We start from the raw sequence: 72,089 nt of genomic DNA on the forward strand, positions 1-72,089 counted from the left end.
TGAACGCTCACACTTAGGAAACATATACAAAAATAACAAGTGTTTCTTACACTTATACACTTAGAACAAAATCTCACTGAATATTCTTGTTAAGTGTAATAATTGATTATAAACTTGTGTATATGCTTATATGAAGTATCTTGTAAACACAAAACTAGTTATTATAATTTTGATTATAATCCTCAAGTGACCAAGTGAGGTCAGGCTCTTGAGAAGTCAATAACAAGTTGTTATTGAGGTTGAAATCTTCATAAGTGATCGGGTAGGTCAGGGTCTTAAGGAGTCAGTGGCCGTCATCTTTCTTAGGAGACCAGTTGGATTAGAATCCTTAAGAAGTTTGTGACAAGTTGCCATTACATTTGTAATCAGATTTTATTGTTGGATTAAATCCTTGTCTTAGGCAAATCACCTAGGTGGGTGGACTAGAGGTAACCTCGTTAAAAGTAAACTAAGATAAAAATCCTTGAGTACTTTATCTTTGTTTTCATTGTGTTAAGATTTTGATTTGGGTTGCAAAAAACTACCATACTTGAAACCCAATTTAAACCCCCTTTTCTTGTGTTTCATGAACCTTCAATTGGCATCAGAGATCCAATTCGGCTATTGACAAATTTGTGTATCAAAACACTTAACAGTGTAAGATAATGATCCTAGCAGTAAGTTATAATTAGCTTTAGATGGGACAACCATGAACATGGTTGGTCGGATTGTGGTTCTGACAGTCGATTGCCCCCAAGGAGTGGCCAATCATACTTTCATAGTTGGAAAGTGCAATTTTATGAGGCCTTAGGTCAGTGTCAAATTTCCCTATCTCTACCAGTAGGGAATATGGCATCATATTGACCGCTGCGCCAATATTGACCAGGACTTTGTTGACACTATAATTGTTAACTTTGGCTTTGATAAAGAGTGGTTTTAAATGGCTCTTCATACCTAGATCTGATTTCTCAAAAACGATATTTGTTCTTCGATACATCTCTGTTCATTACATAATAACACACTGGCTTGTGTTCAGCCATTTCTTCTACAGAAAATGTGAGTTGGAAAAGTTCAAAGCAAGACAGTTGTTGATTCTACAACCGAGGCCGAGTCTATTGCTGCCTCAAGTGCAGCAAAGGAAGCTGTTTGGATCAAAAAGTTCATTAGTGAACTTGGCATAGTTCCTAGCATTATGGATCCCATTGGTCTCTATTGTGATAACATTGGTGCTATCGCACAAGCTAAGGAACCAAGATCTCACCAACGATCCAAACACATACTTAGGCGTTATCACCTCATTCGAGAGATAATAGATAGAGGAGATGTGAAAATATGCAAAGTACCTACACTTGAAAATATTGTTGACCCACTAACAAAGCCTCTTGCGCAGCAGAAGCATGATGGCCATACTAGATCTATGGGCATTAGGGGTATGCCTGATTGGCTCCAGTGCTAGTGGGAGATTGTTGGTGTAAGCCCTAGAGGCCAATACTTTTGGTACTTATATCGAATTATTTATTAATAATAAAAGGCTTTTTCTTTATTATGTTTGTCTAATAAAGTCCCTAGAATAGATAGTTCGTTTGATGTATCAAGTATGACTTAATCATGAGATCACATTAAACATAAGGATGATATTCTTAAAGTATCCATAGTCGAGCTTTATTATGAAGTGGGATAACATTAAAGCATTAAGACTATTATGTATATAAACTGATGATCACATCTCATGGATCATGGATAAGGAGTTATCAAGTCTTAAACATAGGTATGAATATTAAGAGTAATATTTATACTGGATTGACCCGCTATGAGAATACTATATAGAATGTTATGCAAATTTTCATAAGTTATTCTCATGGTGATAATGGTGTATACCACCCTTCGACCTGAAACCACTATGGACCCTAGATGTAGAGTTGAGTGCCTAATTGCTGATCAAAAAATGTCCATAACTGGATGACCATAAAGACATTTGATGGATACTCCACGAATCATTCTAAGGGACATGAGTGACCTAGATGGAATTTGCCCATCCTGCGTAACAGGATAAATGTCTATAGGCCCAATATTGAACTGGACAAGGATGACACGGTCTATGCCTTGTGTTCAATATAGACATAAGGGAAAAAGGGTAATTGTACATATAAGTATTATCACAAAAGGATTTGTCAAATCACATGACATTTTCGTGTCTTGGGTAGTAGTGATGTGTTGCTAGATACCGCTCACTGTTTATTATGTTAAATATGTGATTTAATATAATTGCCAATGCCGTGAAAACCTACAGGGTCACACACAAAAGGACGAATTGATGAGAGATAGAGTAACTAAGGAATACCGTAATGTATGGTGCCCTTAAGTGAATTGTAGAACATCGTAAGGTACGATGTACTTAAGTAGAATACGAACTATGGTAAGGTACCACGCGCTTAAGTGATTACACTTGAGTGGACTTTTTAGCTTGCAGCCCACACAAGTGGTTTTATAAATAGAACCCTTGTGTACAAGCATTTGTGCACTTGCAATTTCATTTCTCTCTCTCTCTCTCTCTCACTTAAAGCCTTCATTCATAGCAGCTAGCATTGAGATTGAAGGAATCTGTTCGTGTGGACTGAGTAGAGGCATTGTCTTCGTTCAACGTTCGTGATCGCTCCGTAGATCTGCATCAAAGGTTACAATCGCCACAAGAGGTAACGATTCTATCACTGACCATGCCCATTCGTAAGGATCACTAAAGGAGAAATTTTAAATTCCGCTGCATTTTGGATCGCTCTTCTCCTTCAGAAAACTACTTATCTACATTCGTCACTTTAGTTAGCACATCATATTCAATTGGTAACACCGACGCCATGTTACAAAGGACATCAAAGTCGTCCTCTAAATCTGAGGAGTTGTCTACGATCATCTCCAAATCCTCATCCTTAACCTCTTCCTTATTAGTAGAAAGAGGTGGATTTACTCCTTCCTTCTTTGGACCCTTTTCCAGTTTAGCCTTAGGTTTGACAGGTGAAGGTGGGTTCACCCCCTCCTTTAGTGGCTTTCTCGCCACTTCGACCTTCGACGGGTGAAAGTGGGGATACAACTCTTTCTTTAGCTAGTCTTTTAACCATTTTATTGCTTAAACCTGGGTTCTAGTTTCTACCATACTCTTGTATCTCTTGGAACACTTTCTTTTGGTGTTGATACCTGCATCATTATGCTCGAATCATGGGGATTTTCCCCTTATAATTGGGATTGTATGGATGGTTCTTGGTGGCCTAAGGGTTGTCCAAGCGTTTCCAAGTTGTGTTTAAAGTCAACATATCCCCAACCTTTAAAGTCAACACATCACTTATGAGCCTTTTAGCTTGCATCTGTTGAGGAAGTCGACAAGCTTCTCCTCAGCAGTGGGGTAAGTTTCCTTAACCTTCTTAGCATAGTTCGACTCAGAGACCTTCATCTCCACGTCAGAGCTCTAAGTAGCCTCGACCATCAAGCACTTGAATGGGTCAGCATAATTATCATCTTTGATTTACAGGGGATCATAATCCACCTGTATTGAGGATTTAGCTTTGTCAGCAAACATTAGCCTTCCCTCGTTCATCGCTCATTGCACAAAATCTCTAAAAATGACACAATGAGAGGTTTTATGACCCAGAAAGTTATGAAACTTACAAAAACCTTTTTTTTACATTGCTCTAAAGGTGACATTTTTAGTCCCGTAGGGACTATGATTTGGCCATCAGCAACCAAGAGGTCAAAAATATATTTGCACTTAGTTACATCGAAGGTGTACGTCTTGGCGACAAACTTGTAACTTTTTGGTTTGACCAAATTCTTTCTGTCATATGGTTTCAATAATTTACAAACGTGGAGAGGTCCTAGCTTAAGTTTTGCCACTTTTACATCGTTTTCTTCAATCCCCTCATATCCTACATAATAATCCTAGTCTCTTTCATCTGCCTCTATATAGAAAACCTTCTCTTTTTTATGGAAGTTGCTCGTTCTAGCTTTCTCAGTCTTCAGGCGTTCGACCTGTCGAACTCTGACAGCCAACTGAGCCATGTCCCTCAGATATATAGAGTCTAGTTTCTTTCTAATAGAATAATCCAAACCCCCATTAGGAATTTTAACTAGTTCATGCTCAGGAACTTGGGTAAAACACACTGCCTTTAATACCCAAACCTATTTAGGTAATCATTGTAATACCCAAATTTTGTCCGTGTACTTTAAAACTTTCATAAATTCGATTTTAATTTTAGTTTGCATCATATGTACAACATAATATGCATTTCTTCATGAATAATACCTAAAATATCAGTCGGAATAAATTCTTGAATATACAGACAAATTGGTTAAATCATTCCTCAACTACGTGCAAAATCAGCGGGTAAAAAGTTTCGAAACAAGCTTGCAGATGTCAGTATTATTAATCTAAGGTTCGCGTAGTTTAACCTGGTGTGCTCGCTATATTTTTCGACGACTTTTTCAGCTGCATTTTGATCTGTCTGAGCCTTTTAACCGGTGGAAATTTATTTTAGAATTTAAAGAAACGTTGTATTTTCCCAATAAGTTTATTTCGTGTTGATCATTTTAGTGTATTTAATTTAATTTTTCAAGTATTTTCATCCAATTTTTTTATTCGTTGCTAATCCTTTTTATTTCCGCTTTTAAGTTAAGATAACAACTATATTTAAATGGAAATCCTTTTAAAACTATATTTAAATCCTATTTGTCTTAATTAATTTTTAAAAATTAACCTCCAATTCAAGTAATAAAAGGAGAATCCATTCCTACCAACCAACTGACACAAAGAGAGAATCTTTTTTCTCCTTTATCAGTACAATACAAGGACGTGGCTTTTGGTTGAAGGAGGACGAATAAAGACAAAATAAAAAAGATTGATTTTGCTTCATACCCAACGTCTCTCTCTGTTCCCAATAAAAAGGAGACGTGTGTCCCACTACAGGGGGACCTCACGTAATGTTCTGGTGGCTGGGTTTTCCACTAAAAAAAAGGCTTCCATTTACGAAACAAAAAAAAGGAGAAACATTTGGGCTCCTTCAACTGGGTTTTTCCCTCTGTTTCAGTTAAAAACTGCTTCACCACTTTGCTTCCACACATCATCACACCGTCTTCCTCCACTCATCGTAGCCATACAATCACCAAAAATCACCACACAAACACCACCACTCCCTCATTACCGCAACCATCATTTCACCCTTAACTCGACCCACCTTTCACCGTCGGATTCGCTTCCACCACGGACATGTTTTGGCGAATCCCCTTCGATCCGTAACAAAAACCACATAACATTCTTCATTTCCTTTTTCTCTGAAATTTCAGATATGTTTATCACTTCCTTCAAATCCTTCTCCTTCTCCACCATACCAACAACACCTTTGTTGCAGAAACATAAGGCCTACAATCGAAGTTGTTAAGCTACGACGACAACACCTTTGTAATACGGCGTCGATTCAAATCGGTTACTGGTTGAGGATTCAGTTTGAGCGGAATCGTTTCGACATTATGTGCTACTAGTGTTGTTTCGACACTACATCATCCGTGTTACTGCTACGACTCAGTTATACGCGGATTACACTTCGGCTACGATATTATTTTATGTCTTTGATTTACATTACTGAGATGTTTAGTTTCGAGTTTATGTGATCATTTCACTTATGGAATATATGGAAAGGTTGCATTGATTTTGGAATGATGCAAACATTTTGGTTTTGATAGTTCATACGCGTATGAATTGAGCCAAGTGATTATCGATATTGTTGGATTTAAATTCAAGAGAGTTGTTTGTATATAACTCATTATAGGTTTGGTTTTTATCTAGTAAGAGTCTCATGCTGACCTAATGTGAAGCGTTGATATGTATGTTTTGATGTTGCGTGTGACGGTTATCGACCGTGATCCAAATACACTTTTCTTGTACTTAGAGGCTGCATTTTTTTATATGCTATGGTGTGTTCATCAACCTTCTGCAGGTGGAATTCTTAATGCTTAACCGTGTCGGTTTGTGGCTTAACCGTTTTTTATGTTGTTGTTGCCTCATGAGCTTGGTGTATATTAAAGTACCTCTTAACCACATTTGGCAGAGGCCTGCAACTCATTTGCTTTTATTTTTTTTTCAAACTTGGACATTATTAGTGCTAACTGATACTTTGTTTTAATTAATCATCTTAATATTGCTTGGTCCAACTGATTTGTTAGTTCACAGTAATATAATTATTTTATTAATCACATGGTTGGTTTGTTTTGTTAAAATTTTAATTATATTGTTAATTGCTTATTCAATTTTGTGGTGTATATAGATTCCGGTCCAATTATATCGAATTGTTCAAAACCAGATTAAATATGTGAATTCAGTAATTTCATGCCGTTATGCCACCCAAGTTTCAATACATTAATCGAATATTTCACTGAGTTATGATCTTACGAATGACATTAATTGTGTTGTCATTTCGTACAAACCGGTTTCGAACACACCGATTCAATTAAATAAATCGATATCGTCACTCATTTCTTTCTCTTTTAATTAAATTGAATAGTTAAATTGAACTTTGCTTAATTAGTTAATTTTATTAATTAATTTTAATTAACTTAATTATTTGACTTAATTAAATAATTTTGATAATTAATCTTAATTAATTTAATTAATCAATTTAACCAGATTCTAATGAATTAATTTTTCTAATTAGAAGCTAACCAGTTTCTTCATTATCACAATTTCACCATCATTTTCCACTAAATTTGCATAATACAAACTCGAATCCATTTCAATCGTATCAATTAGAAATCACTAAATCATTCAAAAAATCACACAACTCTCGACTCAACATCGAGCCCACTTCCATACCCTTGTAAGTCGATCATTTTTATGCATCGTCATCAACCTCACATAGCTAACTCTTGAGATTTCTTACAATGAGACCTATTCGATTATTAATTAATTGAGTATATGATTGATTCACTAGATATAATTCAATTCATCCGCAAATACAAATCCAAACCTCGATCCAACATCGAGTATTTTTATTCAAACTAAATTAAAATATCTAATTACAATTAAAACACCATATAGAAATGAAAAGGGAGATGGTTTTGAGCCTTCAACTCCTCTCCTCGATTGTTTGAATACGAGTTGTCTTACTCGGTTAGTCAAACAATTATCGTTTCTCTAAAAACTTCTAAACCCGATTAAATCAAATCATTTTCATAATAAACTGCACGAAAAGGGAGATGGTCTTGAGCCTTCGATTCCTCTCCTCAAATATTTGGATATGAGTTACCTTACTCAGCCATTCAAGTTCTTGTCGTTTATCTAAAATACACCAACCATGCACAAACATTTTCATAATCAATTAAAGATGAAAAAGAAAGTGGTCTAGAGCCTTTTATTCCCTTTCCCGACTATTAGGATACTGTAGCGGTAAATTCATGATCATCAAGCTATGGATAAGCTAGACATCAAATAACAAGAGTCACCACCGCGCTTTTATTGTTTCCAAGGGAAAAGGGAAAAAGTACGAACAAAACCCAAAAGTAAGAAGTTTTCAAATCAAAACTAATAAAATGTCAGAGATTACAGGTAAGGGGGTTGGTTACACAGAGGGGAGGTGTTAGCACCCAAAGTGTCCTAGGTACTCCTAGGGAGCCCTTTTTGTGTGCATATGTATTTGGTATAAAATGATGTTTACAAACAAGTAGAATGAGGGGATGAGAAAAGAATTCAATTAATTATATTTTTGTCTTTGACAAGACCTTCAGACTTGTGCCTACGTACCAACATAAAAATGAGGGATCAAAACCTCGTAGTTCGTGATACAAATTTCAAAGTGGATGCATTGCTTTTAACAAAAGTTAAGTTTGAAAGGCACAAAGGCCTAAAAATGGTTTGAATGAGTGAGTTCTTTTTTGCTTTTCTAAAAGTTTAAGTCAAGTATAGTTAAGTTTATTTACAAGTTTGATTTAAGAAAAGAAGTTTGAAAATACAATGGCATAAGGCCAAAGTTTCTATCTTTTTGCAAAGTGGTCAAAGTTTAGAACAAAATAAGTTTAGTCAAAGAAGATTTTAAAAAGGGAGGGAGATATTTTTGAAATTAAAGAAATGGGGAGAAGATGAAGAGATTAATCCTATGCACAAAATTAAAAGTTAAGAGTTGAAAAGATCTGACCAAATGGGTAGCAATCCAATAGACGAGAATGTTAATAGAAACCCATAATTCCCTTGGACATTTAGAATCAAGCAACACACAAATGCACAATTATATTATCTTGAAGAGCAAAGGCATCAAATAAAGATAGCCACATCCAAGCTTTAGCCATTCCATGATCTTCTTCAGATTAGCCCATGTAACAGATGAATTCCACAAGTCACGGGTTCAAAATGACAGCTTCACAATGATGATGTTGCAGATGAACTCAGAGGGATCTTGAATGATGTATCAGATGAAGTTTCAAATTGCAAGCACTTGGTTTCACAGAAAGTTGGCATTGGCCAAGTCCTTTAGCATAGGAATGTTGCCTAAGTTCTAAGTCGATTTGTCCAAGATCAAGCCAACAGTCCGCACAAAAGTTTTTTAGGGTTTTTGTTGTTATTATGTACATTAATGGTCAAAGACCACACAAATAAGCCAAATATACACAAACAAGATATATCACATAATATGGTCCAAATGGACAAAGTGAAAATTGCATTAACATAAACAATTAGAATGGTATGAATAATGGCAAATGAATAAAGGCTACAATTAAATGACATTAAATTAAATGGCTTGAAACTAAAACTTAGTTGTTAATGAGTTAGAAGTTAGTATTGTTTTGCTTTTTCTTTTCATTTTTAGACATTCTTTGGAGAACACTCAACCCACTTATCACAAGCATGAATCCTTGAGCCAAGACATCTTCCAAAGAGGAAAAAAGGCCAAAGTTCCACACAATACCATGAAATAGGGGAGACTTACAATCTCACTAACTAGAATGATATGCCTTTTGTGTCATAAATTTAGCGTTATGTTAAGCAATCGTAATTCGACTTATGTAGAAGTCACAACTATTTGAGGCCGGACAATAGAACTTTGGTGTTAATGCATGTTTGAGAAATAGTATAATGGACTATGCTCATGAGACATACCACATACAAAAAGAATATGCAAATGAGGTGGCCTAATCTCATCCATACTCATGTTAATTTTTCAATCAACTAGCTTTAGAACTTTGAGATATCATAGGCCAAATGAGATGAATGCATAAAGAATGGGAATGAGATGAAGAGGGAGGGGAATGGATCAAAACTCAAATTGATCAAAGGAGGAATTTTACCAAATTAATATCATCCATTCATTTTGGGAGATGGAATGTACATTCCATCAATCCCCTAAATCCAATGATATTAACTTGACAAAGTCAAATCAACCTTGACCAAGGCCCAATAACAAGAATCAAACTCAAACGAATCATCACAATTGGTCAACAAAATTGTTTGGCATTTATTCAAATAAAAAGACTAAAAATAATGCATTAAATTAAATATGGCTTGTCAAATTCCTAAAACCTCATCAAAACACCAAAGAAAGGGCCATGAGATTTATCATAGGTCAAACAAGGTCAAAGGACATTGGAGAAAAAATTTCAGAATTTTTAAAGACTTAAAAGTATTTTTAAACAATTAAAAATAATCACAAAATCATGAAAAATATTAATAATGATCCAAAAAATAATTTTAATTCAGAATATGAAAGAGGAAATTATTTGAAAAGTTTTGGTGAAACTCATATTTTTTGGATCATTATTAAAATTAATATGAACTAATGAAAATAAAAGGATTAAAATGAAAATCAGAAAATAGCAAAAAACGTGAGCCACTTGATCTCCCTCATTAATTGAGGTGGTAGATCAAGTGACCTAGAACACGCGTTCCATGATGCGCGCTAGTCAACTCATTCACACGTCTGGTATTCATAATGGACGCGTGAGATTAACATGTTTTGGAATGATCATGTGGCTCAGAACCTGTCCAGCACACCACCGGCGTTGGACCTCCGATCACCTTCTCAGGCGAGGCTCACCGGACTGGTTCAATCATCACCATCACATAAATGAAAAAGGAGGACATGATCTAAAAGAAAAAATGACGTAGAGCACGAATCTGACCTCAATTTTAACTAACTCCACATATATAGAAAGATACGAGGAGTTGAATTTTGAGGTGTGTCAACTGATTTGCTTCGATTTGACCTCTAAGCAACTCAATCTTCTTTCCTACATTGGTAAGACTTCAGACAACCAAAGATCCAAGAGAATTGAGTAAAATTGAGAGAGTATCGAAGAGATGAAGTTTTATGAAAATTACCTTCAATGCTATGCAGTTCTTGATATTGCTTGCTCCAAACACGATCTGATCACACTTAAGAAGCTAGTAGGAAGTGATTAGAGAGGTTGCAAGGCTTTGGATCCGGGAGTTCTTAAATCTCCAACAGTTGAGATTCAAACTCAAATTTGAAATTGAAATTTATCAATTTTTCCTTTGGAATGAGAGGGTTTCTATGGGGGGCAAAGCTGGCTCACAAGGTCTGTTTCAAATGAGCACAGAGGTCCTGTATTTATAGCATAAATGAATGATATTTGCACACTTCAAATTTTGTCCAATTTTAGCAATGTTGATGGCATGAGTGCATGGGCATGTGCAGGCCCATTATGCAATGCAAAAAGGTCCAAAATGATTCCAAATGAAGTCTGAATGGAAGCTTGATTGGCAAGGCAAAGTGAACTAAAGTTTTGAAGTTTGATTCTTTCCAACTATGCAGCCCTATTAAAGCCATGCGCAGACCTAGCAAACATCATACAAAATGCGTGAACTTTGGTTCTTTGGAAAGCTTGAATCAAGGGGAACAAGTTTGATGTTCAACACTTTTTCATTTGGAGCTTGGAACATGGAGAATTTTGAGGTGGAAGTTTGGAAATTTCAACATGTTGTTTGTAATGTCATTTAGAGTAACTTTGCTCTTGGAATAAGTTTCATATGGTGAAAATTGTAGGAGATAGGGTCTAGGGAGACCCAATTTTGATCAGATGAATTCATCTGGCCAACCACCATCAACCAACTTGCTAACCTTCAATTCTTTGGACTTTTTTGGCTCATGGTAGGTCATATATGCATAAGATGATGAATTTTGAAATGTCCCTTGAGAAATTTTATCAATTGGTGAGATAGCTTGTTGGAGAAATTACTCAAGATATACAGTCAAACTAGGGTTTCCAAGGCAAATCACTTCCAAACTCTTGAAGAAAACTTGATCAATATAACATGTAGTAATCAATGGAACTCATATATGATGCTCATAATCATTCTTGGATCAATTCATGGTTGTGCTTTTTGTCATGAGGGTCTTAAACCCTAGATATGAACTTGATAGATCAATGGAGATCATGCCCTACCTACAAAAAAAATTAGGCAAATGCAAAGACATTTTTGGTGTTTTGGTTAGTAAAATGATAATATACAAGTATGATACAATCACATGGTGCTTGGTGATCCCTCCCAAAACAAACCCAATGAAAGAGGGGTAAGGAGGATGCCAAGGTATGATCCCAATGCTAATGCTTATGATGAAATTGCATGAGGGATCTTAGGGCAAAATTGGGGTCTTACAGCTGCCCCTATTTAAGGACATTCTAACTGAGGAGGCGAAGGTTAAAATCTTCATTTTTACTCAATAGAATGGGCTTAAATAACATCATATAGAAACAAATTTTGGTCCCTAAGAGACCCCATGATGCATATGATATGAATGTAAAAGCAAATTCTTTTTGGGGAAATATTGCCACAAAGGAAAAGAAATCAGAGAGACCGAAAGTCCACAGGAGTATAATGCATTCTGTAAGGAAAACTCACTAGGGAGACAGAGACTTTGAGGGATAAAGGAGTTATGCGTAGGCCAGGCTACAACTTAAAACTGCTGGGGGACTAGAGGAATTCCATATAAAATGGAAAGACTCAGCCGGGGAACAACAACATCTGTAGGGGATACGAGTAAGTCAGGATAAAATTGAAATACTTGAATCATGCAGGGAAAAGCGATTTCTCTAAGGAAAAACGCACTCAACTCAACTGGGGGAAGAAATAAACTTCAACACAGGAGGAGCAGAAATCTATTATCTACCACCTGTTACTGGGTAAGGAGATGATAAAGATTTGACAGAGAGGACATCCGTCATCGGTTAGGATGAACATATCAAGGATGACTCGCTGAGAAATGCCAGGAGGGAGTATTCATTACCGGTTACTGGGTAAGAATAGCCTTTGCTGGGGAAAACTGCAGAAATAGGATTTACAACTACCAATTACTGGGCAGATGACCAAGGGTGAGAGTATCTGTCATCGGTTAGGATGAACATATCAAGGATAAACTCAATAGGGAAGAGAATCTATCATCGGTTGAGATGAACATATCAAGGATAGACTTGCCTGGGAATGTCAAGGAGGATACTCGTCATCGGTTAAGATGAACATATCAAGGATAAACCAACTGAACAAAAAGTAGGAATTACATCTATCGAATGCTGGATAGAAGACCATCAAAGAGAAAATCTGTCACCGGTTAAGATGAACATATCAAGGATAGACTATGAGAGGGAAGAAAATAGGAATTACATCTATCAGTTACTGGATAGAATACCAAAGGTGAGAATATCCGTCATCAGTTAGGATGAACATATCAAGGATAGACTCAGGTAGGGAGAGAAAGATATCCGTCATCGGTTAGGATGAACATATCAAGGATATACTTTCTGGGGAATCAGAAAAAATGAATCCACCAGGGACTCCATCGCTGGGAAAACAGGGGTACTTATGCCGGGTATTGGGAAAGAAGTAACAAACTGCAAACTAAGAAGAATCTTACCAGTTACTGGGTAATAAGCTCTTAGGAGACTTAAAGCATCTATCTAGGTAAGAGCTAGAAAGAAACAATCAATCAAGACTCGATCCGATGAAGACATAACTCAAGGGGAGTGGTTCCATCCAGATAAACAACTAGGGAGGAAACTTAAGTAATAATCATCCACGAGGAACAACTCAGTGGGGAAGAGGAGAAAGGTTAAAGTCTTTCTGCCTAAGGGGATGACACTCTACAATCGAGGGAGGACAGACACCGAGGTTCATATGGGGATAAAGTACCGTCATACAAAGAATAAGAATTTCAAATCGACAGATCAAACAAATATGATGGTTCTAATATGCAATTATGAAATCATATGAATATATATGGATATATATATATATATATATATATATATATATATATATATATATATATATATATATATATATATATATATATATATATATATATATATATATATATATATATATATATATATATATGATGATGATGATGATGATTATGCTGACAAAACGATCACGAAGGATACAAAGGTGTCGCAAAGAATTTGAATTATCGGTACAATCCTTGGTCAATCCACAAAAAGAGGGAGACAACTGCCGGAGAACAAAGAAATCAACAAACCAAAGGCTCAAATCTAGCCGAGGGAGGAGATCTGTTGAAGAGAGAAGTTATCGATTCTGTAGGGAATTTTAGGTCAATGCCATATCAAATGGGAGACAACCACATAGAAGATAAACACAAAACAACTGCTCAGAAACTAGGAGGAAACTCTGACTGGGAGCGAGTCAGATGGCGATTGGTGGGGAAACCAATGCGATCTACTGGGGAAAACATCTTACTCTGCTGAAGAAATGTGAACCCTGTTGGGGAATACATAAATACTGTCGGGAAATAACACGCCGGAAGGTACTGAATCAACCAACTTAGCTGGGGAAAAGAATTGGAACTCTGCTAAAGAACAAACACTTCGCAGGGGAACCGGATCAACACAAACAACTAAGGATTCCCGAAGGGTTAACTGCTTGGGGAACCTCTGATGTTTAGCACTTAAGGACTTGCTACTCTTTGAAGTGCTGTTGATACTTCCCTTTTAATTGCTTTGAAAAAATTCTTGTTTTTATATGTTTTAACAAAAAGGATTTTGATTAAAAAATTTAAATTTCCAAAATGATCATAATAAAATTTAAACTATTAGATGAAGTAAATAAGAGTAGAAATAATTGGATAAAAGCTCAACTTTATTTAATGGGATGGTAGTCTGTAAATGACAAGACTCCATAGATTTTTACAAAGTTGAAAATGGTAATTTACATGGAAAAGGGTTACATTGAATACAAATGATCCTTAATCCTTCTACCAACTTTTGATATCCACTGTGCTATTGACCGCTACTAGGATGATGAATCAACGTCATCCTTGTGCTCAACTAAGACCTTTCCAAAACTGGACAATCAATAGACTATAGTTACTTGCCATAATCCCTAATTTTTGCATAAGTTGCCCCAAGGTGGGGTACTCAACTTTTCGGGAAATTCTTTCTGTTTTTATGTCTCTAATTTTTGCCTGGATCGCCCTTTCGGGTTTTCAATCCACCGAGACGCTCTTTTTTGCCTAAGCTGCCCTTTTGGGTTTTCAACTTAGTGAGCTATTCTTTTCTTTTTAGGCGAAGTATTTCTTGACTGCATCTACGTTCACATGACGAGTGAACTCTTCACCATCCATAGTTATAAGAATCAAAGCACCACCTGAAAAGGCTCTCTTAACAACATATGAGCCTTCATAATTAGGTGTCCATTTTTCCCTAGAATCTAGTTTGAATGACAAGATCTTCTTGAGCACAAGGTTACCTTCTTTGAACACACAAGGTTTGACCTTCTTATCAAAAGATTTCTTTATCCTCTGCTGATATAACTGACCATGACACATGGCAGTTAATCTCTTCTCTTCAATCAAATTCAACTGATCAAACCTGGTCTGACACCATTCAGCCTCAGTCAACTTGGCTTCCATGAGCACACGCAATGAAGGAATCTCAACCTCTACGGGGAGCACTGCTTCCATACTATATACAAGAGAAAAAGGGGTTGCCCCTGTTGAAGTACGGACGGATGTACGATACCCATGCAAAGCAAATGGGAGCATCTCATGCCAATCCTTGTATGTGACAACCATCTTCTGAATAATCTTCTGAATGTTCTTATTTGCAGCTTCAATAACCCCATTCATCTTGGGTCTATAGGGAAAATAATTATGGTGTGCGATCTTGAAGTCTTTGCAAAGAGCTTCCACCATATTATTATTCAAGTTCGATCCATTATCAGTAATGATCTTACTTGGCACACCATAACGACATATGATCTGATTCTTGATAAACCTCACAACAACTTGCTTGGTTACATTCGCATACGATGTCGCTTTAACCCATTTTGTGAAGTAGTCAATTGCCACCAGAATGAAACGATGTCCATTCGAAGCTTTGGGCTCAATCATCCCAATCATATCAATTCCCCACATGGAGAAGGGCCATGGGGAAGAAATAACATTCAATAGTGTTTGAGGAACATGAATCTTATCAACATATATTTGACACTTATGGCACTTCTTCACGAATTTGCAACAGTCAGATTCCATTGTCAGCCAATAGTAACCTGCTCACAACATCTTCTTTGCCATTGCATGCCCATTAGAATGAGTACCAAAGGAACCTTCGTGCACTTCAGTCATCAACAAGTCTGCTTCGTGTCTATCCACGCATCTGAGCAAAACCATGTCGAAGTTTCTCTTGTACAGTATATCATCATTCAAGTAGAAATTACCGGCTAATCTTCTCAAAGTCTTCTTATCTTTAAAAGATGCCCCAGATGGGTTGATTCATCTCCCATTCACCTTTGATCTGATTCACAACCAAAGCTTAGTCTCCAAAGACATCCAAATACTTGATTATGAGATTCATGGCCTCTTCAAGCCCCATAATGCAAGCTTCATATTCTACCATGTTGTTTGTAGAGTTGAAAGTCAATCTAGTTGTAAATGGTAGATGCGTGCCTTGAGGAGTGATAATCACTACCCCAATGCCATTACCATACTGATTAACATCTCCATCAAATACCATGTCCCAATGGAAACCAGGTTCTGGCCCTTCTTCAAGCAATGGTCCATCACAATCTTTCATTTTCAAGTACAAAATCTCTTCATCAGGAAAATCGTACTGCACTGACTGGTAATCTTCAATTGGTTGGTGAGCCAGATGGTCAGCCAAGATACTACCTTTGATTGCTTTCTGATATCAGTATTCGATATCATACTTGTCATACCTTGATTTTGGTCCCAAAAAAAAAATAATAACTTCCAATCTCCGAAAACCTCAAGCATCACAGGCATGGTGGCATGGTGTTTCTTTTCTCCAAATACATTCTATTACAAACCCCTTTCTCAGAAAGCCCTCACCTTTGCAAACCATTCTTCGAAGGCATGTATGGTTCCACCAATGGAATATCTCTTTGCAGAAAGTTTTCAACTTTTAACTCTGACCACTGTGAGAGATTATCATGGGAATGTTCCGCCTAAGAAATTCTACTAGGAAGACTTAAATTTGCTTGGAGGAATCATCAATCAAAAGAAGCATTGGAAACATTTCATGATTTTAAGACTCTATGGTTACCTTGAGGTTCAATTATTGAATCAAGTTATTGTTCAGTTGTGTTATTCTTCAAATCATATTTTGAATGCAAATGGCATCACCTGCATCGGTTATACTTAGGTTAATATTTGAGAAAGGGTTTATGCCATCTGTGCAATCTTTGTCCTTGATTATTCTTCATAGTGCAAAGGAAGAAATTGGAACACATCTTGTATCGAATCATCTGTCTAAGCTTCAAGATTTTTATTTTGATTGAAGGTTAAAAAAGCGCAACAGGCGATTGTGTTGAAACCAAATACTTTGGTATTTAACTTTGTTCTTAAGGCTTGCGTGAGGTTTTAGTTGGCTTTGAAAGTTTTGTGTTTGATTGAATCAATGCCACAGATTGGGGTAGTGGTTGATGCTCACCCCATTGTGATCATTTCACATATGCTAGAAATGATTGGTTTGGGAATTGAAATGATGGAATTATAATGGCATGTTGACAGAGTTACAACGGTTTATGTCCAACACTCTTATCAATTTTATGATACTTTTATTGAGCTTGCACTTCAAGTTTAACGACATTGGTGCTGCGACTAAGCTTATTTTGGTAATGAGTAGCCCACATAATTGTTGCAGTAATGAAGAATATAGGAATCATTTACAAAAAAAAACTTACTTTATCATGTGTGGATCGGCTAATATGAAAATATGCATTAAAGATACATATATGTTAGCCTTGTCAGCTTATCAAAAGAGGGGAATGCAGAGAGAAGCTGAAGTAAATAAAAAAAAAGAAGACTAATTTGCTCAGCGAATTGTCTAATGGTGCTATTCACAAACACACTACATTCACGCTCCCACTCTCCTCTTTTCCCATCCAAAGTGTCTATAACCCAAAACCTCACGCTTTCAATCTCTTCTTCTTCATCCACTTTCTTAGCTCCACCCAACATTCGTAAATGCATCGCTACACTCCGAGAAGTTGAGACTACTTACAAGACAAGGGTCTCTCGCAATGGAAACTTGGGTAAACCTTAAGCCGACTATCTCTTTCCTGAGATTGGCAGAAGAAAGTCTGCACACTTGCAACCATACCACCATGCCATGATACACCTCCAAGTCTATTCATTAGCCGGCACACCAAGAAACCAAGCCTGCAGCTTTCCATTGACAAACCTACCAATTCACAAGGCGATAATGTCAGTCTAACATGGCACCAACAACAAGTTGTAGCAGGAAATTCATAGCAGTCCCAAAAAAAAAGATTATAATTATTCAGACATAACTATCATGTTAAATGCCGATGAATGTGTTAGAGTATTTGATTTTTTACATACGTCAACCTAGGGGTATTTAGAACATTTTCATATACCATAAGCAAGATGTTTATGCTAAATTTACTTGACGAGTAATCCTGAGAATGTTGTTTCTACGAAGACTATCAATGGAGGTGGAAGGAACCCTGTGTTTAATGACAATCTTCGTCTCAATGTTTGTAACGTTGATTCGTCTCTTAAATGGTTTGTTCAGTTGTCAATTGCTTATACTGGTGTTATGCCTGATGTTACGGCAATCTCGGCAATGCCTGGATTCAGAATGCAAAGCAAATCCGTTTTCCTTTAAGCACATATCAGCAATGGCTCCTGTTGTATCCAAAAAGAAAGCTACGCAAGCTACAACAACAAAGCTAATCAATAGAATATAGGGTGAGTATTACTCAAACCACTTACCTGAGGAATCAAAAGAAGGAACTGCTATTGAAGAAAAGGATGATGATGAAGCCGAGGAATAGGAATAGAATGAAGATAGAGTGAAAATTATTGCAAGGTCTATAGTAGAGCATATCATCCAGAGAGTTCCAAATACTCTTGATCATTTTACAAAAGAATAACCAGAAAAAGATGAAACCCATTCAAACACCGACGCACAGTCGTCATTGGTCCCTGTTTCAAAAGCAGCAGTTTAATTCTCCAACAGGTGCAAGTGAGAGCCCTCATGCTAATTCTTTCCATGTGTGCGTGATCTGTAAAGGACCAACCAAAGATGTGAATCTATCATGCATATGGAAACTCAATAGAATATACCATGATCTAACAATTCAACACAATGTCAAATGTAGCATTTCCGAATAAACTCATCGAATCTGCAATGCACATGAAGGATTGTTAGAGACCAGGAAGTTAACCATTTTTGTTCGATGTCGTGACTATCCACAAACCGACCCACCATCAAGCCATGTTGCATACCTCAACCCTGTAGGTTTTGTTTTCCAAACAAGCCAAATGAAATGCACACTAACCCATTAACAATAGACATTAAACCATGCAACGAGTACTCACCAAAGTTTTGCTCGTCTATGTGATGCCCTGTGTACTTCTCTTAAAAAGAACGTCTCCATGCACGAAAATGTTTCAAACAACATTATAGATGCTTGTGAATGAGATACATACTGCACCAAACCACACAATAGTCAAGACTCAAGATGCAAGCAGGCCATTATTAAATCAGAGCGAGGGACTAGGAAGCTCACCATTTAGGTATTCCGTGAGATTCCCCAAACCAATTTGCAAGTGAGCATTGCAACCGGCACCGTTTCTGCAGCAATTCTTACCTCCGAACAAATTGCACCAAAGCCATGTGAAAACCATAAGCAAGACCCTGCAACAAGCTCCATTAGAATCAAAATCCTGAAATCGTACAAAATCTCATAAGTCATTATCGAAATAAAATGTCAAACCTCTGTACAATCTCCATCGTGCTCAACAAGTTATGAAGAAGTGTGTTGATGATAAACGAAGTTTGGCGGAGTTCATAGTTGGAGATATAGTCTTTGCCAAGCTGCAGCTTTATCAACAACATTTTGTTTCCTTGCATCAAAATCACATGTTAGAGTTTAGAGGCAACGATGGTTCTCAAGACTGAACTCTGCCGATTCAAGGACGCAAAGACCTACCAAGGAAGAGGCATCAAATTTAATCGCAGCAATTCTCAGGTGTTCCTGTTTGTGAGCTCAAACTGTCAATTGTTGGTGCTAGCAAGTCATGCCAAGACTAACCCAAACCCACCATCCTCCACAAGAACAAGCGCACGGTTAAACAAGAGCTGCATGTTGACAGGATACTTCCATTGCTAAGAGCTTGCAAAGCTGCTACAACAACAACACAAAATTAGTGTAAATTTCGAAGAAAAAAGAGAAGAAACACGTCCTATTTTCGTCTAAGTGGGTTCACAGTGGTGAAACTTTTCTCACCGACGGTAAAATGTCCTTGGAGACAGAGAGGACCGAGAGGGACCACTAGTTTGAATGAGGATAAAACCTCCAGCATCCTCCGTACGAGAGCCTCCACTGCACATGAGAGGAAAGAGATTAATGGCATATAAAAGGAGGATCACTGTTCACGAAAAACCCTAGAGAACATTAGTGACTACTGTTCAAACCGAAAAACCCTAGAAATTCAAGACGATGGCAAAGAGAGATAAAAAACCTTACCGAAAAAAGGTGAGCAGAGAGAGAGAGAGATTTCTAAGAGAGAAAACCTAGAATCCGCGATTTCTTTGAGGACACGGTGTTAAAGCTTCATCTTGACGCCTTTTGGAACAAAGTCCCTACCGAAAGCGGAGTACGCGAGCGGGTACGTGAAGAAGGAATTGACGAGGGATAGCATTTGAAGAAGAACGATCCAACATCCGCTGGTGATCTCTTCGTGAAGAGGTAAGCGTAGGTTCGGCTTGGTTTTCCTTTCTCTTGGATTCCTGCTTCATCCTCGTCCTTCTTTGTGGTTTATGTTTGGTTTTCTTGTTTCTTTGCATTTTACTCGTGGTATTATTTGTTCTCGCGTTGACCAACTTTTGTTTTTCAAAGGAAGAGTTTTTCCTTGGTTCTGATAGTTTGCCTTCCTTTTAAACAAAAAAAGAGACAAATAATGGTATTGTATTTTAATTTATGTTTAATACATTTAAAGACCTGTCTCCTTGATTTAAAGTTTTGGACTTTTCATTTCGGTGGCTCATCATTAAAGGTACCAGCCAGCCATTAATGGCAGCCGTGTCTCCTTGATAACCACCCAACGACCACGCGTCTAGGATTTTGGTTTGGTATTTCCATTACTTCCTCATTTTTGGGCCAAGTCGGAGCGGTTCACCTTTGACCCGAACCCAGACAGTCTAAGAGGCTATTGGGTGTTCATTCGGCCCAGGTGTTTGTGGCCCATGCTGACTTTCATTTTTTTTCTTCTATTTTATTTGGTTCTTTGGTTATATGATTGGGTCATTGTTAGGATAACAAGTGACCATCGGTGGCCGGGTGGAGGGGAAGCAGTCTCACCTCCCTTTGGGTAGTGGGTTCGATACCCATATATAGCATTTTATTTCTTTTAGCATTCAATTTTTTTCATGTTTATGTTTTATTATAATTTCTCCTACACTCATAGTTTCATCATCACTTACTAACACAAGTTTGGTTTCCTTTAATTTCATCGTCCATGCAAAACCGCTTTAAACCACTAGAATCACACTTTTCTCGATTCAATGTCGAGCCCATTCTCAAATACCTTTGTAAGTCGATTGCTTTTAGGCATCGCCATCAACCTCACATATCTTACTCTTGGGATTTCTTACAATGAGACAGTTCTCTTGCACTTACACTCATACATTGCATTATTTGTTGTTTGGGCCCGATTTAATCATTCCAGTACTTTGAATCCCCATTTGACAAAATGTACCCCACTCCCCCGATGTGTAATAATTTTACTGCTTTTCATTTCTTTATTTGTTTGACTGTTTAGTTAGTTGCTAACACAAGAATAAAATCAATCATTTCCAAAAGATCAAAAATAAGACTCGATCCAACGTCGAGTATTTTCTCAATAAACAAATCAATCCATTTCTTCCTCCCATTCGATTCCATTTCTTTCAAACCTTCATCAAATGCTTGATCCAACGTCAAGCCATTTCTCATAATAAAAGACTCAAAAATATTAATTCCTATCTAAACACTTTTCAATAAAGATGGAAATGGAACGTGGTGGATACCACACACTCTTGGGATTAAGATTCGAGGTGGATACCTCGCCTATCTTAGCTCTCGCCATCATCCAAATTTATCTACTTTGTTTTATCTCAAACACTCATTCAAATCTTTTTCAATCGCTCATCAAATGCTTGATCTAATGTCAAGTCATTTTCACAACAAAACTCAAAATACAATATTCCTATCTAAACACTTTTCAATAAAGATCGGAATGGAACATGGTGGATACCATGCACTTCTGAGACTAGGGTTCGAGATGGATGTCTCGCCTACCCTAGCTCTTGCCATCATCCAAATTTATCCATTCTGTTTCTCTCAAACACTCATTCAAATCTTTCTCAATCACTCATCAAATGCTTGATCTAATATCGAGCCATTTTCATAATAAAACCCAAAACATTTAACTCCTATTTAAACTTTTTCAATAAAGATGGAAATGGAACATGGTGGATACTGTGCACTCCTGAGATTAAGATTCGAGGTGGATGCCTCGCCTATCTTAGCTCTCGCCGTCATTTAAAATTGTCAATGCGGTTTCTTCAAACCCTTTCTCAATCAAATTCAAAACACTTAATCCTTATTAAACACTTTTTGCAAATAAGATGGAAATGGAACGTGGTGGACACCACGCACTCCTGAGACTAGGATTCGAGATGGATATCTCGCTCATCCAAGTTCTCGCCATTACTCAAAAACACATCAAACCATTAAATTTCTTTTCTCGCCGCCGTGCGATTTACTCTTAAACCTTTTCACAAACGAAAGGTACTTTGTTTCAAAACAATGCAAGGCAATGTTTTTCCACCTGTTTTGGATAGTCCAACATTGTTTTTGTCGATCTGACACAAAGTAGATTTTGCTAAAATCGACCAACAAACAAACATTTTCTACCCAGAACTACGTAAGCCTTGATTTCTCTGTTGAGATACGTAGGAGCAGGATTTGTAAATCTTGTCAGGCCCACTAATAAAAAAACATAGGTTTAGTCCTTCGTCAAAAATCCAAAAACATTTTCCTCTCTTTTATTCTTTCTTTCCCCCTAATAACTTAAAGCCTAACATTTCAAACTAACATTGACACACACAACTAACCTAATGGTTCCCGTTGAGTACAACGGACGTGGGGGGTGCTAATACCTTCCCCTTGCGTAATCGACTCCCGAACCCCGATTTGGTTGCGACGACCATAATCATTGTCGTTTTGTCTTGGGTTTTATCGATATTTCCCCTTTCCGTTTTAGGAATAAATAAAGTTCGGTGGTGACTCTGTTCAGTCCATCATTGCGAGCGTGCGATTGCGCTTCGCTAGGTCGTGTTCTCATTTCCCGAGGTACGACAATACTCTGATAACAACATCTGCCAACGGACAATCCTCCCAATTAAAGCAGGCTTCTCAAATATATACTTGATTGGATCGATTTTGGATATCAACCAAGTGGTATGATTCAACATATATTGGGACAGACGCTTAGCAGCCCAAGCCAATGCACAACAACTCTTCTCAAGTATAGAATACCGAGTCTCACAGTCGGTGAACTTCTTACTGAGGTAGTAAATTGAAAATTCTTTCTTTCCTGTCTCATCTTGCTGACCAAGAACACAACTCATACTATCTTCAAGCACATTCAAATACATGATTAATGACCTTCCTTCAACAAGTGGAGACAAAATCGGAGGTTCAAGCAGATATTCCTTAATACTGTCGAAAGCTTTTTGGCAGTCTTCAGTCCAATCATAAGACTGATCTTTCCGAAGAAGCTTGAATATAGGTGCACATGTGGCAATCATGTGTGAAATGAATCTGGAGATATAATTCAAGCGACCGAGAAAACCTCTGACTTGCTTCTCAGTTTTGGGCGCAAGCATCTCTTGTATTGCTTTGACCTTGATAGGATCAACCTCAACACCCTTCTCGCTGACAATAAAGCCCAACAACTGACCAGAACGAACACCAAAAGTACACTTATTCGGATTCAAGCGGAATTTATATTTCCACAAACACTGGAATAGCTTTAATAAATTCTCAACATGTTCCTCTTCATCAATTGATTTAGCAATCATGTCATCGACATATACTTGAATCTCTTTATGTATCATATAATGAAATAGAGTAGTCATTTCTCTTTGGTAAGTTTCACCAGCATTCTTTAGACCGAAAGGCATCACTCTATAACAGAATGTTCCCCAAGGTGTAATGAATGTGGTCTTCTCCATATCTTCGAGTGCCATCTTCATCTGATTATATCCGGAAAATCCATCCATAAACGAAAATACTTTAAATTTAGCAATATTGTGTACCAACATATCAATGTGTGGCAGAGGGAAATCATCTTTCGGACTGGCTTTATTCAAATCTCTATAGTCGACACACATGCAGACTTTTCCATCTTTCTTTGGCATAGGCACAATATTGGCCACCCATTGGGGATACTCAGCAGTTACAAGGAAACCGACATCAATCTATTTCTGCACTTCCTCTTTGATCTTCACGGCCATATAAGGATGCGTTCTTCTCAACTTTTGCTTGACTGGCGGGCATTCTGGCTTCAACGGCAATCTATGCTCCACAATCTCAGAATCCAAACCAGGCATGTCTTGATAGGACCAAGCAAACACATATTAATACTCTCGAAGAAGATCAATCAACCCCTTCTTGACATCTGGACACAGTCGAGACCCAATCTTGACTTCCTTCACATCATCCTCGGAACCCAAGTTGACTAGCTCAATCTGCTCTTCGAATGGTTGAATAGTCTTTTCATCTTGCTCAAGAAGACGAGATAATTCATCACTCACTTCTTCATCACTTTCCTCCTCGGCTTCAAACACAGGGAATTCAAAATTTGGAGAAGGAGAAGGATCGTTGTATTCAATGAGGTTAGGAACCAACCTGAATAATGATTTGATATTTTGATTTTAGAGAAGTGAATTTGTGACCAAATATTATGAAGATGGATAATTATATTGTTTATTTATATTTTTTGTGATTACCATTTTCAGAATAAAGCAAAAAGTAAAAACAAAACATCATAAATGTGGATGAATATAATTAATTTTATTAATGACCAATTTGGAAATGCCCAAACAATGTTCTCTTCTCCCTTAGGCATAGGAGAAGGACTTTGAAAACATATAAAAGCAATTACTTAGATTGATGAAAAATAATAGGAACATCAACAGCAGTCCAATTGTTGCAAGCCTTTTTCCATGCGTCACAAAATTGGTGCAGTCTTTCTCTTCGTCATCTTCTAGCACAAAAGCTAAGTGTTGGTCATTGCCATGAATGAACCCTCCGCTATGGAATATAAGTTGCATATCTTCAGTCCTTGTAGTTGTTGAACCTTTATGGAACCCCAAACCGATTCTGCCTTTATTGTCGAAGACCTCTACCATGCGCTCCCACTGATCAACATTGCCTTCTTCCACAATCTTTTTAGCATCTTTCAATGAGAACATAGGTGCCCCAACTCTCTTTTCAGCAACAATAGATAAGGCTTGAAACGGAGTTCCAACCTCATCCTCAGCTTCAACGTAGGAGAAAGCTGACAGGTGGCTAACCAACAACGCCTTCTCTCCACCAACAATCACAAGCTTTCCATTCTTCACAAATTTGAGCTTCTTATGCAAAGTTAAAGTAACAGCTCCTGCCTCATGGATCCATGGCCTTCCCAACAAGCAACTATAGGCCGGGTGGATACCCATTACTTGAAAAGTAATTTGAAAATCACTCAGACCTATCTTAACTGGAAGGTCCACTTCAACAATAATTGTTTTGTGCGAACCGTCAAAAGATTTGACAATTACACCTCTATACCTCATAGGCGCTCCTTGGTATGATTGTAAGACCCCAATTTTGTCCCTAAGATTCCTCATGGCATCATATCATTACATTGCATAGCCTCAAGGATCTCTGAGCATCTTGCTTTCTGCTATCTTTGGGTAGGGATCCCTTGTGAGTGTTTGAGATCACCAGGCATTGCTTGCATTATATATAATTGCTTTTATCATTTCATCACTAACGAAAAGCACCAAAAATATGTCATCTAACATTTTGTTTTGTAGCATCAAGCAAGCACAGGTCAAGCCATTCATGAGCATCCCTGGTACAAGAGCAGATGGTATTTTCGTGAGATGAGGACCATATGATTATTTTGAAGAGCTTACATGAGCCATGGTTCCATTTTGGAGCAAATTCCCAAGTGGCAAAGGCCCAAATCCATCAGAACATTTTCAGGTCATCTAAAGATCAAGAAAGTCAACTGCAAAGTCAACTGAGGACTTGGAGGTGGGGAAGTGATTAGAAATACTTCATTCATGTTAAAACAAGGTCCATTTGACATTTCAAACATTCACATTGAAGAAATTGAGGTCATATCAAAAGTTTCCAAAAATGGAAAGTGACCTATAATTTCAAGTTTCCAAAAATGGATAGTTTTTGGACCAACTTCAACTCAATCTTACATCATCAAAAAAGCTTCAAATGAAATTTTGTTGAACATGAAAGTTGTAGATCTTTCTCTCCCATTTCCAAAAAGTCCAAGATCATGAGCATCTGATGAATGGTTGAGAAGTTATGATCAAATGATTGCCAAGTGTGCTTAGAACTTCAAAATGCCATAACTTTTGAACTAAAGCTCCAAAATGAGTCACTCTTGTTGCATATTTCTTCTCTTGACCTATAATTTCCAAATCCAACATTACATTGCATGAAATTTAATCATAAGATCATTTGGCCATGCATGTTCATTTTGGAGGGAAAATGCATAATTTGAATTTGGTGCATCATACATGTTAAATACCATTGCCATTGTGTTCATAAAATGATTTTAAGTGAATTTGAGCATTCATATGTTACTGTTCACGTGTGGATTTTCCATGCACCACACATTTTCCATTTTTGGTCATGCACCTTATTCTCACTAATTACAGTTAGCCATTGCCTAATTAATTTTTCAGAGTGATTAACATGTCATATAAAGCCTTAATCATAACAAAATTCTGAGGTTTTTCATTCATTCTAGATCTAGATTTCATTTCTCATAAAAATTTCTCTCAATCCAAATTCAAAAATTCTTCATATAGCATAGCATTTTCTTCCATATTCTGGTTTATTGAGTGTTGTTGATGAAGATTCAAGCATTGATTTGAAGAATTCGAGCCAAAGTCAAGCACATGAAGCTCAAGAACATGAAGATGGAAGTTGAAATCTGAGCTAGATCCAAGCCACCTCAAGCTTCAATTCACACACAAAGCTTCATAACATCATCTCAGGATTGGATCTGGACACTTTTGGCACTTGAATCGCTTGTTTTCTCATACTGCTCTTCAAGAGGTTAGAATTTCGAACCTCTTAATTCTTCAAATCATTGCCATGTTTAAGTAGATCTCATCATGCTGAGAATTCTGATGTGTTTAGATTTAAAATTGGTTGAGATTTGAGCAAGATACGTGAACTTGGACTTTTGACATGCATTATGTTTTCATTCGATTCGCATGATTCTTTGAGTTATAGGCTTAGCAAATGTGAGATTTGGAATGTGCATGGAATAAGCTTTTGAACGGTATATGATTTGCGTGAATCTGGAAAAAATATTTGAACGTGTTACTGTAGCTCCGCCGTCTTCATGAAGAAGACGGTGGAAACCGCCACTGCCGCCGCCGTCTGCAATTGATTGAGTTGGCTAGGGTTTTTGTCCATACATGCTGCCACGCCCATGCTTCGAGGCGAATCCATTGGTTGCGCTTTCGTTGACTCATCCACACGTACACGGACCTGTGAGTTGGCATGCCAACTCATTTAGTTAAACGACCGTGTTTTGCTTGCAAGCGCATTTGTACTTCCTTCGATTCCTGGCGATGCAACTTCTGGATTTTATTTGTTTCAGCGCTTGATTTTTGTATGTACCCGGTTCGATCCTGTCTGATGGCATTTTTCAAATTAAATCCACCTTTTCTATTTCCCTCCAATTATCATGTACATGATTCACATTTATTTCAAACATTTTTATCCAACTTTGAAAAATCATAACAAATTGAAAATTAATCAAATCACCTCCGATTTTTTGCTATTTGCTCATTTGATTGTCTTTTATTTTTTGATGTGAATTTCTGGATTTTATCATTTCTGGATTTTTAATTGTGGACAGTTAATCGAACATGTATGCAAATGTGACAAGCTTCATTCATTCTATTGTGAAATGCTCATACATTGGCCAATGGCTTTGAAATTTGGTGTGATGATTCCCAACATGTTGTATGACTTTTGAGGCTTGGTTGTGTATTTTTCTCATTTTTCATTTCTGTTTTGGATACATGAATGTATGGTGTGACAATGTGTGTCACACAATTTGATGTCATACTTGTTCATTTTCATTAATAGGTCAATTGAGCTTTTCTGATTCCAATCTTTTGCATGATGCTTGTGTTTGACATGTTGTATGCACATAAAAATTTTCATGATTGTTTGATTCATTTTTGTTTTAATATGGAATTTTGATTCTTGATGTTCAATTGTATGCTTTGTAATTGCCTTTGCCATATCTTGCTCATGTGGTGACTTTGCTTGATGATTTGGATTTGGTACCTTTTATGACATGTTCTCACTTGATTAAACATGCTTCATGTTGAATATTGGTTGCTGTTTTGACTTTTTGCTATGCCTTTGACCCTAGTCTTTGTACTAGTGGTTTGTAATCACTTTTTGAGCTTTGTATTTCAGGTTCAAGCAATTAGCAAATAATGGTTGATGTGATCTCATTACTTGAGATACAAGTTACTTTGGTTAACTAACCTTGTTGTTTTGTAGGTCATTTGGATGATGAAACAATTTGATTTGCTTGCATCTTATGCCTTGCTTTGTGTAACACTGTTGATTGGTTTTGTATGTTTTCTGTTGGTTTTCTGAATGTGAATATTGACTTGTTTGACTTTCTTACAGGTACTTTAGCCGCTTTTAGCTCATTATTTGAGCTTTGCTTTGCTTGTGGTTGGTATACCACTTAGGTAACCTCTCTAACTCCATGTAGTCTGGAAGACCTGCTATCTTTGGCAGGCACCTGTCTGAAGCCCTCCTTAAGAGGCCATGTTCTTGATTGTTTAATTTTGTGCTAAAGACCTCAATGAGGCATGGTTACTTAAAGACCTCCTAAGTGAAGAGGCATTGGCAGATAGAAGGGATTTGTAATCAATCCCCTGCTATTCAGTTGAGTCTTTCATTATGCTCGCACTACGTGCTGATGCTTTTGAATAAACACCCAAAATCTTGTATAGAGTCGGTTAGTGGAGAGGGTTCCATCATTTTGAACCCCCACATTTTCTTTGATTCAAGCTCACCCAGGCCAGGGTTAAGAGCTATGAGGTCTGACCCTCATTACCTTTCATCTGCTCACCCTAACTCTCAATGTTAGAGGTTAAGAGCTTCTCAGCACCCCTACATTTGGCTTGTTTGTCGAGGTTGACATGACCCCTTGACTAAAGCCCACCCTTGTGTGAAGCCTCTTGTTTGTGTATAGAGTGTGCTTGTTTGTTCATCTGTGCATTAATGTTTGTGTGTGCCTCTGTGCATTGTTTTCATCTTTGAGCATTACTTTTATATCATTTCCATGATCATTGCTCATTATTTTGTGACATTCATTTTGTCCTTTTGAGGAGTCAATTGTAAGTCCACCTATTGGCATTTGTTTCCTGTGTTCTGTTAGGAGTTGGATATAAGACCATTGATTGGCATTCCATTTCCTTGGAGTCAGATGTAAGACCATTGATTGGCATCTGTTTCCTGTTCCTTTTGGGGAGCTGGACCTAAGACCATTTATTGGAACTCCATTTCCTATCTATTTCCTTTCTCTTTTGTGGAGTTAGATGTAAGACCATTGATTGGCTATCTGTTTCCTGTTTGTTTGTGAGGCTAGTGTAAGACCATTGATTGGCATCTGGTTTCCAGTTGTGCTTTTGTGAGTCTAGTGTAAGTCCATATATTGGCATCTGGTTTCCATTTTGCTTTTGTGAGTCTGGTGTAAGTCCATTGATTGGCATCTGGTTTCCATTTTATTTTGGCTATCTCTGATACATGCTTCATCTGTTTTTGCCTTGTGCTTGGCCCTACTCCAAAGGAACTTACTTGGATCATTTCTATGATTTTGAGAAAGCAACCCTGCCCGTGGCTTTGTCCCTTAACCCTCATTTTGTGAATACTTTAACCATACTTTGATCCATCTTTTATCCAAAAAAACAAAAATCTTTTGTTTGTGCAAACATTTTCACTTGTTTTCAAAACTAGAAACCTAGGCCCTAGGCCTTTGATTTTTAAACTTCATTGTTCATAACACTCATTGTGAATTGAATCTCTAATCAACTTTGACTATTTTTGCATATACTCTTAATTGGTTAATTCAACCAACTCAAATCTCTTTTGTGGTTCCAACAACCATCTCCTAATCAAATTTTCATGCATTAGTCATAGATCTGAATTATCTTAGTGGTTGATGTAAATCTCACCGCATCCTTAGTGATCGAATTGTAAGACTTCCATGCTTATTATAGGGCATAATCCCTCACTAGCGTGTCGAAGCTGTTCTCACATGGTGATTCGTTGTTTCAGGTCGAGTTTTCTCCCGTTGATAATGAAAGACCTTAAGGCTTTTGTTTAAAACCAATCCACTCATCTTTTAGAAATTTTTTACCCGAACTACGGGGTTTTGATTCTTCTCTTTCATGAAAAGGTACGTAGGCAATGGGTTTCATCCATCAGAATCACAAAATTGTAAATAAACTTGTACATTCTTTTCTCATCTCTTCAATCATTGTTTGCACAAACATATTTTATAACAAATATTTTTACAACAAGCGTGAGAAGGGCTCCCTAGGAGTACCTAGGATGATTTGGGTGCCTAACACCTTCCCAGAGCATAACCAACCCCCTTACCCAGATCTCTGACCTTTTATTAGTTTTCTTTGCAAAACTTCTTAGGCTTTTGTTCGCTTTCTAGCCATTCCTTTGGATAAATAGAAGTGTGGTGGCGACTCTATCTTTGTATTATTTATCTCGGATCTAATTAATATTTCCGATGGTGACAAATACACCGCTACAGAAAAGTGGCGACTCTGCTGGGGATAACATTAGACCTTCCTCAGTGGGTTTTGCCAACTTTTCACACTTGTTGTGACATATTTTTGTGCAATTTGGGATTACTGTATTAATTGTAATGATTGAGTTGCTTGATATATCAATTGCTTGTATGCTTGGTGATCTCTATGAGATGAGTTCTATACCCGAACTCGAGTGCACTCTAGGATAGGAGAATGGCATAGTCTCGTCGACTTGTGTGGAGTTATTCCTTAGCAAGTTGACTTGCGAGCCCATTCACTTGGTGGAGGTCATGTTGGATTAATAATGTCACACAAGTCATTTGTGGTTAGGCATTATTCTTTCAATATGTGCCTTAGAAGCCAAGGACCTTAGTTTACCAAACCCATCTTGGCCTATTTTTAGGACGTAGTGCGGAGGTCGTTCAGATGTAATATCTGATGCGATTGTTACGCGATACTACACTCATAAGAGTCTCTCTTGAGAATAATTTTGGATTACGAGTATTCGTTCCTCCGATAATATTCGAAGGATGGGATGATGACTATGGGAACCTCTGGTAGAACATGCTTGGCAGGTTTAAACCCTAGTACACTCCCTTTGGGTGGTTCTCAACCGAGACTCCATGCTCGTGACTCACAACAAACCCGTGATTCATGGTTGATGCATTCACACATCCTTAATATCAATGGAACTTGGGTGTCGATAAGGTGCAAACCATAATCCGCCAAAATGGATGATTGATATTAAGGATGATTGAGCCGGTTCATGTATCGTTAATATCAATGGAACTTGGGTGTTGATAAGGTGAAAACCATAATCCACCAAAATGGATGATTGATATTAGGGATAATATGATCCTTCCCATGACCTTTGTTTGGTGTGCTTTGCTTGATCCTTGAGTGTGATTGTCGCATTCATGCACCCATTTGCATTCATGTCATCAAAAAAATCAGAAAATTTTCAAGGAACTTAAGGGGTTTATTTGCAAAATTTTCAGACATGGAAAAACAAAAAAGGCATACAAAGAAGTACAACTTCAGACAACCCAATCTGAAAGAGTTAAGGAATCTGACATCCTATGTATTAGATCCCTTGGGTTTCAAAGCTCGTTTTGGGAAGCTTCTACCTCTGCTGACTACTCAGGTTGATGAAGTGTTGATGGGTACTTTGGTGCAGTTCTATGATCCTCTGTATCACTGCTTCTCTTTTCCGGACTTTCAGCTATTGCCTACGCTTGAGGAGTATGCTCACCTTGTGGGTATTCCTATTCTGGATCAGGTGCCGTTCAGTGGCATGGAGAGTATTCCTACTTCTCGAGAGATTGCAAACTTGTTGCACATAGATGAAGCCCTGATTAGTGCTCATATGACCACCAAAGGTGGAATTCAAGGTCTCCCTGCTGAGTTCCTCATTGCTCAAGCTACTATCTATGGGAAGGCCATGAGTGAGGATGCCTTTGAGGCCATATTTGTACTTCTCATCTATGGGTTGGTATTGTTCCCCAACATCGACAAATTTGTGGATGTGAACGCCATTAGGATCTTCTCTGTTCTTAATCCCGTTCCGACTCTGTTGGGTGATACCTATTTCTCTTTGCATCTGAGGAATGCAAAGGGTGGTGGCGCTATTGTGTGCTGTTTGCCTCTGTTGTACAAGTGGTTTATTTCGCACTTGCCTCAGACGGTTGCTTTCAAGGAGAACAAGGGATGTCTACGGTGGTCTACGAGACTCATGTCTCTCACTAATGACGATATCTCTTGGTATAACCGTGTATATGACGGTGTGCAGATCATTGATTATTGTGGTGAATTCCCTAATGTGCCTCTTCTTGGTACATGTGGTGGGATCAGCTACAACCCTATTTTGGCACGTCGTTAGCTTGGGTTCCCCCTAAAGGATAAACCTCATAACATTCTTTTAGAAGGTGTGTTCTTTCAGGAGGGTAAATATCCCCAAGGCCTGAAAGCTAGGATGGTTCGTGCTTGGCGCAAGATCCACAAGAAGGGCAGGAATGATTTGAGTCCGAAGAATTGCATTGCTTTGGAGCCGTATACTGCTTGGGTAAGGAAGAGAGCTACTTAGTATCTCATGCCTTATGATTATCCGAGACCTACCCCTATGATTGTAGCTGGGCCTTCAACCCTCCCCAATCAAGGAGTAGAGGAGTTGAGAGATAAAGACCTTTCACGTGCCCGGATCCGTGAAAGAGAAGAGTTGCTGCAGCAGATCAAGGAGAAGGACGCTCTGATTGAGTTCCTCGAGCATCAAGTCATTGATGATCCTGATGATTCCTGGACTTCTCTACTTCCTCAGTCTTCCAAGTTCTGGAAAATGAGGTATGACAGACTCGCCAAAGAGAAGGCGGATATGGAAGCAGCATATGAGAGAGAGGTGAAGAGGCTTCGTGCAACTTATCTTCCCGCATCCCGAGCTTCTAGGGATCCATAGGATGTTTATTTTCCTTTTCTCTTGTAATATGATTGACAATGTTGTACTCCTTTCTCAAATATATTTGATGAGATATTTTCCATATGCGATAAAATGTTTAATATTTCAAAAATTGCCTATAGAACCTTAAAAGTTCCTTGAAATATAAAAAAGCAAATCATATGCACGAGCATTGCATGCATCATTCGCATAAGTAGGTGTTGTTCCGGTCTTCTTGTCTGTGGCTTAATTCTTTGCTCTTCATTTATTTTGAAGACAAGCTGACTCATCGGTACTACACCAGAGCCAACTCTGCCAGATTGATGGATCACCTTGAGCAAGAGAATCGTGAGCTGAAGGATGAAGTCGCCAGACTTACTGCTTTGATGGAATCTTTCCTGGCTGCTCAGAACCAGTCGTCTCCGACACCTGCAACTCCTCCCCAGAGGACTGTTATTTATGAGATTGTCTCTTCAACAGTGCCAACTGCCAGTGCCCATTTTGTGCCGAATGCCATGCCACCCGGGTTTCCGTGGGGGATGCCTCCTCACTTTGTGCCCGAGATTCCTGGTCCAACGTTTGCTTCCATGCCGACATCTAGCCCGATCATTACTGTGCCTCCTCCTGTCGTGCATACCGTTCCTAGGGTAGACGACACCATCTATCATTCTGATCCGTCTGAGGGCTCAGATGTTCATGAGAAGATGGATGCGATGAATGACCAATTTCTTGAACTCCGCAAGGAATTGAAGACCCTTCGAGGAAAGGATTTGTTTGGGAAATCTGTTGTCGAGCTGTGTTTGGTTCCCAATGTTAAAATTCCTGTAAAATTCAAAGTCCATGACTTTGAAAAGTACAAGGGGAACACTTGCCCACTCAGCCACCTGGTTATGTATGCTAGGAAAATGTCTACTCAAACGGATAATGATCAGCTGCTCATTCATTATTTCCAGGACAGTCTGTCCGGTGCCGCATTGCGTTGGTACATGAGTTTGGATAGCGCAAACATCTGTTCCTTCAATGATCTTGGCGAAGCCTTCGTCAAGCAGTACAAATACAACGTTGATATGGCTCCCGATTGGGATCAGTTGCGAGCCATGTCTCAGAAGGATAAGGAAACATTCAAAGAGTACGCCCAGAGGTGGCGAGAGTTGGCAGCTCAGATTACTCCTCCGCTAGAAGAGAAAGAAATGACCAAGACTTTGAGTTCATTTTACTATGAGCGGATGATCGCTAGTGCTCCCTCTGACTTCACTGAAATGGTGAACATGGGGATGCGACTAGAGGAGGGAGTCCGTGAAGGACGGCTATCTAGAGATGGAGGCTCTTCTACCAAACGATATGGGGCGTTTGCTAAGAAGAAAGATGGAGAGGCACATGCTGTGCAATCCCATGTTAAACCCAGAAGACCCTCTGTGAAGAGGAATCCTGTGCGTCATGCCAACAGTCAGCATCAGGTGGCTCATGTAGCACCTGTTTTCCGTGACAATCAGTAGTATCAGCACAACAATCATCAACAATAATCTCAACAATATCAGCAACAATATCAGCAACAACATCGTCCTCAGCAGCAGGCCTACCAGCCTCGCAATAGTAATCAAGCCAGTACAAGTTATGAGAGGAAGAAGATCACTTTTGATCCGATTCCGATGTCATATGTAGAGCTGTTTCCTTCTATGATAGAACGGAAATTGATTACTCCCAGAGATCCTCCGGCTATACCTGTCAACCCTTAGTGGTGGTATAAGCCCGATCTTCACTGTGCTTATCATTCGGGTGCTCCCGGTCATGACATAGAGAATTGATTTCAGTTGAAGACCAAGGTGCAAGACCTTGTCAGATGCGGAGTTCTGAGCTTTGAGGACGTTGGTCCTAATGTTAAAAAGAACCCATTGCCCGAGCATGGGAAATCTGTTAACATGGTCCAGGGTTGCCCTGGCAAATACAAGGTCAAATATGTTAGCCATATTCGACAGTCTCTGGTTGAGTTGCACCGGTTGCTATGTGATTACAGTCATTTGGAGCATGATCATGATAAATGCCGAATCTGCTCTGTTAACAGATTGGGTTGTCGCCAAGTGCGAAAAGATCTTCAGGAGTTGCTGGACGAGGGAACCATTGAGATCCTCCAGAACAGGAATGTTGATGAAGATGAGCCAGAGGTCAACGTCATTTCTCCAGTGTTTCGAGTACCTGAACCTGTTATCATTAAATATGATGGTAGTAAGCAGAAGGTTTCTCCTTCCCTGATTATCAAGCCTGCAGGTCCTGTGCCTTATTCATCTGATAAAGCAATTCCCTTCCGCTATAGTGTTGTTGCTGTGGAAGATGGGAAAGAAGTGTCGTTGCCTTCATCCGCTGTTGTGAATATTGCTGATGTCAGCGGGTTGACCCGTAGCGGTCATGTGTTTCCAGCGCCTTCTAAGCCTCAGGCTAGGGCTGATTTTGTTGAACGTCTGGTTGGGAATGCAGTGAACTCTCCGAATCGGGCACCTGTTGCTAAACCCTCCTTTGTACAAAAGACTCTTACTTCTGTTGGCCCTAGTGGCAATGTGAATGAAGACTGTGATGAGATGCTGAGGCTCATCAAGAAGAGTGAGTACAATGTTGTAGACCTGCTTCTACAAACTCCGTCCAAGATATCCATGCTATCTTTGCTTCTGAATTCAGAACCCCATAGGGAGGCTTTGCAGAAAGTTCTGGATCTGGCGTATGTTGATCACGACGTCACAATTGAAAAGTTTGATAGCATTGTTGCAAACATTACTGCTTGTAACAATTTGAGTTTCTGTGACTCTGATCTCCCTGAGGAGGGAAGAGACCACAACATGGCTTTACATATATCCATGAATTGCAAGAACGACGCCATGTCCTACGTGCTGGTGGACATTGGGTCATCTCTGAATGTATTACCGAAGACCACTCTTTCTAGATTGTCATATCAAGGGACTCCCATGAGGCAGAGTGGTGTTGTTGTGAAAGCGTTTGATGGGTCGCGTAAGACTGTAATTGGGGAAGTTGATCTCCCGATCAAGATTGGCCCAAGTGATTTCCATATCACCTTTCAGGTTATGGATATTCACCCATCATATAGTTGTCTCCTTGGTAGACCATGGATTCACGAGGTTGGTGCCGTGACATCCACCCTACACCAGAAGCTAAAATTCGTCAAGAATAAGAAACTGGTTGTGGTAGGGGGAGAAAAGGCTCTCCTGGTAAGCCATTTGTCTTCCTTCTCGTACATTGATGCTGAGGATGAAGTTGGAACCCATTTCCAATCTTTATCTATTGCTGAGCCAATTGAGAAGAAGTCTCCTTCATTTTCTTCCTATAGAGATGTGAAGTTGGCTATTGAGCATGGTGCAACTGCAGGTTTAGGAAAAATGATTGAGCTTGAAGATAACAAGTCCCGGGATGGCATTGGCTATTCTTCTGGGGTCTTCAATGAGAGAGGGTTGTTCAAGAGTGGAGGTTTCATCCACGTTGTTCAAGCTGAGGAAGCTGCTGCTATCTTAGAAGAGGATGCAGAGGACTCCGACAATTTTGTTATCCCTGACGGTATCTGCCACAATTGGGTCGCTGTGGATGTTCCTACGGTCATTCATAAGTCAGCGTAATGTGTTCACTTTGTTTGAAAACCCTTCTCCCATGCCAAAAGGAGAAGTGATGACATTGTTGGCATCATATATACAATGATATTTCATTCAATAAATGCATGTTAAACATTTGTTTTTCCAATTGTTTTCACTTTTTGCTTTTTTGCATGAAATCGGTGATCACAAAAAACCTAAAAAAAAACAACAAGAATAAAATCAGCTTTTCATCTGCATAATGATTTGTCTTGTTTAAATTCTAAAGTTTTTCATTATCCAAAATCATTATGCAGGTTGATTCTAAAACCCATTGAACATAGTGATCCAACGCCATCTCCCAATTTTGAATTCCCTGTATTTGAGGCAGAGGAAGATGATGTTGAAGAGATTCCTGATGAGATTTCCCGTCTCCTTGAGCACGAAGAGAAGATCATTTAGCCGCATCTCGAGAATCTGGAAACAGTCAACTTGGGGTCTGAGGATTGTGTTCGGATAGTGAAGATTGGGGCACTCCTTGAAGAGTCTGTCAAGAAGGGGTTGATCAGTTTACTACGAGAATATTCTGATATCTTCGCTTGGTCGTATGAAGACATGCCTGGTCTAGATACAGATATTGTGCAACATTTCCTGCCTTTGAAGCCTGAGTGCGTGCCAATGAAGCAGAAGCTCAGAATAACTCATCCTGATATGGAAGTGAAGATCAAAGAGGAAGTTCAGAAGCAAATTGATGCGGGGTTTCTGGTGACTTCTACATATCCTCTATGGGTGGCTAATATTGTGCCCGTGCCTAAGAAAGACGGAAAAGTCCGAATGTGTGTGGACTATAGAGATTTGAATAAAGCTAGTCCGAAAGATGATTTCCCTCTACCACACATTGACATGTTGGTAGACAATACAACTAAATTCAAATTCCTCTCGTTTATGGACGAATTTTCCGGATATAATCAGATTAAGATGGCACCCGAGGATATGGAGAAGACAATATTCATCACACCTTGGGGAACATTCTGTTATCGAGTGATGCCCTTCAGTTTGAAGAACGCCGGAGCCACGTATCAACGCGCTATGACTACCTTGTTTCATGATATGATGCAGAAGGAGATAGAGGTCTATGTCGATGACATGATTGCTAAGTCTAGAACGGAAGTTGAACATGTAGAGCATTTGTTGAAGCTTTTTCAGTGTTTGAGGAAGTACAAGCTTCGTTTGAATCCGAAAAAGTGTACATTTGGAGTCCGTTCTGGCAAGTTATTAGGCTTTATAGTCAACGAGAGAGGTATTCAGGTTGATCCTGCAAAGGTCAAAGCAATACAAGAGATGCCTGCGCCCAAAACTGAGAAGCAAGTCCGAGGTTTTCTTGGCCGCTTGTGTAACACCCTTCTAAATACCCCAAAATATTTAATTAAAATGATAATAATTCAATCAGAGTAATTATGCCTCGAAGGGTGTCACACAATCATTTCACAACGATCATCATAATTTCCTGTCATGCTCAGTTATTTAACTCAAATTATAAAGTATTGGCATAATACGCAACGGATAGAAAACAACTCAATTATTCCAAACATGTAACATATTACATGCAAAATGGTTCACAACCAATCAATAAAATATTCAAACATCCCATCCCGATGTTACATCTATCAGAGCATGACCCACTAGGAGACTACACTAGACTCCAAGCACTAGCTCCTATTCAACTCACTGCTCGTTACCTGAAAAATAGGTGTAAGGGTGAGTTCCTCAATCAATATAATAAGCATTATACAACATTATGTAATGTTAAGTAAATAACGCATCAAATCACCCTAACCAGACTACACGCTCAATAACGGCAGCGTCAATTCAAATATCATACTCAACCATAACATATCACATGTGTATAATCTCCAACCATACTCAACATCAACAACACTACACACAACACACATATAATACTGGAATACATCCAATCATATTATATGCCATACATTCATTATGCAATGAGACTCAACATATGCGGTACCGACTCTTCTTGAACTTACAGTTCAAGCTCACCGATCCCTCCGGATACGGCTACTAAGCTCACTAGTCCCACTCATTTGAGACCTAGTGACTCACTCACTAATTCCTCACCATGGGAATTAGCTACAGCCCCAAAGGCTAGACTATGCAAGCTAATCATCTAGCATGCAAACATCAACAACAATTCACAACGATTTGCTCACTAATCCCTCACAATGGGAATTAGCTACAGCCCCACAGGCTATGCCATGCATGCTAATCATCTAGCAATGCAGCATCAACAACAATTCAAGAATAGACAATATGCTCACACTATAAGTCATACAACAGTCTATTCACAATGCATACATAACTGATACATTTACAGCATAATGCACACCATCACATATCATCAACACAATTATCACGAAAGCATATCATATCATGCCACACAATCAATCATAGTATTAGCACACCCTACTAATACCTATGCCTCTCAAAACAACGGGAAATGATCCCTAATACATCGGTCCTCAGCTAAATCACATCACTCAGCCTAAACAGCCAAAACTGCACCACCGCAGCACAGAAATCACAATTTAATATCCACTTCTGCACAGCACAGTTCGCGCCGCGCAGGAGGGTTCGCGCCGCGAACGGTGCGTCACAGAACCCTTCTGGATTTGACAGTTCGCGCCGCGAACGGGGCTTCGCGCCGCGAATCGCGCGCGAACAGAACCCTCTGCTACAGAAAATAGATTTCAGGTCTACAATGGTTTTCCCTATTACGAAACCTATCCGACCCAACCTTCCATAGTCCAATTTACATTAATTAATCGTCCTCATTGTCAACACAATTCATATCTTATTTGATTACACCAAACCTAACACGTTTACATCAAATTCCTACGAATTCCCTCTCAATTCTTCCCCAATTTCATTCATCCCAAAAGTTCACAATTTCATCCTAATCATCCAATTCAGAGGTAATTCAAAGGTCTATCACTACCCATGACACATTATCATATAATACCCGTTAAATCAACGATAAACCCCCCTTACCTGAGTTAATCCGGCAAATTCTGCAGCTTCAAGCTCTTCCTCTTCTCTTGTTCTGCCTTTTGCCCTTTTTCTCTTTCAGCCGCTTCTCTTTTCCTTTTCACGTGAAAACCCTTGTTCCAAAATTGGGACTTTTTATTCCAACTTATATATTCCAATAAATAATTATTCCAATAATTATTATTCCAAAATAATAATAATAATAATCCAAATTTCTAATTATTCAATTAAATTAATAAATAAAATATTAATTTAAATTAAATAATTGTCTTATTTTAATTGGGGTGTTACAACTCTCCCCCACTAAAAGAGTTTTCGTCCTCGAAAACATACCTCAAGCGAACAACTCTGGGTAAGACTCCTTCATCTGACTCTCCAGTTCCCAAGTCACATTGCCACCTGCTGGTCCTCCCCAAGCTACCTTCACTAAGGCAATCTCTTTACCCCGTAACTGCTTCAACTCTCGATCCTCAATCCTCATAGGTGATGTTTCAACAGTCAGGTTATCTCTCACCTGTACATCATCTAATTGGACAACATGCGACGGATCATGAATGTATCTCCTCAACTGAGACACATGAAAAACATCATGCAAATTCGCAAGCGACGGCGGTAAAGCGACACGATAGGCTACCTCTCCTATCCTTTCCAAAATCTGGTAAGGACCAATAAATCGAGGAGTCAACTTCTTTGACTTCAAAGCTCGACCAACACCAGTTATCGGAGTAACACGAAGAAACACATGATCTCCCTCTTGGAACTCAAGTGACTTTCTTCTCTTATCATGATAACTCTTCTGACGACTCTGAGCAATTCTCATCTTATCCTGAATCATCTTAATCTTTTCAGTAGTCTGTTGAACAATTTCCGGTCCAACCACAGCACTCTCGCCGGACTCATACCAACATAAAGGTGTCCGACATCTCCTACCATACAAAGCTTCAAACGGTGCCATACCAATGCTCGAATGAAAACTATTGTTGTAGGTAAACTCAACCAAAGGTAAATAACAATCCCAAGCACCTCCTTTTTCCAAAACACAAGCTCTCAAAAGATCCTCTAATGACTGAATCGTCCTCTCAGTCTGACCATCAGTCTGCGGATGATATGCAGAACTCAATCTCAACTTAGTTCCCAAAGCCTTCTGCAAACCTTCCCAGAACTTCGATGTAAATCTAGGATCTCTGTCCGAAACAATACTCAACGGAATACCATGCAAACTTACAATCTTCTCAATATACAACTCAGCTAATCGCCCTAACGGATAATCCATTCTGATCGGAATGAAATGAGCCGATTTTGTCAACCTGTCAACAATCACCCAAATGGCTTCAAAATTCTTATTTGTTCTCGGCAAACCAGAAACAAAATCCATACTGATACTATCCCACTTCCACTCTGGAATAGCCAACGGTTGCATTAGCCCAGACGGTTTCTGATGTTCAATCTTTGACTTCTGACAAGTCAAACAAGAATAAACAAAACTCGCAATTTCTCTTTTCATTCCCGGCCACCAAAATAACTTCTTCAAATCATGATACATCTTCGTAGCTCCAGGATGAATACTCAAGCCACTACGATGTCCTTCCTCAAGAATACTCTTCTTAAGCTCAGTAACATCCGGAATACACACCCGATTACCAAATCTCAAAACACCATTCTCATCAACTCTGAATTCACCACCTTGACCTTGATTTACTAAAGTCAACTTATCAACCAAAAGCATATCGGATTTCTGACTCTCTCTGATCTCGTCCAAAATATTACTCGTTAACCTCAACATTCCCAATTTAACACTATTGTGAGTACTCTCACACACCAAACTCAAGTCTCTAAACTGCTCAATTAAATCCAATTCCTTAACCATTAACATAGACATATGCAATGATTTCCGACTCAATGCATCAGCCACCACGTTTGCTTTACCCGGATGGTAGTTCAAACCAAAGTCATAATCCTTCAGAAACTCTAACCATCTCCTCTGTCTCATATTCAGCTCTTTCTGATCAAACAAATACTTTAAACTTTTATGGTCACTGAAAACCTCAAATCTTGACCCGTACAAGTAATGCCTCCATAACTTCAAAACAAATACCACGGCTGCCAACTCTAAATCATGTGTCGGATAGTTCCTCTCATGAACCCTTAGCTGTCTCGAAGCATAAGCTATAACCTGCTTATTCTGCATCAACACACCACCTAAACCCAACAATGAAGCATCACAATAAACCTCGAATAGTTTCGACGAACTCGGTAATATCAGGATAGGGGCAGTAGTCAACCTTTTCTTTAACTCTTGGAACCCTTCTTCACATTTTGAATCCCAAACAAACGCTTGCCCCTTCCTAGTCAACATTGTCAACGGTAACGCCAACTTGGAAAATCCCTCAATGAATTTTCTATAATAACCTGCAAGTCCAAGAAAACTCCTTATCTCAGAAACTGACTTCGGAGCTTCCCACTTAGACACCGCTTCTATCTTAGAAGGATCAACAGCAACACCACCTCTTGAAATCACATGACCAAGAAAACTAACTTCTTCTAACCAAAATTCACACTTAGACAGTTTAGCAAATAACTTCTTTTCTCGTAGAACTCCTAAAACCACTCTCAAATGCTCAGCATGCTCTTCTTCAGATTTTGAATACACCAAAATGTCATCAATAAACACTACTACAAACTTGTCCAGGTACGGATGGAAAATCCTATTCATATACTCCATAAATACTCCAGGCGCATTAGTCACACCAAAAGGCATTACAGAATACTCATAATGTCCATACCTTGTTCTGAAAGCAGTCTTCTGAATATCTTCAGTTTTCACACGTATCTGATGATACCCAGATCTCAAATCTATTTTGCTGAACACACTAGCGCCAACCAATTGATCCATCAAATCATCGATCCTCGGCAAAGGATACCGATTCTTGATCGTCACTTTATTCAGTTGCCTGTAGTCCACACACAACCTCATAGTACCTTCTTTCTTCTTAACCAACAACACTGGTGCACCCCACGGGGACACACTAGGACGAATAAATTTCTTATCCAACAAATCTTCCAACTGACTCTTCAATTCCGTTAACTCAACAGCAGACATACGATAAGGAGCCATCGATATCGGTCTAGTACCAGGTACCAATTCAATTGAGAACTCAACTTCACGCTCTGGCGGTAATTCATTCACTTCTTCAGGAAACACATCAGGAAAATCACACACCACGGCTAAGTCGCCAATCACCAGTTTACCGTTAGCCTCCAAAGTCGCTAATAGCATAAACAGCTCTGCCCCATCAGCTACTTCCTCATCCACTTGCCTTGCTGATAAAAACAAACTCTTTTCTTCCTCAACTTCAGGAAATACCACAGTCTTATCAAAACAATTGATAGAAACTCGGTTAAACACCAACCAATTCATACCCAAGATAACATCAATTTGCACTAACGGAAGACACACAAGGTCTATCTCAAATTCTCTACCAAAAATACTCAAGGGACAGCTTAAACAGACAGAAGTAGTAGTCACTGAACCCTTCGCAGGAGTATCAATCACCATACTACCAAACATCTCAGATATCTCTAACTTAAGTTTCACGGCACAATCCAAAGATATAAAAGAATGAGTCGCACCTGTGTCAATAATAGCTGCAAGAGGAAAGCCATTAATACAACACGTACCTCGGATCAAACGATCATCTGCAGAAGTCTCAGAACCCGATAAAGCAAAAACCTTGCCTCCTGACTGATTCTCTTTCTTTGGCTTTGGACACTGTGGACTGATATGACCCAACTCTCCACAGTTGAAACAAGTCACAGTCTTCAACCGGCACTCTGCAGCCAAATGACCACCTTTTCCACACTTGAAACATTTCATCTCAGCACTGGTACACTCATGAACACGATGTCCAGCTCGACCACATCTGTAACACTTAACAGGAGCACTAGAATCTCCCCCACTAGGCCTCTTCATCCCATTCTGCCTCTGAAAACCCTTGCCAGCTGCATACGGTTTTCCACGATCAATCTGATTCTTGCCTTTCCTATCAACCCTCTGCTGATAGCTCTCAGCTCTTGCCTTGGAATCCTGTTCAAAAATTCTGCAACAGTCCACCAAATCAGAAAACACTCGGATCCGCTGATATCCAATAGCCTGCTTGATCTCGGGACGCAATCCGTTCTCAAACTTCACACACTTCGAAAATTCCCCAGCAGCCTCAGCATAGGGAGTGTAGTACTTCGACAGCTCTGTGAACTTAGCAGCATACTCCGTAACAGACCTGTTACCCTGCTTCAATTCCAAGAACTCTATCTCCTTCTTTCCTCTGACATCCTCGGGAAAATACTTCCTCAGAAATCTCTCTCTGAACACAGCCCAAGAAATCTCAGCATCTCCAGCAGCCTCCAACTCAGTGCGGGTAGCAACCCACCAATCATCAGCTTCTTCTGATAGCATATGCGTACCGAACCTGACCTTCTGGTTATCAGCACACTCAGTTACTCGGAAGATTCTCTCTATTTCTTTCAACCACTTCTGAGCACCATCTGGGTCGTATGCTCCCTTAAACATTGGAGGATTGTTCTTTTGGAACTCACTCAACTGACGAGCAGCTCCCATTCCCACCACATTCGGATTTCCTCCAAGTACTCCAGCCAGCATACCCAGAGCCTCAGCAATCGCAGCATCATCTCTACCTCTTCCAGCCATCTCTATTCTGAAAACCCAACAAGCCAAAACAATAAGTACTGATAGGGTTACACAACACCTATCCCGTACAGGGGAAACAGAATAATTACGACTCGACACGACCGACTATGCTCTGATACCACTAATGTAACACCCTTCTAAATACCCCAAAATATTTAATTAAAATGATAATAATTCAATCAGAGTAATTATGCCTCGAAGGGTGTCACACAATCATTTCACAACGATCATCATAATTTCCTGTCATGCTCAGTTATTTAACTCAAATTATAAAGTATTGGCATAATACGCAACGGATAGAAAACAGCTCAATTATTCCAAACATGTAACATATTACATGCAAAATGGTTCACAACCAATCAATAAAATATTCAAACATCCCATCCCGATGTTACATCTATCAGAGCATGACCCACTAGGAGACTACACTAGACTCCAAGCACTAGCTCCTATTCAACTCACTGCTCGTTACCTGAAAAATAGGTGTAAGGGTGAGTTCCTCAATCAATATAATAAGCATTATACAACATTATGTAATGTTAAGTAAATAACGCATCAAATCACCCTAACCAGACTACACGCTCAATAACGGCAGCGTCAATTCAAATATCATACTCAACCATAACATATCACATGTGTATAATCTCCAACCATACTCAACATCAACAACACTACACACAACACACCTATAATACTGGAATACATCCAATCATATTATATGCCATACATTCATTATGCAATGAGACTCAACATATGCGGTACCGACTCTTCTTGAACTTACAGTTCAAGCTCACCGATCCCTCCGGATACGGCTACTAAGCTCACTAGTCCCACTCATTTGAGACCTAGTGACTCACTCACTAATTCCTCACCATGGGAATTAGCTACAGCCCCAAAGGCTAGACTATGCAAGCTAATCATCTAGCATGCAAACATCAACAACAATTCACAACGATTTGCTCACTAATCCCTCACAATGGGAATTAGCTACAGCCCCACAGGCTATGCCATGCATGCTAATCATCTAGCAATGCAGCATCAACAACAATTCAAGAATAGACAATATGCTCACACTATAAGTCATACAACAGTCTATTCACAATGCATACATAACTGATACATTTACAGCATAATGCACACCATCACATATCATCAACACAATTATCACGAAAGCATATCATATCATGCCACACAATCAATCATAGTATTAGCACACCCTACTAATACCTATGCCTCTCAAAACAACGGGAAATGATCCCTAATACATCGGTCCTCAGCTAAATCACATCACTCAGCCTAAACAGCCAAAACTGCACCACCGCAGCACAGAAATCACAATTTAATATCCACTTCTGCACAGCACAGTTCGCGCCGCGCAGGAGGGTTCGCGCCGCGAACGGTGCGTCACAGAACCCTTCTGGATTTGACAGTTCGCGCCGCGAACGGGGCTTCGCGCCGCGAATCGCGCGCGAACAGAACCCTCTGCTACAGAAAATAGATTTCAGGTCTACAATGGTTTTCCCTATTACGAAACCTATCCGACCCAACCTTCCATAGTCCAATTTACATTAATTAATCGTCCTCATTGTCAACACAATTCATATCTTATTTGATTACACCAAACCTAACACGTTTACATCAAATTCCTACGAATTCCCTCTCAATTCTTCCCCAATTTCATTCATCCCAAAAGTTCACAATTTCATCCTAATCATCCAATTCAGAGGTAATTCAAAGGTCTATCACTACCCATGACACATTATCATATAATACCCGTTAAATCAACGATAAACCCCCCTTACCTGAGTTAATCCGGCAAATTCTGCAGCTTCAAGCTCTTCCTCTTCTCTTGTTCTGCCTTTTGCCCTTTTTCTCTTTCAGCCGCTTCTCTTTTCCTTTTCACGTGAAAACCCTTGTTCCAAAATTGGGACTTTTTATTCCAACTTATATATTCCAATAAATAATTATTCCAATAATTATTATTCCAAAATAATAATAATAATAATCCAAATTTCTAATTATTCAATTAAATTAATAAATAAAATATTAATTTAAATTAAATAATTGTCTTATTTTAATTGGGGTGTTACAGCTTGAGTTATATTTCCAGATTTATATCCCACATGACTGCCACATGTGCACCGATATTCAAGCTCCTCCAGAAAGATCAGTCTCTTGATTGGACCGAGGATTGCCAGAGAGCTTTCGACAGTATCAAAGAATATTTGTCTGAACCTCCGATCTTGTCTCCGCCTGTGGAAGGAAGACCGTTGATTATGTATCTGACTGTTTTGAAGACTCAATGGGTTGTGTCCTTGGTCAGCAAGACGAATCGGGAAAGAAAGAGTGTGCTATCTACTACCTCAGTAAGAAGTTCACTGATTTTGAGTCTCGATACTCAATGCTAGAGAAGACATGCTGTGCTTTGGCTTGGGCTGCTAAGCGTTTACGCCAGTATAGGATAAATGTAACACCTCAAAATTTGCCCTCCTCTCTTGGGACTAGTTTAGCATATTGCATTTCATTTTTGTAGGACATTAGTCATTTCATATTACATATCATGTGAAAATAAGCAAGTCATCCTCCTAGGTCTTTCTCAGAAGATGGAAAGGTTAAAAGATTCTAGCTTGAGAGTCTCTTGAATTGATCACTAATCATCTGAGGTTTGTGCTTCAATTAGGGCTTTTTTGTTCCTTAAGGAGGTTGGGTATTATCTTGGTTGAAAGGGTACATCATCATCATCCTGGTTCATTATTTCTGGTCAGATTTCTTGGGATTAGGGTTTTGACCTCTGGTCAACCCTAATCAGTTGCATTATACCAGTCAGGGTTCTTCAAGGAGATGAGGTCTTTAATGAGGTGGAAAGCATCATGTGATTCTATTGAGCTTGTATAAGATAGGGTTTCATTTTGGAGTTATTTCATCAAGTGGTTAAGGCTCAAATTCATCTGTGCATGTTCAAGCCATCTGTCAACCACAAAAGTCAATTGGCAAGTCAACTGTTGGATTTGGAGGTGGGAAGTGGTTAGAAATACTTCATTCATGTTCAAGCAAGTCTTATTTGACATTTCAAACATCAACATTGAAGAATTTGAGGTCAGATCAAAACTTTCCAAAAATAGTAAGTGACCTATAATTTGAAATTGCCAAAAATGGAAAGGTTTTCAACTCAAGATTACATCATCAAGAAAGCTTCAAATGAAATTTTGTTGTAAATGAAAGTTGTAGATATTTCTCTCCCATTTCCAAAAAGTCCAAGATCATCAATTTATCATGTGTGGTTAAGGAGATGTGATCAAAACTTGGCCAAGTGTACATAGAACTTCAAATGGGCATAACTTCTCAACCAAAACTCCAATTTGGGTGGTTCTTTTTGCACTTTGATCCTTGTACCATGTATTTTCCAAGCATGGCATTATTTGACATAAAATATCATTTGCATGGCATTGGTTGATTCATGAAGATTTTGGGAAGAAAATGCATAACTTCATTTTGGTTAAACATATGCATGACAAATCAATTCAAACATGTGCATGGAATATTTTTAAGTGATTTTAAGCCTTCAACATGCACTGTTCACGTGCATATAGGTGCATGAAGTAGAAAATCCATTTTTTGCACTTACACCACAAAGTCCCTAATCTCATTTGCATTTGCTTAAACCATTGCCTAATCATGATTAGCATTGAGTATAAAGCCTTAAACCATAACTGTTTTTCACATTTTTCCAATTCTAGATCTAGAATCACAAAAATTCTCAAAATTCTCTCTCACTTTTTTCTCCAAAATTCTTCAAACACAAGCACTTTTTCTTGATTCATTCATCATCATGGAGCATATTTGAGAGCATTTGCACATGGAAACAGAGGAAATTGTTGCTATTTTGTTCATGTTCAAGGTGTGAAGCTTCCATGGCAAGTGAAGATTGAGCAAGATTCAAGAGCATTTGAGCATCCATTTCATCATCATTCACTACAAGAAGCATATTGGAGCAGGATTGAAGCATTGCCAAGCCAAGAAACACGTGAATCCAGCTGCTGCTCATCAAGAGGTCACTTTTTCGACCTCCTTAATTCTCAAAATTATTATGTCTATCTTGTAGATCTTAGAATGGTGATGAATCTGCATTTTGAATCAAGAAAAATGATGCTATATCCATGTAGATCCATGCATTTGAAGTTTTGATGATAAACTTTATTTCCTTCGATCCATGCATTTGATGATGTTTTTGTGTAATTGATTCATGGATTTATGATGTACGTGAAAAATAATGCATGATGTTGTGCTTGATTTTGAGTTTTGGTGTTGTTTTGAAAATCTGGAAATTTGGAAGATGATCTTCATCTTCAACCTTGCTGTCCAGAATTTGCTACGAATTTGCTAGGACATTTGCTACGAAATTAGCTAGGAAATTTTGGTTTGCTACAAAAGCCATGCAGCGCGCTGAGTTTAGGGCTTGTGACCAAAACGTGGTCGTTTTGATTGAGCGCCAAAACCAAATTTGAAAATGCGCCTGGTTCGATTCCAGGCGGTGACATTATTTCAAAATGCTTCATTGTTTTTCCATTTCCCTCCTATGTCATATCCATGCTTCACATGCTTATTTCTTATTTTTTCTTCAACTTGCAAAATTCATATTAAATTGAATAATCATCCAAAAATTGCTAGGTTTTTTGCATTGTGTTGCATTTTTTGTCTAGTATGTTTTGATCATTTTTCCATAAATTGTGCATGGCTGGAAATTATTTTGTGCTAGGGGTTGTAGACATGTGTGCATTTTGTACCTTGCTTTGCCATATCCTTTGTGAAATGCTTGATTCTTGTCCAATGCTCATGATATTTTGCATGCTATAACTAGACATCTTGATGGACATTTTGGTGTTGAGTTTGCATTTTTATCAATTTCCATTGCTGATTTATGATTTTTCTAAGGGAGGTGTGACAATTTGTGTCACACCTTGTGATGTCCAACTTGAATGATGTATTTTCCATGCCAAATGATATCCAATTGCCCTGATTTTTTGTATGATGCATCCTATAGATGTTGTGTTTGCTCATGATTTTTGGTGGAATTTTTGGAATCATTTCTGATTTAATTGAGATTTTTCATTCTGGATGGTCACAATTGAGCTTTTAAATTGCCTTGAACTTCATTTGTTTGTGAAATGCTTATGGTTTATCCAATGAATGTGAAATTTTGCACACTATTTCTAGATATGTTGAATGTTGTTTTGGCTTTGGTTTGAGGTCTTTACCATGATCCATATCTGTTTTATGCCTATGCTAATTTGATGTGGTCATTATATTTCTCACATGTGCTTGTTATGCTTGCCTTGACTTATGCAATGTGATTACCATGCCTAATCTTGTCCAATGCCTCTAATTTTTTGTGTGATGATCATGTTGTATGTCCTGTTTACTCATGAATTTTGCCAAGATTATTTGAATCATTTTTGATTTGATGTGCATTTATTTCTTCTGATGTCACAATGTGGTCACAATTTGCATGCCTTGCCATGTTTGGTTCATGAAATGAATTTGGTGAATGATATTGATATGGGACTTTTTGGACTGTGTTCTTGATTGATTGAAGTTGATTTATGTTAATTTTCAGCTTCTGTTTTGAATTTTTTCTCCATCTTTGACCCTAGGCTTTGACCTAGTGGTTAGTTGCTTATGTTTGAGCTTTGATTTCAGGTTGAGCATTCAAGTTCCACAATTGATGGTGCCCTATCACTTGAGCCTTTGATGTTTACTTTTGACTACTAATCTTGTGTGTTTTGTAGGGTTGTTAACTCATTTGAGTTTGACTTGTTGGCTTATGCCTTTGCTCATTGGGTTTGACTGTTTGATATTAGTTGTTGTATGTTTGTCTGTACAGTTGAACTGATTTGTTTAGATTGTTTTCAGGTACATAAGTTGCTTAAGTTCATTTTGAACTTGAATTTGCTTGGTTGCTTAACCACTGAGGTATAATTCCTTTGACTTCATGTAGTCTGGAAGACCTGTCCTGTTATGTGGGCAGGCACCTGTCTGAAGCCCTCCTTAAGAGGCAATGCTTGTGTTTATTTACTTTTGTGCCAAGCAGGAAAAGACCTCTATGAGGCAATTGGCAGATAAAAGAGATGTGCAATCCATCTCCTGCTACTCAGTGTGTCATCCACTTTGCTCATACCATGTGTTGATGCATTGTGGATATTAACCCAAAATCTTTGTTGTGTCAGTCATATGTGGAGAAGAGTTCCAACTTTCTGAACTCCCACACTTTCATTTGTCTGAAGCTCTCCCAGGCCAGGGAAAAGAGCTGTGAGGCACACCCCTCACTTCCTTTTTCATCTGCTTCACCCTAACTCTCAATGTTAGGGTTAAGAGCTAACTACACCCGATTCCAGTTGGCTTGTGTTTCACAGCCTAACCTTGTATGAGCCCATTGATTGCATATAGTGTGTGCTATTTGTGCTTGTGTATTTGTGCTGTCTAGTTTAGCTTGCTGCCTGTGCAAGTTAGGACTAGGTTGACTTGCTTCTTGTGCAAGTCAGGTTTAGGTTAGCTTGCTTCCTGTGCAAGTTAGATAGAAACCTCAACCTAGGACCATTGTGGATTGCATGATAACTATTAGGCTCGAGTCAGGCTCCCTTCTAATTTGTCATTTCCCAGTCTCTGGTTAAGTTAGAAGTTTCTCCCCTGTAAAGGGGAACTACGTTGCCCTGATCCTCATACCAGATGAGGTACGTAGGCAGGAGATCGTACGAGATCTCTCCGGGCACCCTTTTTCTTTTTGCGTGTGTTTGCTTGACAGTTATTAGGCTCGAGTTCCAGACTCCCTATTAACCTGTTTGTTTGTTAACCTTCTGGGGTGTGTTAGGAGATGGATGTAAGACCAGCGATTGGCATTCCGTATCCTCGTGCGTTTGTTTGTGTGCTTGGAGTCTGATGTAAGTCCAGCGATTGGCATTCAGTTTCTTGTTTGTGTTTATGTGTTTGCTTTGACGTCTCAGCGTCTGTGTGTTGGTTTTGTTTGGCGTGCGTGAGCCGAACTACGGTAGCTCTGATTCTTATTCCAGATGAGATACGTAGGCATAGGATGCGATATCCTAGCGAGCCCGTTCCCCTCTTATTCCATCTGTGTTTCCTTCCTGAGTGTGTGTGCATGTTTATGAGCAGTGTTTAGCAACCTTTCTTCTATCCTTTTGAGCGTGGATCCCGTCGAGTACGACAGATGCGTAGGGGTGGTAATACCTTCCCTTCGCATAATCGACTCCCGATCCTTGTAATCTCCGGTCGTAAGACCATTTCCTTTCCAGGTTTACTTCGAGCGTTTCCTTTCCCTCTTTGTGGGATAAATAACGCACGGTGGAAGCTCTGTTTGTTTTAGTTTATTCCCGTCGGTTGTTTTTCGCATTGCGACAGCTGGCGAATCTGCTGGGGACTCTAGAAGTTGACCTCTTGCTGGTCCATCTTCCCTAAGCGAGTCTCTCCTAGCGCTCTCTAGGATAGTTTAGGTTGCTTGTGTTGCTCTATTTATTGCATTTATAATTATTATGTTGTGTATATATTTGCATAAATGTTTGCATGCATCATACTATCATTGTGCTGTCTTCTGTACAGGTTGGTTCCTCTGATTTGGGGTGGGTGTTCTGAGTGGGGCTAAAACCCAGGCCCGAGTATACACCTAGGATTAACGTGGTCTCATGTTGCCTCTCATGTTAGGTCAACATGTTTTTGGCGACGTGACATACCACAAGCCGGACGAGGTTCTTTTGAGGGAGCTTTTCCTTTGTGGAGTATCCACTCTGGTTGAGTCACTTCATCTGAGCTATTGACTTCGGTGACCGTTCATTCCCGGATCTTTGGTTTAGACGATCTTAAGAGAGCTGCAGCAGCAGACCCGAAAGGGCAAACCCATTGAGTATCTTTGCCCGATTGTCGAGACCATTATCCGCCTTAGGATGACCTGATTAGAATTCACCTGTGAGGGGAGGGTTGATTCTTACAGATGCATGTTCTGATGGTGACTTTGATGGTGACTAATGGTTCAGTTATTGATCAGATGAGTTTCTTGTTATCAGATCAGTGATTTCTCTGGTGGTGATGGTGATATACCTTTCAGTCCCGTTTATTTCGGAATCCTGAGTTGGATTTATGGTTACATATTCCTTCAGATGGTTGTGATCAGTTCAGAGACTGTAACTCAGTGCAGTGGATGTTCAGATGACTTGGAGGATGGCATAGTGCATTGCATTCATACATCAGCATCATTCACATTTTGCATTTATCTGCATCTAACTCATGTTTATCCATATGCAGGGACATTTTTGATCGAGATCCTGGTTGAGAGACTTCTTTGTTCCAGACATGAGGACCGGCTTGAAAGATGACGTTGTCTACAGTTTCTTCGACCCAGAGATTGGTGTGCTGAAGGATATGATAGCATTGATTACACTTGACCATGTGGGGATGTTCCGTGAGGCATATGGTGGTATTCTGAAGTTAGTTTTCAGGCTCACAGACAGTGATAGGAGTGCCATCCATACTCTTCTCCAGTTTTATGACTCGGGCTTGAGATGCTTTGTTTTCCCAGATTACTTGTTGGGACCTTTGATGGAAGACTATTCCAGTATCCTGGGTATGCAGATCAGAGATCAGATTCCTTTCTATGTCACTAAGGGGGAACCTGATGTTGTCGAGATTTCTCGTGATCTTTATTTGAGCCCACAGGTGACTAAGGGGGGTTTGAAGGATAAAGGAAAGTTGCCTGGTTTTCATCTGAGTTTCTTGGAGGCTAAAGCCAAGGAGCATGCTGTTGTGGGTAATTGGAGGACCGTTTGTGCTTTGATTGATGTGAGCATCTATGGGATCATCATGTTTCCTAATCAGAAGGACTTTGTGGACATTAATGTCGTCCGGTTGTTTATACAGAGGAATCCTATTCCTACTCTGGTCGGGGATGTCTATTACTCGGTCCATAATCGTAACGAGAAGCGGCGTGGTGGATTGATCAGATGTTGTGCTCAGCTGTTGTACAAATGGTTCATGGGGTATTTGCCTTCCAGAGGTGCTTTTGTCTCTCTTGACCCTACTGTCAAGTGGTCAGTCAGGTTGATGGGTTTGAGAGCCAATGACATAGCTTGGACTCACAATGGTATGGCTGGACGAGATTTCATTTACAGTTGTGGGAGTCTTCCCAATGTACCTCTTATAGGAGTTCAAGGTTGCATTAATTACAACCCGATGCTTCTTAGGAGACAGATGGGGTTTGCTGTGGAGGGTCCTCCACTCAGGCGAGAGATTCAGGATTCTTTCTATTTCCCAATTGAGGGTAATCAGCCAAAGTTGAGGCAAGTGTCTGATGAGTGGCATGACATTCAGAGAAAGGGCAAGGTTCCTTTTGGTAAGGTTAATAGTAGGTCTTTTCCTCCGTTTGATGATTGGCTTAGGAAGAGGATTGAGCTCACACATCTACCATTTCCTGGAGGTGATCCTTGGTGTCCATTGATTGAGGGGCCACGTTCTTCTGTCAGCATGGAAGAGTTCCTTGAAATGAAGAAAGCCAGAGATAAGCTGCAAGCAGAGAAGACTGAATTGGAGATGAGTGTTGCTAGGATTCAGATGGCTAATCAGGAAATCAAAGGGAGAATAGAAGATCAGGATAAGAGGCATGCCATTGAGGTTAAGCGCTTTGAGATAGACACTGCTTATTACCGCAAGATCAATCAAGCATTGGAGTCATCTACAAAGGAGAATGATATTACCAAGGGGAAGCTAGCTAGAACTTTGAGGGATATTGAAGATGAGAAGAGAAGACAGATTCTTGTGAAGAATCAGAGAGATGCCAGAGCCAAAGTCCTTGCCACAGAATGGGAAGCCGAGAAAGTGAAGATTATTGCTGAGAGAGATCACTATCTTGCTGAGAGGGATCATTATTTCCGACAGACGAAGATTCACCAGAAGGAGATAGGGAGATTGCAGCAGGAGAACACTGAGCTTAGGTTTGCCGTGATGTTTACCAAGATGGTAGATGATGCGGAGCCTTCTGTGGGACCTTCTTCAGCGTAGCCTTTTTGATTATCATTTGTGGTGGATTACTGTCAGGCCTGTTGACGGAATTCACTTGCTTGCATTTTCTTTCTGATTCTGGAGAATCGTAGTTGATTTGTATCAGACTTGATGTATGACTCTTGCATGTATAGTGCACTTTTGATATGCAATGGTTGTTTTCATTCAGTGATTGGTCTTCAAGCTTTATTTGCTTTCCTGTATGCACTCACACAGCACACACATGGTTGGGTGGTATCTTTGCTAAATCATAATTCTCTGCTCTGTATGGCAAAACCAAATGTTGAATGTCAGAATATTGCTGCCGGATTATTATCTGTCTCGATGAAGCCAGGATCGAAAGACAGAATGTTCCTCATGTGGATAGACATTGCATTCATGCATGAATCATAATAACTTGTCTTCTATTTTGCAGGTGTCAGTTTCTAACGTGCTTGATTGTTTCAGGAATCATTGCTCGTGCGCGTAGAATCATTCCCTTGCACACAACCCGTCCACACAGATACTTTACCAGACGCAACACACCCAAGCTGATGGATCTACCCAACGCAGATATTCTCGAGCTGAAGGAGAAAATGAATGAATTGATTAATGTTATGCAAGGGTTTGCTTTGGGACAGAAAGCACTTGCTGATAAAGTAGAGAAGCTCGAGCGAGTTTCAGCGGCCAACAGCGGTATTAATCTAGAAGGAGTGTCCAACCATGGTCTTGGTGGTTCCAGGGATGGTGGAGATCTTAGGAAAAAGACTATTGCTGGGGTGGTGGTCAATAATGGTGGTGGTTTTGGTGCTACTACAGGCGGTGGACCGGGTCCGATGGGTAACAATCTGAAGGACAGTTTGTTCCCTCCTTTCTTTGGGGCTGAGGAGGATAGAGAAGAAGACTAGTTCTCCGTGTTGAATGAACAGTTTGGTCAATACGGTGTCCAACCACCCAACAAAGAGATTCAGGTGCTGGCGGAGAAAATCAGGGCTCTTGAAAGCTATGCTACTCTGGGGGTTGTTAATATGTCAAATATGGGGCTTTTTGAGGGGATTGTGATCCCACAGAAGTTTAAAGCGCCTGCATTTGACAGATATAATGGGAGTTCTTGCCCGGAAACTCATCTCCAGGCTTTTGTCCGTAAGATTTCTGCTTATACAATGGACCAGAAGCTGTGGATGTATTTCTTCAAGGACAGTCTGTCTGAAGGGTCCCTGGAATGGTACACTAAGCTGAAATCTTCGGATATCAAAAGCTGGCAGGATCTTGGAGATGCATTCTTTAAACAGTACCAGTTCAACGCTGATATGGCTCCTAGTCGTACCCAGCTGCAGGGTATGTCTCAGAAGCCTAATGAGGGGTTTAAAGAGTATGCACAGAGATGGAGGGAGTTAGCTGCCAGAGTCCAACCTCCTTTGGTAGACAGAGAGATGTCTGATCTATTTATGGGTACCCTGCAGGGGACATTTGCAGAAAGGATGGTTGGTTGCCCGGTTACCAATTTTGCTGATATTATGGTGGCCGGAGAGAGAATAGAGAGTTGGTTGAAGATGGGGAAAATCCAGGGTAGTGCTTCGTCGTCTGGATTGAAGAAGCCCTTTGAAAATGGTCAGAGGAAGAAGGAGGGTGACACCAGTGCAGTGTATGCTCAGAGGGGGCAGAGCAGGGATCGTTACTATCAGCACACTGCTGCGGTAACCATTCCTGATGATAATCAACAACAGCAACAGCAACAACCGCAACAATAACGGCAGCCGTTTCAACAGAGACCACAGAGGGCTGGGTACCAGGTGCGAGGGCGAATGAGTGATCGTCAATTTGATAGACCACCTGTGACCTATTCATTCTTGCTGAAGAAGTTGAAAGACCTGGGGCTGGTTCAGTTGAGGACTTTGGCTCCTTTGAGACCTGATCAAAGGCCACCCAGTTTTGATGAGAACGCCAAGTGTGAGTTCCACTCAGGTGCCCCTGGACACAATGTAAAAAAATTGTAAAGCTTTTAAGCATGTGGTCCAGGACTTGGTGGATTCTAAGGCAATCAATTTTGCTCCATCTCCGAATGTGAATGCTAATCCCATGCCCGCGCATGGTCAAATAGGGGTGAATGCAATTTCAGAGGGTGGAAGAACAGTTGGGCTGTTGAGTATAGACCAGTTGAAGACTCTGTTGGCTGAGGTCAAGAGGCAACTGTTGAAGAATGGGGTCTTCCCAGGCTGTGATGGTTGTTCTGCTGCATGCATTATTGCTGTTAATGGGTGTGATGAATTGAGGGAGGCTGTTCAGAGAATGATGGGTGAAGGAAGCCTCAGGTTTGAGAAGTTTGATTCAGAGAAGGGGGATGTCTCCACCATAACCATTTATTATGATCCGGTTGATTTGTCAACGCTGGCAGATGCGGCTTCAGTTACTATCACGGTACCTGGGCCAATTCCTTATGACAAAGATGACGCCGTGTCGTGGCATTATGGTAGAGAGGTCTACTGTAATGGGGAGAAATTGGAGGATCAGACTGCAGGTGAAACCACCGTTTCAAAGGTGGATAATGCCGGACCTAGTGGTTTCACTCGCAGTGGAAGGTTGTTTGCCCCTGATGCATTGAGAAGTGGGGATGGAGAGAAAGAAAAGAAGGATAAGGCCGAGGCTTTAGCCAGGGCAAGAGGGAAGCAGGTGGTAAATGAGGGTACTCCTGTAGTGACACCGGCGCCTGGTGGGTCGGAAAAAGAACTTGATGACGAAGCTGAAGAATTTCTGAGGATCATCAAGAAGTCTGAGTACAAACTTGTTGACCATTTGCAGCAGACCCCATCCAAGATCCCAATCTTGTCATTGTTACTGAGCTCGGAGGGACATAGAGAGGCTTTGTTGAAAATAATGAAGAAAGCCTATGTTCCTCAAGAGATCACAATTAATCAGTTGGAGACGGTGGTGTCAAATGTCAATGCCAGTCATGGGCTGGGTTTCACCGATCTAGATCTAACTGTGGATGGGAGGAATCGTAATCGGGCTTTACACATTGCTATGGAGTGTAAAGGAGCAGTGCTCTCGCACGTGTTGGTTGATACCGGCTCCTCTTTAAATGTGTTGCCGAAGAAAGCCCTGACGAAGCTAGACTGTGAAGGAGTAATCCTGAGGCCCACTGACCTGATAGTGCGAGCTTTCGACGGTTCAAAGCGGGCAGTGTTCGGAGAAGTGGAGCTCCCGGTGAAGATCGGGCCCGAGGTGTTCAAGTCGGTATTCTATGTCATGGATATTCAGCCGGCATACAGTTGCCTGTTGGGTCGCCCATGGATCCATGCTGCTGGGGCAGTGACTTCGACTTTGCACCAGAAGCTGAAGTATATATGGGACGGGCAGGTTGTCACCGTTTGTGGAGAGGAGGATATCTTCGTCATCCACCTATCATCATTCAAGTATGTTGAGATGGACGGTGAGATATTTGAAACGCCAAGTCAAGCATTCGAAACCGTCAAGGTGGAGAATGCTCTTTTTTCCAAAGAGGAGGAGAAGCCGTCCATTTCTTCGTATAAACAGGCTGCTGAGGTGGTGAAGAGTGGAGAAGCTCCAGGTTGGGGGAAGATGATGGACATCGCCGCCAAGAAAGACCGATTTGGAGTGGGTTATCAGCCGGGCCGAGACTCGTCTGGACAAAGCAGAGGACGTCGTCCGTCTTTCACATTCACCAGTGCTGGAATGCTGGATCCAGATCACATCTGTATGGTGGGTGAAGAAGTTGACAGTGATTGCGAGCTAGATCAATGGATAAAGCCGTGCATACCAGGGATGGAAGTCCAGAACTGGAAGGCTGAAAAGATCATCACTGTCACTCTACTTGAAGAGTAATCTTTTCTGTTTTCAATTTTATTTGCATGGAAGCCATACGTTTTGCCCGAAACGTAATGGTTCATTGTAAGGGCCACCTCATGTTTCATTTTGCAAAGTTTGCATCATAAATAAAGGGATGTTTTTCAATTAAAAGCGGTGTTCCCTGTTTTTCATTTATTTTTGCAGTTTAATAAAAACAAAAATAAAAATGGCAATGTTTGTTTTCATTTTTCTTCCTTTTAAATTGCTTCGCTCCGGTTCTAAAGCAATGCATGAATCAACATTCATGCAGATGTGATCTTTCTCCGGATCTCATTGATAACAATCCTGTTACACCCTCATATGACTTCGACAATCCGATCTATCATGCCGAAGAAGAAGGCGAAGAAGATTGTGAACTGCCCGAGGAATTAGCCAGGTTGTTGAAACAAGAGGAGAAGGTGATTCAACCGCACGAGGAGCAGGTTGGGGTTGTGAATCTGGGTACCGACGAGGTCAAAAAGGAAGTGAAAATCGGGGCTGCTTTGGAGGAAAATGTTAAGAGCAGAATGGTAGCCTTGTTGAAAGAATATGTTGATATCTTCGCCTGGTCTTATCAGGATATGCCAGGATTGGATACCGATATCGTTATGCACAAGTTACCGTTTAGAGCAGATTGTCCTCCAGTGAAGCAGAAGTTGCGCAGAACTCGACCTGAGATGGCAATGAAAATTAAGGAGGAGGTTCAGAAGCAGTTGGATGCTGGTTTCCTAGCTGTCATTAATTATCCACCTTGGGTCGCGAATATTGTGTCGGTCCCGAAGAAGGATGGGAAGGTGAGAATGTATGTGGACTACCGGGATCTGAACAGAGCTAGTCCGAAGGATGATTTCCCGTTACCTCACATTGATGTGTTGGTAGATAATACAACTCAATTCTCGGTGTTTTCCTTCATGGATGGCTTTTCTGGCTATAATCAAATCAAAATGTCGCCAGATGATATGGAGAAAACAACGTTCATCACACCGTGGGGGACTTTTTGTTATAAGGTGATGTCATTTGGTCTCAAGAACGCCGGTGCTACTTATCAGAGGGCCATGGTGACTTTGTTTCATGATATGATTCATCATGAAATTGAATGCTATGTTGATGACATGATAGCAAAGTCCCAAACAGAAGAGGGGCATTTGGTAGATCTGACCAAGTTGTTTGACCGGCTGAGACAGTTCAGACTGAGGTTGAATCCGAACAAGTGCACTTTCGGAGTGCGGTCCGGTAAATTGCTGGGGTTTATAGTAAGCGAAAGAGGAATTGAGGTTGATCCTGCTAAAGTAAAAGCAATAAGAGAAATGCCTGAACCGAGAACAGAGAAGGAGGTTCGTGGTTTCTTAGGTAGATTGAACTACATTTCACAGTTCATATCTCACCTAACAGCCACGTGTGAACCTATTTTCAAGTTGTTGAGAAAAGATCAAACGGTCAGGTGGAATAATGATTGCCAAGTGGCATTTGAAAAGATAAAAGAGTATTTGCAGGAGCCTCCGATTCTGATGCCTCATGTGGAGGGACGACCGTTAATTCTGTACTTGACGGTCCTCGAGGGGTCTATGGGGTGTGTATTGGGGCAGCATGACGAGTCTGGTCGAAAAGAGCATGCGATATACTACCTTAGCAAAAAGTTTACCGACAGTGAAACAAGATATTCACTGCTCGAGAAAACTTGCTGTGCTTTGGTCTGGGCTGCTCGCCGACTGAGGCAGTATATGCTGGTCCATACCACTTTGTTGATTTCCAAGATGGATCCAATCAAGTACATTTTTGAGAAGCCAGCATTGACCGGACGGGTTGCGAGGTGGCAAATGATTTTGACTGAGTATGATATTCAGTATACCTCTCAGAAAGCAATCAAGGGGAGTGTATTGTCTGATTACCTCGCCTAGCAACCCATTGAGGATTATCAACCGATGAAGTTTGAATTCCCTGATGAGGACATCATGTTTCTCAAATCGAAAGATTGTGAGGAACCTATCCTAGAGGAGGGGCCTGACCCTGAATCCGAATGGATTCTGATGTTTGATGGGGCCGTTAACGTGAATGGTAGTGCTGTTTTGGTTACGCCGAAAGGATCCCACATTCCTTTTGCTGCCTGGCTAACATTTGAGTGCACCAACAACGTGGCTGAATACGAAGCTTGCATATTGGGGATTGAAGAGGCGATTTGTCGCATCACGCGAAAAACCGGCGGGAAAACAAGAACAACAGAGCCGCCACCGTGCGTTATTTATCCCAAAAGAGGGAAAGGAAACGCTCAGAGTAAACCTGGAAAGAACATGGTCTCGCGACCAAAGAGAATGGGTTCGGGAGTCGGTTATGCGAAGGGAAGGTATTAGCACCCCTACGCATCCGTCGTACTCGACGGGATCCACGCACAATAGAAAGGAAAATGGTTGCTAAACACTGCTCAAACACACACACACACTGGCTGAAAGAGACACAAGAAAACAAACTGAAACTGACTCGGTAGGATATCGCATCCTGGGCCTACTTAGTCTATCAGGCATAGACATCAGAGTCGAAGTAGTTCGGACTGGGGAAACGACACATGCTCGCTAGGATATCGCATCCTATGCATACGTGTCTTCTCGGACGAGAGAAGAATCAGAGCATTCGTAGCTCGGCTGACATGCACACAAACAAACACAGGCAAAGGCAAACATGGAGCCCGAATGCCAATCACTGGACTTACATCAGCATCCGAACCGAAACACACACAAGAAGGCAAACGTGGAGCCTGAATGCCAATCACTGGACTTACATCAGCATCCGAACCAAAACACAAACTGGAACCCAAATGCCACTCGATGGACTTACATCAGCTTCCAAGCACACAACAAGACAGCAAGTTAAATAGGGAGTCGGAGACTCGAGCCTACAACTGTCAAGCACACACTCAAACAAACGGACAACAGATTGCTAAGGAGTCAGGCACTCGAGCCTAGCAACTGTCAGACAACACATACACAAAACAGAAAAAGGCGCCCGGAGAGATCAGCTCAATCTCCTGCCTACATACTTCATCTGGTATGAAGATCAGGGCGATGTAGTTCCCCTACGCAGGGATACAGGACTAGCCTAACCAGATAACAGAGGGAGACACAACACTAGGGAGACTACGACTCGAGCCTAGATGTTATCATGCAAAATCAACCCTAAGTTAAGGTTTCTAGCTAACTGGCACAGGGAGCCAGCCTATCCTAGTCATGACTTGCACAGGAAGCAAGCCACACACACACTTAACTTGCACAGGAAGCAAGCCAAGCAAAACCTAACTTGCACAGGAAGCAAGTCTAAACTAACCCTAACTTGCACAGGAAGCAAGTCAAACAAACATACAAGCACAGATAGCACACACTATACACAAGCAAGTGGCTCAAACAAGGGTTAGGTTTTAGTCGAGGGGTCATATCAACCTGAACAAACAAACCTCTGGAACTGGGTGAATGTGCTCTTAACCTTACCATTGAGGGGCTAAGGTGAAGCAGATGAAAGGTGAGTGAAGATAAGACTTCACAGCTCTTATCCCTGGCCTGGGAGAGCTTAAGACAAGAATGTGTGGGTCCAGAAAGTGGGAACCCTTCTACACATTTGAAACTGACTCAACTGTACAATTGTACAAGATCTTGGGTTTGTATCTGCAATGCATCAACACAGTGGTGTGAGCAAAGCAGATGACACACTGAATAGCAGGGGATAGGTTGCATATCCCTTGGGTTCTGCCAATTGCCTCTTCCCTTAGGAGGTCTTTGACTCTATGCAAGGACAAAATTAAACATCCACAAACATTGCCTCTTAAGGAGGACTTCAGACAGTTGCCTGGTCAAGTAACAGACCAGGTCTTCCAGACTACATGAAGATTAGAAGTATACCTCAATGCAAATTGCTTATACAAGCAAAGCAAAGCAAAAGTTCACAAGGAACTAAGCAACTAACAAGCACCTGAAACAGTCAAGCAGATGTTAGTATGCAACTTCAAAACAAAGCAAAAAGAAACAGACATCAACAGTCAACACAAGCAAGTGGGTGTGCAAGGCATAAGGCTTAAGGCATGTGAGCCAAGCCACCTACAAAACAAAACATGTTAGACAATGATATTTAGGCAAGCTCAATCAAAAAGAAGTGGTCTCATTGGTCATTTGTTGGTCAACCTGAAAACATAAGCTCAAAGGTGAGTAACAGGACCACTAGGACAAGCCTAGGGTCAAAAAGGAATGAAAAAAAAGTCAAAACAGCAAAGGGCAAGCATCCAAAATCATGTTCAAACCATTAAGAAACACAACCAATTGGGTTCACATTCATATCAATCATCATCATCATTTCATGAACAAATTAGGTCAAAGTGTTGCAAACAGAAGCTCATAGAAGTCAACAGCAAGACTTGCATCAAAAACAAACTTAAACATTTTCAAAAATCACCAAATAAATCATGATCAATCACAACCCACAGCAAGGTAAGCATGTCAAATTTCATCACATTTGGACAAGTGGAAGGCAGTCAATGAAAATCATAAAGTCAAAGCAATTTTGAACATGCTCAAAGAAGTCAACCAAACATGCATCAACTTGAAAAATTCATAAATCAGTGATAGAATATGAGAAATGAATGGGACTAAAACCATGGCAAATATGAGGATGTCTAGTTATCTCATGTAAAATTTCATGTCCATCTAATAAAGTATAAGAATTTCACAAATGAAATGGGAACATGTGTCACAAAAAGTCAACATTAGACCAAACAGGGGAGAAAATCTCAAACAATTAGGAAATCCAATAAATAATTCCAAGAAAATTCACATGTAAACTAGACATCCAAGAGTACATTCATGCAAAAATTCAAACCAATTTGAGTTCAAGAAGCATGGAAATGAAAATCATGAAGTTGGACATCAATGGTGTGACACAAATTGTCACACCTTACTTCAAAAAATCATATCTCACAAACCAGAAATGATAAATTCACAAACTCTACACCAAAATCACCATGAGTGTGTCTAGTTTAAGCACAAAAAATTTGGGAGCCATTGGATAAAGTATCACCATTTCACAAATGTTTTGGCAAAGTGTACAAAAATTGGTCACAAGTCACAAACTAATATGCCAAACAAAAACCAATGATCACAAAATTCTGGAAAAAATATGATAAAAAAGTAGAGATCATGATGAAGATGATGAAAAAATTCCCATGAGAATTGGATTTAAAATGAACAAGTTATGATTTTTGCAAGTGAGCCATGCCAAGTGAAATAAAAATTGAAACAATTAAATGATTTAAAAGAAATAAAAACCGGGAATGGCAAACTTGTAATTCCCAGGTCACTTATCCAAAACGCAGCGTTTTGGCCAGGGAAACGAAATGTTTCTATTGGTCCGTTTCAAATGGAAAAGGGCGCGGTTCATACAAAGCCCTAATTCAGAAATCCGCAGGAAAATCCGCAGCCAGCTCATGAAGGCTGCAGGAAAATCCGCAGGAAAAACGCAGCAACCAAAAACAACACGCTGTTCATCACCACCCTCAATCGTGATTTCCAGAAAAATGCAAAGTTTACAGAAATGAATTTTAGGCGTTGCATCGTGTACATCTATCAGCAGGCATCAATAAACAACAATCATATCATCCAACAACAACATATTAAGCATTAATCGAACAAATTTAATCATGAACAACAAACTTTAAAACCCTCGTTCTCCCTCATTATGGCATGGTTTTTCACGATTTAAGTTTCATGGTGATCAGCATGGCACACTCTATCTAAGGCATGGCATAGTTTTAAGAATAGTGAAGATCAAAAACTCACCAAGATTGAAGGGCAGTCGTGATTTGATGGTTGTTTGGATGTTTAAGTTTGAAACAGATGCTCTAAAACCCTCCTAATGATGAATGGTGAAGATGCTTTGGCTTGCAATAGCTTGGAATGGCTGCACACGAGTTCTGCCATTGTTGATGCTTGAAGAAAACAGTTGTGTAAATGTTGTTACAGATGGAGAATGATGATTGAAATGTGTCCACAATGATGCTTGGATGGTGGAACAACAATGGCCAGGCTCAGTTCTTTGAGAGTTTTTGACAGATTTTTGGAAAATGCAAAAATGAAGTTTGAGAGAATGAGTGATTTCTGTGTTGGTGTGGCTGCTACTAGGGTTTGTAATTGACAGAAAATGATGTTAAGATCTGCTGTTTGATGTTGCTTGTGGTACTGAATCAAAGGCCATGAAAATGTGGGATGGAGTAGTTGAAAGTTGTACTTTTGGCCAATTTTCAAGCAAGTAGGTGATGTGTGTATGTACTGCACAAGAATGGGCCTCCAACAAGTTTTAAATGCATTTTCAGAACATGTTTGATTGGTAGAATTGGTTAGAAATGATTATTTTGAAAAGTCAAAATTCAACTCACTTGAAATTAATTAAGGCAAGTTCAAAAATGCCATTTTGCATGGTGATGTTTTGGTGCATGAGGATGACATATTTGGAAAGAGGGGATCAAATGTGACTTGTAGGAAAAAACCCCACCCAAATTGGCCAAATGGTTTGAGAGATATGGCCTTTTGAAGTTCAAGAATTTCTGAAAATGATTCGATCATAACTTGCCAACCATACATGGGAATTGAGTGTTCTTGGACTTTTTGGAAATGGGAGAACAAGATCTTCAACTTTCATGTTGGGCAAAAATTCATTTTAAGCTTGTATCATGATGTAAGTTTGAGGGTCAAGACTTTCCATTTTTGGCAGTTTTCAGTTACAGGTCCAATTTCTATTTTTGGAAATTTCTGATCTGGCTTCAAATTCTTCCATGATGTTGTTTGCCATGATATATGAAGACTATATGGACATGAATGAGACCTCTCAAACCAATTTCCATCATCAAATCACTGATTAAATGGACAGTTGACCAACAGTTGACTTTTTAGGGTTTCTGACTGACTGTGCATTGACTGATGACTTCTGAACATCCAATCCTTGACCTAAACACTTCAAATGGATCCCCAAGTCATGTGAACATGTTGGGCCAACCCTAGGGCCTTGGCTCAATGGAATTTGTACTTGCTTGCTTGACTGACTGATCTCCTGATCAGTTTGACCTAATTTCTTGATTGGCTTGCACTTGAGGCAAATGGGGGAAATGCAATGCTATGCAATGGATCATGATATGCTATGACCTAATATGAAAATGGATGTACAATTATAGGTGCAAATTTGAGGTGCTACAGCTGCCCCTATTCAATCAGCTGGGAACCCGAATGGATGATAGCGATTGCTGTCAGACTTTCAGGGTAAACAGGGATTGAATACCAAGAACCGTAGAATTTGCACAAAGCAGGGATCCAATAATGGAAACGTCCACTGGGATCTGATACTTATTACTGGGTATTTTTGTTTTTTGGTTTTGTTTTCAAGGGGTACGGCCACATCCAGACATCACAACGATGGTGAATGGGAACAACAATCACAACTCGATGCCAACGGACAACTAGGAAAAACTCAACGTTTATCGGGACCAACGGAGAGGTAACCAGACGTTATTGAATGACTGGAAGGGATACAACCATACGTCAACGGACGAAATGGGAAAAAACTCAACGTTTACCAAGACCAACGGAGAGGTAAACAACTGGGGACGACCAGGAAAAACTCGACGTTTATCGGGACCAACGGAGAGGTAACCAGACATTAATGAATGACTGGAAGAACTCGACCAGACATCGACGGATGAATGGGAGAAAACTCGACGTTTACAGACATCGAAAGATGATGTTTACAGACACCAAAAAGATCGACCAGACATTTACAGATGAATGGGAATACTCGACGCTTACAGACATCGAAAGATGATGTTTACAGACACCAAAAAGATCGACCAGACATTTGCTGATGAATGGGAATAAACTCGACGTTTACAGACATCGAAAGATGATGTTTACAGACACCAAAAAGATCGACCAGACATTTACAGATGAATGGGAGAAAACTCGACGTTTACAGACATCGAAAGATGATGTTTACAGACACCAAAAAGATCGACCAGACATTTACAGATGAATGGGAATAAGAGAAACACAACCAGACGTCAACGGACGACTGGGAAAAACTCGTCGTTTATCGAAACCAACGGAGAGGTAAGTCCACATGGGGAGGGTACAACTAGACATCACCGGATGACTAGGAAAAACTCGACGTTTATCGACACCAACGGAGAGGAGGAAACTTCACTAGGGGAGGGACGACGTTACGAACATCGAAAGATGATGTTTACAGACATCAAAAAAGACCAGACACTTACGCATGACTGGGAATCACCGAAAGATGGTGTTTACCGACACCAAGGAAAGCAAACACACGCGGGTGCTGACGGGATACTGAAATTCACAAGATGACCCGGGCAAGGCTGAACACTTGCAGGGGGGTCTCACTGGGGAGAAGCAGGCTTTCCTTTCACCAACGGATAAGGAAATAAACCTCTATGGGGATTATCAACACCAATTGTTGACTGGAGCAACTGTAGCAAATGCGTTGTACAAGTTGAACAAAAATCCGTCTCTGCAGGGAATACGGTCTAATGGGGTTTCGAACATATGAATGCATATGTTTGATTTTTTCTATGGCGTAATGCTCCATTTATGAATGGAAATGCTACGCGATTTTTGAGGATGCAATGATTACTACATGCAAAATGAAAATGAACCCTGGCTAGGGAGCCGAAATGATCAGATACTCTGACTCTGTGGGGAGACTCCTCTTTGGGAAATACTCTGCGGGGAACTCTGCTTGGGGAACGGTAAAGCGACTTCACTGGGAGGAAGACTCAACCAATCTTCAGATAGGATAAACCCTGCTTTGGAGAATGTCTGTTACTCTGCTAGGGATAACCCACGCGATCCATAGGTAGAATCAACTCAGCTGGGGATGCCGATATCAGTCTACTACAGAAACCCGTCCAATCCACTGGTAGGATGAACTCTGCTGGAGAAATAAATGCTACTCCATTAGGGACGACCCAACCAATCCATATGTAGGAGAATCACTGCTGGAGATGTATTTCATGAGACCCGCTCCACTCGGGGAACTTGCTGAGGAAAAACCACACCATTCTGCTGAGGAGAACGATCCTAGTGGAGAGAACAACCATAGTGGTGAGAGTAACAACTCTGTTGAGGATGATAACACGTCATATCATACTGGAGATGAATTCCCACAAACCTGCTTGGGATAGGCACTCACGGCCATACTGGAGATAATAGCATCACAAAACCAATTGTTGGGGAACACACCAACAGTCTACTGATAGACTCCACTGGGGTGTTCCCGGGGAGAATAACTTCCAGGCGCTCAGCGGGGATTCTCAACTGGGGAAATCTGCAAGCATAGGCCTGCTGGGGAGAAGCAATCCTTAGATCTGCTGGGGAAAGAAGGTACTGTCCACAGGTATCTCTGCAGGGGAAGTAACTCTGATAGCTTCAACACTGGCTTGGGCTGGGGAGACGTCCTCCATCCTGAGAAACATTCTGCCCCTGCCCCTGCTGGGGACGTGATAACCTTCAGGCTCGCTGAGGAGACAACGATCTCGAATCTGCCAGGGAGATCACACTCTTAATTCTCTGGGGGGATACAGCTTGTTTGACAGGGATGTCGGTCGACTCGTCGAACACTAGTATCCATCATCCACCCATAGTGTTGACTTTCCACTTTTAAGAACTCCCAGACTCTTCTGGACTTTTCTGCTCCATCATCTTGTATTCCCAACTCGTCCGTACTTCACGGAGGTTTGAACTCTTGGGATTCATACATACTTTCCAATCATCCGACTTTGAAGAGTCTTCTTGATTAACTTTCCAGGATCGTCGTCGTAACTTTCATCGTCTTTTCACCGCTCAACTATCCGTTTCCCCTAATCAGGCTCTGCACAAGAGATCGTCAGATAAAAGCGTGCCCCAGGTATGCCCCAGATGTTCTGATATTTCAACACTCAGGTCACTCAAACTTCCGAATAAGATTTCCAGATTTCAATCTCGCAAGCATGCATCAGAAGGGACCTCTATGTTTCAAAAATGCAAATATTCTTATCAAAATGAATAGATGTTTTCGTAATCAAAACAGTAATGACACAAAAACAAAATTTATTTGACCGAGCACACGCTTTATTGACTGGAACAAAAGATGACTCACAACCGAGCAACACACAGGAAGCAAACCCTGGAAAGAGGTGATTGCACACAAAAGGAAAAATCTATCCTAATGGCAACGTGAAACCGTGATCTCATCGGGTTCCAACTCAGTTACACCTCATATGCCCTCAAGACTTTTCACACTTTCTGTCTTCTGAATAAGACGCTTCCGATTGATCTCTGTCGGAGACTACCCAAGTCATCCAAAGCACAAACGATCATGCTAGACGCAGTTGTTCGTTTCATTCCCTCTTTTGCCTGGACCGCCCTTTCGGGTTTCAGTCCACTGGGATACCCTTTTTTGCCCAAGTCGCCCTTGCGGGTTTTCAACTTGCCGGGTGTACAGTTCTTTTCTTTTATTTTTATCCCTAACTTTTGCCCGAACCTTTCTCTTTTTCTTGGTTCGCCGGGATGCCCCTTTTTTGCCTGGACTCTTTATTCTTTTTTGTCCAGCGGGTTTCTTTCACGAAGTATTTTCTAACTGCGTCCGCATTCACAGGGAATGGAAAATCGTCGTCATCCGTGGTCATTAACAACAAGGTTCTGTCAGATGGGACCCTCTTGACCACGAACGGACATTCATAACTGTTTGTCCATTTGCCCCACAATTGTCTTGAGGAGGAAGGATCCTTTTCAACCAACTCTTCCACGTGGTATGCGCGAGGTCACACTTCTTGGTTAACAACATGCTTCGTTTACTGGGTACAACTGCCCCATGCCAGGTAACTGTCAGCCCTTTCCCTCAGTTGGGCTCAACGTGTCATTCCGAGTCCTTATCCATTCAGTCTTCTCTGATTTCTCATATTTCTGTGAGGAAGACACTGCCCCAGGTAGATGCACATCCCTAGGTTCGATATCCAGGATACAGACTTTATGTTCAGCCACCATTGTTGGTGCAACCAACTGTGATCCGGGAAGCACTAACTTATTCACCTTATCTCCTTCCCCCTCAGACATCGGAATCCGTTCGGATTCGGGGTCAGACCCCTCCTCCGGGATCAGTCACTCTCAATCTTTCGATTTGAGTACCTCGAGATGTCCTCATCAGGGACCTCAAACTTCCTTGGTTGATAACCTTTCCATGGGTTGCTACTAGCTTCTTAAACACATATCTGATCAGATCCATTTTGGACATCCACAAAGTGGTATGAATCAGCATACACTGTCTCAGTCGGCGAGCAGCCTATGCCGAAGTACATCAAGTTTTTTCGAGCAGTGAGTGTATTGTTTCACAGTCGATAAACTTTTTGCTTAGGTAAATTGCATACTCTTTTCGACAAGACTAGTCATGCTGACTCAATACGCACCTCGTAGACCCCTCGAGGGTTATCAAGTACCGGATTAACAGTTATTTCTTTCACTGAGGTATCGGAATCAGAGGTTCCTACAACTTACCCTTTCTTTTTTTTTTTTTTTTTTTTTTTTTTTTAGCAGGATCAACCTTGATTCCTCTGATTCGCTCACAATAAGCCTCGGTAGCTTGATGGACAACACTCCATAAGTGCACTGATTCAGACTCAAAAGTATGAGTTATCTCAACCGGTCAAACGACTTGCCCCAAGTCTACCGGATGCCCCTGTTCTGCTTGGGACTTTGCCATCATGTCATCAACATGGCATTTGCTTTCACGATGAATCATATCACGAAACAAAGTCACCGTAGACCTCTGATACGTGGCACCTGCCTCATGTGACGGAACGACATCAACTTAGAACCAGAAGGTGCCCCTTGTGTGATGGACCTGGTTTACTTCATATCATCTGGCAACAATTCAATCTGGTCTGGGCCAAGAAGTCATCCATGAAGATAAACACTGAGACCTGAGCCATATAATCAACCAATACCTCATTGTGATGTACCGGGAATCCATCTTTCAGATTAGCTCTGCTCGCATCTTGATAGTCTATTCACACCTTCTCTCTTTCTCATCCTTTGTCGGCCTCAGCTTTTGCACAGTCTCCTCCTGATGGTAGTTTATGCCCCAAAACATTGGTATCCCACCTTGGTGTATCTAGATACAACCAGGCACATGTATCAACCTTCTCTTTCAAAAGGGCTACCATTCTGCTCTTGACTCGCCTCTGAAACGACCTCAGCTTTTCGCTTTCTAACCTCGGCGGAGCTTGGAGTAACAATCTTGAATCGCTCCTCGTGTGGTTGAATCACCTTCTCCTCTTGTTTCAATGACCTGGCTAATTCCAGCAAATCACAATCTTCTTCGCCTTTTTCTCTGGCATGATAGATCGAATTGTCGAAGTCATACAGAGGTGTAACCAAATCGTTATCGGTGAGATCAGGAGAATAATCACTTTGGAACGAGACAAAATCAAAAGGAAAGAGAATGAAAAAAAAAACGTTGCCATTTTTATTTGTTTTTTCCTTTTTTAAATTGCAAAATTAAATGAAAAATAGGGAACACCGCCTTTAACTACAAAAACATCCATTCATCACTAATGCAAAATGTTGCATAATGAAACACATGAGATGGCCCTTACAATGGACCATTACGTTTCGGGCAAAACGTATGGCTTTCATGCAAACAAAAACTGAAAAGCAGAAATACTACTCTTCAGAATGAGTGACAGTGATGCTTTTGGAGTCCTTCCAGTTTCCTGGTACGCACGACTTTATCCACAACTCGAGTTCGCGGTCGCTGTCAACATCTTCACCCACTGAACGGGCATGACCAGGATCCAACATTCCTGCACTGACGAAGGCGTACAGTGGACGACATCCTCTATTTGGTCTAGACGACTCTAAATCCGGCTGATAACCGACTCCAAACATGTCTGCTTTTACTACGATGTCAATGATCCTTCCCCAGCCTTGGGCCTCTTTGTTCTTCACCACTTCCAGAGCTTGTTTATAAGAAGAAATGGACAGCTTCTTCTTTTTCTCAGCGACAAAGGCATTCTCCACCTGGACGGTTTCAACTGCCAGACTGGGTGCTCTACATCTTTCATTGTCCATTTCTACTTTCTTCATCTTCTGGGTCGGGTCCTTCATCAATACACACCCTTCTGTAGTGACAGTCGCACAAGCATTATCAACAGCAGGGAAGGCTCCATCCCGTAGCAGAAGTTTTGGAACCATAGCCATTGGACCTTTTAGCTGACCCTCTTCAATCACTTCTATTCCTTTCTTGACCTTTTTCACCATCTTTACCTTTACTGGTCCCTGCCTGAGTACGGGGTTGACATCCTCATTCATTATCTGGGCCAAGCTGATAGCCTTGGAGTCCACCAGATCTTGGACAATATGCTTAAAAGCTCTGCAACCTTCAATGCTGTGTCCGGGTGCCCCAGAGTGAAACTCGCACTTGGCACTCTCATCATAGTTGGCAGGCCTCCGCTGCTGTTCTATAGGAATCAAAATCCTCGGCCGAACTAATCCCAGATCCCTCAACCTTTGGAAAAGAAAGGCATAAGTCACAGGTGGTTCCTCAAACTGACGATCCTCATTCTTCTTCTTCACCTGGCTCTTGGCTCCCGGTGTCTTCTGTTGAGGTGGCAGTTGTTGCTGTTGAGCAGGTGGATTGCTGACAGGAGTGGTTACAGTGGCAGCATAAGGATGATAACGATCTTTACTACGTTCTTTCTTTGCAGGCACACCAACTGGCTCAACTTCCCCCTTGAATGGACCACTGTCGGAGG

At 40.3% G+C, this 72,089-nt stretch overlaps 1 long non-coding RNA gene across 9 annotated transcripts; it reads right to left on the reverse strand.

The window, feature by feature from the left end:
* Positions 1-17,112: 17,112 nt before the first annotated feature.
* On the reverse strand, positions 17,113-20,521 carry LOC127125563 (uncharacterized). Of its 9 annotated transcripts, none has more exons than XR_007804737.1 (7): positions 20,041-20,521; positions 19,754-19,849; positions 19,457-19,648; positions 19,241-19,370; positions 19,034-19,161; positions 18,234-18,952; positions 17,113-17,679 (listed from the first exon to the last, which is right to left on the reverse strand). It is a non-coding gene; the product is annotated as an uncharacterized LOC127125563 (long non-coding RNA). The 9 variants fall into 9 exon arrangements; XR_007804731.1 differs by having other exon boundaries at positions 17,115-17,679; positions 17,790-18,952; positions 20,041-20,519; XR_007804735.1 differs by lacking the exon at positions 17,113-17,679 and adding an exon at positions 17,755-18,146.
* Between the last annotated feature and the right edge of the window lie 51,568 nt (positions 20,522-72,089).

The sequence above is a fragment of the Lathyrus oleraceus genome, chromosome 3, assembly GCF_024323335.1.
Source record: "Lathyrus oleraceus cultivar Zhongwan6 chromosome 3, CAAS_Psat_ZW6_1.0, whole genome shotgun sequence".
NCBI lineage: Eukaryota > Viridiplantae > Streptophyta > Magnoliopsida > Fabales > Fabaceae > Lathyrus > Lathyrus oleraceus.